Source organism: Akebia trifoliata, chromosome 15 (genome assembly GCF_017979445.1).
Source record: "Akebia trifoliata isolate Shusen 1 chromosome 15, ASM1797944v1, whole genome shotgun sequence".
Taxonomy (NCBI): Eukaryota; Viridiplantae; Streptophyta; class Magnoliopsida; order Ranunculales; family Lardizabalaceae; genus Akebia; species Akebia trifoliata.
In genome coordinates, this window is record NC_141389.1 from 7609670 (window position 1) to 7675798 (window position 66129).

General features: G+C 31.2%; 2 protein-coding genes across 3 annotated transcripts; both read right to left on the reverse strand.

Annotated features, from left to right (window-relative positions):
* Positions 1–18522: 18522 nt before the first annotated feature.
* Positions 18523–22217, reverse strand: LOC147384171 (annexin-like protein RJ4). Its single transcript, XM_086426780.1, has 6 exons — positions 22060–22217; positions 21281–21426; positions 20489–20707; positions 19971–20183; positions 19519–19608; positions 18523–19260 (listed from the first exon to the last, which is right to left on the reverse strand). The coding sequence occupies exons 1-6, from the start codon at positions 22136–22138 to the stop codon at positions 19051–19053; spliced, it is 957 nt and encodes a 318-aa protein (XP_086282906.1). The 5' UTR covers positions 22139–22217; the 3' UTR covers positions 18523–19050.
* A 4122-nt stretch (positions 22218–26339) lies between these two features.
* On the reverse strand, positions 26340–37111 carry LOC147384172 (E3 ubiquitin-protein ligase DIS1-like). Of its 2 annotated transcripts, none has more exons than XM_086426046.1 (4): positions 36952–37111; positions 30554–30774; positions 27827–28213; positions 26340–26950 (listed from the first exon to the last, which is right to left on the reverse strand). In XM_086426046.1, the coding sequence occupies exons 2-4, from the start codon at positions 30761–30763 to the stop codon at positions 26630–26632; spliced, it is 918 nt and encodes a 305-aa protein (XP_086282172.1). In that variant the 5' UTR covers positions 30764–30774; positions 36952–37111; the 3' UTR covers positions 26340–26629. The 2 variants fall into 2 exon arrangements, with proteins under 2 accessions (XP_086282172.1, XP_086282171.1); XM_086426045.1 differs by having other exon boundaries at positions 30554–30781; positions 36952–37110.
* Positions 37112–66129: the final 29018 nt, after the last annotated feature.

The window sequence follows — 66129 nt, forward strand, 5'->3', positions numbered from 1 at the left end:
TTAACATTTCTTTTTACATATTTTTGTCAATATTTTTCATTCATCACCATTTTTCCTTTTCAAAAAGCAGGTAGTCATTTTTAAGGCACCTAGTCTAATCCTATGGTTGTTATTCAAGTCATACTACTTCTAGTTCTGTTTTTCTTCTAAACAGTTAATCAAGGGACAAGAAAGTCAAAGTTCACTAAACTAGGTATTCCCTAACACTCTAAATAGAAAAGAGGGTCAACTCTTGTTCATTAAAGTCTAAATTTCTAGTGATTCAATCAAAAGCAACGTGAATTTTTCAAAAGTGATCGTTTTCTGTGATTTTCTAATGATGAATACTAAAAAAGATTCATAATCAAAAAGTGTAGGACAAGAGACTAAATTATGAAATTTATATGTAAAAAATACATACTAAGATTTTGAAGAAAATATTTTCAAAAGTATTTTCGTCTTTTTAAAATATTAATTTTTATTTTTATTTTTATTTTTTCACATTATTTTCAAAGAAACTACATAAGCTAAACATACTATGATGAACTAACCTCATACCCCCAAACTTAAACTAGATATTGTCCTCAATATGCAATGCAAGAAAAGAAAGCGAAAAGAGTCAGATCAGACTTGAAATTGGATTTGGCATTAAGTTTTCAAAATTTGTTGCAACTTTATCTGAGAAGATCAAGAGTTGTAATCAGCATAATATCCGATAAGCTTCCTAAAACTAAGTACAAGAAAATAAAGAATTCCTAGCTATACTAAAAATCTTGAATTAAAAAGCTATTAAACAAAAACAAAAAGAATAGGTTGCCTCTCATAAGCGCTAAGTTGAACATCTTTAGTCAAACCTATAAAAAATCCTTAAGAATTTTTCTAATGTCAAATTTTACGGAGACTTCAATTGATTTTCTACCCCAAATGTTAATCAAATGGATTTCGATCGTCCTAATGGCATGAAAATTATTTTGCAAATGATCAACATCCTACATATGTTCTCATTTGTTAGCTTCATCACCTTTTTAAGATAGTTGTCAACCATCGTGTTCCCTAAGGTTATGAAGATTGCAAGATAGCCAAGGCCTTAACAATTTTGTAACATTATCGATTAGATGGGATACGAAGTTAGGTTTGCCTTACTGACATCCAAAGAGGTTTTACACTTAGTACTGGTCAAATTTTTAGGAATTGATTTGACTAACAAATCAAAGTTGATCCTTGATTCTTTTTTGATAACATTCTCCTTTGATGTTGGAGTAATTTCCTCAGTCATACATACACAATTATCTTACTCATTAAGAGTTTAAAACACGGGTTGACACTCGGAAGCTATCTCATTTGAAAACTAATCATTTTCTCTTTCTTTTAGGGGAAAGTTAACTTACCAAGTTGAACTTCCATCATTGTTATGGTTTGAGTTGAACCTTATTGATTTGTGTTTGAGCTTCAATTGATAGACAATCATAGAATTCCTCACAAAAGTGGAATCAGTCGTTAAAGGTATTTTGAATGAATGGTAGATCTTTTGGAATTGAGATATCTTTATTTTCGAATTGATCAAATTTCTCTTCTTCTAAAGATAATGTTAGGTGACTCAATTGAGTATCCATTTTGTCTAAGACTTGACCAATGTCTTGTTGTTGTTGTTGGAAGAACTATTATTGTTAGATGAGTTGTTGTTGATTTAACAACTCAATTATCAAAGACTCTAATAATGAAGATGGAGGAAATGAAAAATATGAGTGATTGGACGTTGACTCTAACTCTACAGTTCTATATTCGAAGAATTGTTGAGAATCATAGGGTTGTTAAGGAATTATAGTTTGATTCATCATCGAGGTGTCGTAAATAGATAAATTCTTAATAGCTACCAAAGTGACTACCTTGAGTGAACTCATTCTATCTAGATATGATATCTGAGGTAAACATATTATATATATGGTTTGTTTGATCGAACGGACTAGGTGTCAATATCCAATAAGAATTTTGAGAATGACGCATATTGGTCTGCGTAGCACAAAGCAGGGGCAAACTCAAACAACACTCGAGAGAATGATCATAATTTTCACACAAAATGCATAATCCATGATTCTCTCATAAACTCCATGGCGATATAACTTCTATTTGATCTCCCAAAATTGAAGGTTTTATCTCTATTTTTGCCTATCAAACATGCACACACACAGACAATCCAAAAATCACACAAAGAAAAAATTGGACCTAAGTAATGTGCTTAACTCTAGACAGCTCCTAACTGTTTCAAAGAGTAATCTAAACCACCAACCCAACTCTCTAAACCAGAACCAGCTAGTCAGATCCTCAAAGAAGAGGTGGTGCACAATGCTGAGCAAGGGCACTCTTAAATCACCTTCTTGTCTAAAATAAACGTAATCCATCCCCCTGGTTGGAGGGGCAGAATCGCCTTAGGCACTGAAACTAATCAATAAGTACAATTAGGACAACTTAGACTAGTTTTGCCTATTAAGCTTTAGTGATCTTAAAACCCAAGTCTATCAAATTTTAGATTATTTGAGTTACTATGTGGATTAAATTAACCTAATAGGGCAAGAAATCGGTGATGAAATCCAATTTTTATCTTATGATACCATCCTCATAAGGGTGCTATCTTTACTGAATGCAAATCCAAGTACGCAAGAATAATCAAACAAAAGTTGTACAAAAACTCACAAGTAATAGTTTCATGGGGGAACAAGTATTACCTCTCATTTTAAATAAGGGATGTACTAATTGAGTCAACTCAGGCCACCAACACCAAACTCGGTATATGAACTCAAGGAACCAAGACAATTGCATACCATTGTCGTCTTCCCCAAAACTTATAACACTTCGAGCCTTCTCGGATGGATTTCAAAATTAAAAAATTGTTTTCAAAAAAGGTCCTACTACAAGTTTTCTTCTAAAATAAAATAAAATAAAAATAAATTGTTGCTTCTTGTTGGGAATATGACTTAGATGACAAAATAAAGTTCTAGTCATTGTCTCCATGTTGAATCCACCTCCTATCAGCAACATACAAATTTGAAGTTATGTTTTAAAATTCAAAATATTTTATTTAAATACCAGAAAGTGTAAAGAATATGCAAAAACATATTCAAATCTCGGTCTATGCAGATCACTGCATCACAACTTGGGTCCACCACGCAACGGTGAAATGTTGGGGAGAAATGAATTTTTTCAACTGCAAATTTCTTTATACTCCTTGAGAATAAAAATTAAAAATTTTAAGAAAAATTTTCGCAAAATAAAACTCGGATTTGATGAAACCCTAATTGGATCTCATCAAAATTGGAATCAATCCGCTGTCCTCGGCAACGATGCCAATTTGTTTATTGCATATTATCATGCAAAATAAACATAGAAAAATAATAAAATATTGACAAGCAAGGGTGATCCACATAGACAACGTTGATTCTAAATTTTAACTCAAAACGATCAAAGATAAGGTAATCAATTTAAAAACTGATTTGCAAAGGTTAAATAAATCAATAACTGTAAAAATAGGAAAAATAGAAATCACAATGTAAAAAGATTTAGATTGATTGAATCCACCAAAAATAATCAATCTCATCCAATTGTCCATGTTTGACTTTTATCTCAATCAAACCAACAAATCTAATGTTGTTGGATCGAAAGATTAATCTCTTTTAAAGCACAAATATAGATCTAAAGTTGCGATTAATCTTAGAAAGACAAAATCACAAAAACTATCTAAATCATTTTTCATAAAGCATGATTTAACTTGACCTTATCTACATTTAAGTCATCAAAACAAAAATAGCCTAGGCTAGATCTAATTATTTACTTACTAAAATATCATCACATATAATCAATGAAGCATAAACACAAAACAGACAAACTGGGTAAGATTATCTTACTCATTACTTCATTGACCTCCACAGATCATCACGAGAATAGTAAAAACAAAGATTAAAAGAGAAAATAAGATACGAGAGAAGAAAAAAAAGTCTTCTTTTATTGATCATGATCTGAGAGTAGTTGCTGCTCCTCCTTATTACAAAGCTTAAACTGAAAGTAAAAACTAAAAACCTAAAATAGAAAAATAGAAGAGAGGTAGAGAGAGAGAGAGAGATGATCCTAGAGGAGATGAAATGTCTTCTGACTTTGGTTTGGTAACTATTTATAGAGCCAGATTAGGGTTTATCTTAATCAGAAATCTCTATGTTATCAAAAAGAGTCCAACCCTAATCCATCACGAGTGTAATTATGAAATAACGCATTGCACAAATCTCGAGGTGTGATTCACCGACTTCACCGTGATGTCGTACCCTTTCATCACATCATGGCTCTAATGGATCATATAGGCCTGGGTCTTTGTACTGGGCTATGTATTGCAATGGGCTCTTTATTTATTCTAGATTTGTTCTTTTATTTGTTGTGCTTTGGACCTTTCATAAATAAATAAAATAATTAAATCATAAATCATAAATTATTTGAAAAAAATTATAAACATGGATTATAAATCTATTATGTCTATTTAGGAGATTTAACATAAAATTTATCCTTAAAATCTCTGTAAATCGAGCCTTATAAACAACTTTTTAGGTCCTGGTCGAGTTCTTTTCTCCAACAAAGACACAAAATGAGTGAATGGTGAGTGATAGAGAGGTTCAAAATATTTTAATAATTTCTATTCCTAAGAGAAAAGTTATACTCAAGTTTTCAAGACAATTTGGTTAAAACAAGTTTTGTACCAAGTCAACCTAGAATTATATCTTGGCTGATCAATTTTACAATGTAAATCTAATTTATTAAGGACATAAATTTGTCTTATCTTTAAAAGTGGTTTTAGCCTAATATGCCCAATAATCAATGCACTTATTTGGGTGTTACAACATGAATCGATGATTTGAGCTACAAGTTTACAACATTAAACATCAATTTGCTAACATACAGAGTTCTACAAAAATCATGTGAAATGAAGAAAGCGATGTTGGCCCAAGGGATGATGACATACAGAGTTCCACAAAGACCATGTGGAGAGACTAATATCACAATTTTCAAACAAATACATACACACTGATGAAAAAAAAAACTAAAGATAATTATATTGTTCCAAAGGGTATTGAAACAAGTGCACTCAATTTCACCAAGGAAAGATTGTGAAATAGGTCTAGATGCAAGTTAGCAAAATAACATAACTTGCAACACCAAAAGAGATAGTGATCCAGGGAGTACTAATATGAGTGTGCGTGATTTCCCCAATGTAGACCCTCCTATTTTTTTTCTTTTTCAATGCAATCGAATATTCTTCACAACTTTTGAATAGGTAAGAGGACCATGCACCAATTCTATTCCCAATTGATTGATGACATTAGCAACTTCCTCATCTCTGCCAAGGCAATTGTATATTATGGGCTACCGCAGCACATTCATGTCGTCTCCACGATAAATGAGTGTATTAAGGAAACAAATGTAGGAGATGATTGTATAATTACCTAGGAAAATAGAATTCAACTCATAGACAATTAAATTGAGAAACTTGTCCTTAGTTGAGTGGTCAATTAATTCTATTGGAGGAAGTGACAATTCTCCATAGATCATGTGGGATTGGAAATCAACGTTTTAAACACCTTGTACTTCCCTTCTTGAATTTAATCCCCTTAGATTTAAACTTATTGATTGGATGGTACAATCACCAATCAACATAACTCAAATTAATTTATCATGAATGGATCTTCCATTGATTAATTTGGTTCGATAAAGGTCTAGGATATGAAAGGGATAATCTTCACCATTAACTAAAATGCCATCAAAATAGTTGTTTTGGGATCAATTAATAGATTTATAAATTCATGAACTATTACTTCCCCACCAACTAGGACACAAATGTCATGTGAGGTGACACTTTGAACATTTTTTTTTTGTGGAGAATATTTGAAAATAGAGGGAAATGGAAATATATTATTGTTGTGGCTATATCTCAGTCTAGAAGCTATAGAGATTTAATGAATATAAATTGGAAACCTATTATCTCGTCTTAGTCATCTTAAATAAACACGTTGTCACACCTCCGATTTAGGATCTAGATTTTCCCAAAACTCGAGGTTGGAGCGAAAAAATTTTAAAAAATCAAAATCAAGATTTACAAAACTTAAATATGATATGGATTTCTTTCAAATAATTTTGACAGAATTTCTCCTAAAAATTGGACTTACGAAAAAATTTCACCGATAAAAATATATTTGTATAATCAAAATCCATATATCCACTACATTCACAATGTGAAAACTGAAAATTTTGACAAGAAAATTCGACGGGCCAAAGCCCACAAATTTTAGAAAGCGAATTTTCACGGCCTATAGCCGTTATAATTTTTTATGATCCCCAATTCGATGGCTTAGAGCCATCAAATTTCTCTCATCCTCCATTTATTTAATAGTTTCGATCCATCGAAAAAGAAAATTGACTATAAAAATTTTGACGCATTGGTCCATCAAATTTTATGAAATTCGACGGTCTTGAACCGTCAAATATAGGTTTTTTTCACATTGTAATTCCAAATACCATATCATAACAAATATACATCACTTCAAAAAAAATACAATTATAATTACAATCCAAAAGTGTACATGGATCAACTACACATTTAATATCGATTATCAGTTGTCTATGTTATAAGCATTAACTCTTACACTCTAGACACATACATACAATAATAAATAACACACATGATGCTAATAAAAATAAAGAAGTCTAAAAGTATACAAAATTAATTCCACTAAACTCCAATCTCAGCTCATATATGATAGAAATAGCGTTCATCATTCTGATCCTACGATCCGTCTATATAATGTTCCCTATCAGAAATAGGCATCTCGATAGTTGGGACATCTGTAATGTTTTATTGGTAAAATTAGTAACAGGGAAGTTACTCAATATTAAACTCACATTTCAAATTAATAATCCTAATATGAATAGATAAACAAGTTAATCTATTACAAATAATGCAGGTTTTTAAATAAATAAACAAAACAAATAACACCTGAAAGAGATTAATCTTTAATAAAATATTAAGAAAATATTTCCATTTAATATATATATATATATATATAAACATGACATAAGAATATCAATTCTGATGGTGTATTTGATAAAAATGACGAGGTATACGATCGATACAAAAATATCAATTTGTATATCGATGCTCCAGTATTTAATCAGCGTGAAACTTATCGTTAGTTCCTGATTTTATGGTCGATCTAACAATTTATCATGATTGGTTGACCATGTTCTCTTATTCAGATTGATCATTAATTCCTGACAGAGATCAATCGTTTGACTACTATAAATTGTAAATGATCATTTAACAAGTTAGTTTCATCATAGCCCTATGGTATGTATATGTCTTCAATCAATTTAGTTATCTACAAACCATCTTTATAGTACAATTTGTTGTTTTCTGATAAAGATAATATAGGAATTTTCCTAATAGTAGGTACAATGATATTCTCAAGTGATATCTTATACTACCGGAGAAAATATCAAACCGTTATTATTCTAAATTAATTGGTTACTTCCGAAATTAGCTATCAATTAATCGTATAGGCATTCATTATCCCTTTAATGGATAACAAAAATAATATATATATATATATATATTAAAATTTATTTGAAATAAATTAAAAAAATTGCAAGTGTGATGAATTTTCCAAATAGTATTATCCAATGAAAATATAATTTCAAAACAAGACATCTAAATAATTTTTACTATGAACACTCTACAAAAATTACTATAAAAATTAATTTGTTAAACAAATTGATTTTCTAATTACACTTACCTAAATTCATTTATTTTAGTTTCACAATATTAAAATATCAGAGAAAATATATAAAATATTCTATAATTCGATGCATAAATTTTGAATTTAAATCATAATAAATTTGAAACTAATTATCAAATTGAAATAAAACATATTTTATTAAAAATTATACCACAAATTTGAAATTATAAGTTTTCTACCTTCACAACTAGGTATTACGCGTCCTTATGTCATTAAAATGATTTTTCTAGTTAATTTCTTTAGCAATTCAACAAAATAATTTGATGACTAAGTAAATCTCAACGTCGTAGATATTTTATTCTGCAGTGTCGAATATTAATTCACGTCCGAAACATATTTAAATATTAATCAAAGGTAATGTACATGAACCCACTATCAAAAATCACTCATCTCTTTTTCTATTTCTCTCGCAGGAAATTAATAAACATTAGCTTATATTATCATATATTATATTATATTATATTATATAAAAGGATTACACCTAGTTGTCTAATCTTTTAACACATTTATAACTTATAATATATTATAATATTATATTATATAATATAATATAATAATATAATAATATTTATATTTATATTAATTACAGCTCACCCCTTTAACATTTCAATAATTTTAAATTAATCTTATTCATATAAATATTTATATTTAAATCTAATTTTATAAAAAAAAAATTATTTTAATAATATAAAAAATAATTAAATAATATTATTTTTTTCATATATTTTTCTTTTCTCTGTTATGTTCGTTACATTAGACCAATTCGAACTGTGTACGTCGAATTTTTGAAATTTATCACAAATTTTTCTCTATTGACCAAAATACCCCTTACACCCTAAATTTTTTTGATAAAATTAATATTTTCATAACTTATCATATTAAACTCGAATTTAAGCATGATAACCGTCTAAATTATATTTTTTGATATTTTTAAACTCAATCACAACATCTGTTAGACTAAAAGAACTTCCTATAAAATTTTGAGTTTTATCTACTTCGAATAAATATTTTAATTCTTCAATAATAATTAGAATAAGGTTTTCTGAATTATACATTTCATTTGTCAACTCCTTATAGAAAATTTTTATTTTTTATTGACAATATTATAATTTATTTTTAATATTTTTTTTAAATTAAATAGGAAAACATATCAATATAATTGACTTAATTTCTCGATATACGTAATAAAATTTCATGACAGTACAACCTCCCCTCTTTACAGAATTTTTTTCCTAAAAATTTAAATATATACCTCAATCCTGAAATAAAGTTGAAAGTTATATATATGGTATTGTAAAATTCATAGTTTTATTTTCATATAATATTTCATTCATTTATTGTTGAGAATAAGTTTTGAACTCAAGACCTTTGAGTGTTTTATTGTAAAAAGTAGTTCTTTCCATTTTTGGTGAAACATAAAAGAACTCTTTACTTTTTCCTTTTTTGTTTTACTTTACTTTATTGGTTTTGAAAGTTGTAAAAACATCACTACTTTCTTTAGTCCCACATCGGGTAAATACAAGATAAATTCTCAACTTATTTATGATCTCTCTCTCTTTAATGCTTGAGTGTGAGAGAGATAGAGACTGGGCCTCGCGCGCACATGGGAGCCCAAGGCACTGTGGGACTGCAGCCCATTGAGTTTCGGGCCAACCCGTCGAAAACCCTTAGTGCGCGTGTGCGCACGCAGGGGGGGTGCAAATTTCGGGATTTAAGCCTCACGTGGGTGCGCGTGAAAGGTCCGTTTTTGCTAAACTTTTATTTAATCTCAACCGTTGATTTATTTTACACCGTTATGAACTACAATCGTGAACAGTTGGGTCTGTTGTGAACCGATGGCATGCTGTTTATAAAATTAGTTTTTTCCCTTTTATTTAAATATAGAAAAACGATTTCTGATCTCTCTTACGAAATATTTTTCTGATCACTCCTCTTCTCTGATTTCAACTCTTGCTGCTTGTGTAAGATCTAATCGAGTTCGCTGTAGATCTGCTATTTCCGAGTGCACGGTTGGCAGACAGTGACTGTTGAATCTTGGAAACCAAACGCCAGAACCGACTGCACTAAGGATTCAATCCTAAGGAGGCGAAATTGGTTTTAAGGACAGCGGCTTCTCCGTGCCTCAGTCACCGATAAGTTCTTCCAATTTCATCGAATTATTTACATTATAATATTGCTTATTATTCAGTGTTTCAATCAATCAGATTCATAATTAATTACCAACAATCTTAAAACCAATATTATATATATATCCTGTTTCTGTTTTTGAACTTTAAAACATGGATTTTAGACCCGAACATGTGAAACCTGACTTGTTGAAACCCGAACCTTTTAATGGGAAATTTTATCGAAGATGGAGCCAAAAGATGCTCTTCTTCCTTGAAGCCCTTAATGTTTTGTTCGTACTCAAAATAGAAAAACCTACAGATACAGACCCTAATCTGCAAAATTGGATCAAAGCAGATGGAATTTGTAGGAATTATATTTTATCTTGTCTTGTAAACACTTTGTATGATATTTATTGTGTGTATGGTACTTCTATAGAATTATGGGGGGCATTAGAGAAGAAATACGTAACAGAAAATGCAGGTGTCAAAAAATATGTAGTTAAAACTTTCTTAGAATTTTTAATTGTTGATGGAAAGTCAATTATAGATCAAGTAAATGAATTTCAAAACATTATTCACGAGTTGACGTATGAAGGCATTAAATTGCCAGAACAGTTTGTGGTGTCATCTCTAATTGAGAAACTTCCCGAAAGTTGGAATGAATACAAGACTAATTTGAGGCAGAAAAAGAAAGATAAATCTCTTGAAGACCTCATTGTCCACATTAACATAGAAGAAACTAGTAGACTAAGAGAGAAAAATGGTAAGGTTAAACAATTTGTTACCAAAGCCAATCTCATAGAAGGAGATTCTCAGCCATATAGGTTTAAACCTAAGAAAGTATTTAAAAAAGAGGGACCAAGGACTAAGAATAGTGTTGGCTTCAAGAAGTCAAAAGGTAGTTGTTTTGTGTGTGGTAAACCTGGTCATCATGCAATTGAGTGCAGATTCAGGAAAACTAAAGAAAAATCAAAAGGGAATCATGTGAATCTAACTGAAATTAATAATGACACTATTATTGCAGTTCTCTCCGAAGTCAGTCTTGTGGAAAATCCTAAAGAGTGGGCAGTTGACACTGGTGCTACGAGGCATGTATGTGGAAACAAAGAGATGTTTACTTCCTACAATTCTGTGGGAGATGAAGTGGTCTATTTAGGAGACTCAAGAACATCTCAAGTTGCTGGAAAAGGCAAAGTGACCCTTAAACTGACTTCTGGGAAGATGCTAGTACTCACAGATGTTCTTCATGTTCCTGCCATTAGAAGAAATCTTGTATCTGGGTCTCTTTTGAATAAAGCTGGGATTAAACTTGTATTTGAGTCGAATAAATTAGTATTGACTAAAAATGGGGTATTTCTAGGAAAAGGATATTGTAATGGGGGTTTGTTTGTACTTAATATTATGAATGAAATTGCATCGTCTTCTGCTTATCTTGTTGAGTCAATTTCTTTATGGCATGCTAGATTAGGTCACACTAGTTTAGGAAAATTAAAGAAATTGAAGAATCTAGGTATATTACCTAATCTAGAAATTAAAGAGTTAGATAAATGCGAGATTTGTGTAGAATCTAAATTTACACATAAGCCACACTATAACATTTCAAGAACATCTTCAGAACTTCTTAGTCTAATTCATACTGATCTTGGAGATTTTAGAAATCTTGAGTCTAGAGGAGGTAAAAGATATTACATTACTTTTATAGATGATTTTTCTAGATTCACTAGAGTATATCTTCTTAGAAATAAAAATGAAGCAGAAGATATGTTTCTAAAATATAAAAATGAAGTAGAAAATCAATTAAATAGGAAAATTAAAAGATTAAGATCTGATAGAGGAGGAGAATATGATTCTAATCTCCTTAGTCAATTTTGTGAACAAAATGGCATTATTCATGAAGTCACACCTCCATACTCACCTGAGTCAAATGGAATAGCAGAAAGGAAGAACAGATCTTTAAAAGAAATGTTAAATGCGTTACTTATAAACTCTGGAATGCCTAATAATATGTGGGGAGAGGCTATATTGACTGCATGTCACATTACTAATAGGATTCCCCATAGAAAATTAGGAAAAACTCCTTATGAGCTTTGGAAAGGTTATGCACCTAACTTAAATTACCTTAAAGTGTGGGGGTGTTTATGTAAGGTAGGACTCCCAGAAACCAAAAAGAGAAAGATAGGACCTAAAACAATTGATTGTGCATTTTTAGGATATTCTGAATATAGTACTTCATATAGATTCTTAACATTAAAATCTAATGAAGATGGTGTTGATAGCAATGTCATCATTGAAGCTAGAGATGCTGAATTTTTTGAGGAAATTTTTCCTATGAAGGTTAAAGATTCATTAAGTTCTAATGACAAAGGAAAAATGATACTAGAAAGAGAAACGCCAATTCTTGAATCCTTTTCTAAAGAATTAGAACCTAGAAGGAGTAAAAGAATTAGAAAAGAAACCAATCTAGGAGATGATTTCTATACTTATTTAGTAGATGATGATCCGTTATCTTATCAAGAAGCCGTAACATCTCCTGATGCTATTTTTTGGAGAGAAGCCATTAATAGTGAATTAGAGTCAATCATGTTAAATCATACTTGGGAATTAGTGGAGTTACCTAAAGGCACCAAACCTATTGGATGCAAATGGGTATTTAAAAAGAAATTAAGATCAGATGGATCAATAGATAAATTTAAAGCAAGATTGGTCGCTAAAGGATTTAGACAAAAAGAAGGGATGGATTACTTTGATACATACTCTCCAGTTACTAGGATTGCAACTGTTAGAGTTTTAATAGCCTTAGCTTCTATTTACAAGTTAGTAGTTCACCAAATGGATGTCAAAACAGCATTTTTAAATGGCGATTTAGAAGAAGAAATCTATATGGAACAACCTGAAGGGTGTATAGTTCATGGCCAAGAGAATAAAGTGTGTAGGTTAGTAAAGTCCTTATATGGACTAAAACAAGCACCTAAACAATGGCATGAGAAATTTGATTCTGTGCTTAAGTCTAGTGGATATATTTTTAATGATTGTGATAGGTGTGTGTATAGCAAATTTAGTGGCAAAATTGGTGTAATCATTTGTTTGTACGTAGATGATATGTTGATTTTGGGAACAAATCTAAAAATAGTAGAGGAAACTAAATCTTTCCTAAAATCCAAATTTGAGATGAAGGATTTAGGAGAAGTTGATATCATGTTAGGGATTAAAATAACTAAAAAAGATGAAGGATTTGTATTGTCTCAAAGCCATTATGTAGAGAAAGTATTAAAAAAGTTTGGACACTTTGAGAGTGTACCTGTCTTGACTCCCTTAGATCCGAACATAAAGTTAAGAAAGAATAGAGGTGATAGTGTGTCACAAAAAGAATATGCTAGGATCATAGGAAGTTTGATGTATTTAATGAACTGTACTCGTCCAGATATAGCTTTTGCTGTGGGGGTGCTTAGTAGGTTCACTAGTAATCCTAGTAGAGACCATTGGACAGCATTAGTGAGGGTTCTTAGATATTTGAGAGGAACCTTAGACATGGGCTTACATTTTAGTGGAAGTCCAAATGTGTTAGAAGGGTATAGTGATGCGAACTGGATATCAGAATCTGATGAATCCAAGTCCACTAGTGGTTATATTTTTATGCTAGGTGGAGGGGTTGTCTCTTGGAAATCATCTAAGCAGACATGTATGGCTAAATCTACAATGGAATCAGAGTTCATTGCATTAGAGTTAGCAGGAACTGAGGCTGAATGGCTAAGAAACCTATTAATAGGTATTCCTTTATGGGAAAAACCAATGCCATCAGTATTTATACACTGTGATAGTCAAGCTGCTATAGCCAAGGCTAAAAACCATATATATAATGGTAAAAGTAGACACATTCGTCTTAGGCATAATGTGGTCAGACAATTATTAATGAATGGAGTGATTGCTATTGACTTTGTAAGGTCAGAAAGTAATTTAGCAGATCCATTAACAAAACCATTAACTAGAGGGTTAGTGAGTAGATCATCGAGGGGAATGGGATTAATGCCTATATAAATAATTAGTCTGTGATGGAAACCCAATCTATATGACTGGAGATCCCAAGAAGTAGATTCAATGGGTAACAACAAGTCACTGAACTAATTGATGAAGTACTAGTGAAAAAGAGTTGACAAACTTTTGATCCCTTTCCTATGATGTTAAGTAGTGCTTATCTATGACGAGTTAAGGATGAACAAAAGTTCTTAATATAATCCATAGCCTTATTGGGTGGTGTGTAATAGTCATAGAACACACTTGATGGATTTACCTATGTGAATGTAGAAGTGGGGCCGCTTCTTATGAATAATATGGGCAATTATTCTAAAGCATTCATGAATTACCAAGATTCGACACATGGCCGAAAAGTGTCAAACCATAAGAACTCGATCGATCCTAGAAAGAAAGATACGTATGATATGATAGTTAAACTTACATTAAAAGGGAAAGGGTTAAGTAACTTAGTTACACCAGGTCCCTGTGAGTTCTGTCTATCTATACTAAGTATTGATTAAGTCCAAAAGACATCGATATTAGGTATCTGGTATTTCAATTTATACGAGCAGCAATTCCTTCTCTTCATACTATGAATTTGTGGGGGATTATTGTAAAATTCATAGTTTTATTTTCATATAGTTTTATTTTCATTTAATATTTCATTCATTTATTGTTGAGAATAAGTTTTGAACTCAAGACCTTTGAGTGTTTTATTATAAAAAGTAGTTCTTTCCATTTTTGGTGAAACATAAAAGAACTCTTTACTTTTTCCTTTTTTGTTTTACTTTACTTTATTGGTTTTGAAAGTTGTAAAAACATCACTACTTTCTTTAGTCCCACATCGGGTAAATACAAGAAAAATTCTCAACTTATTTATGATCTCTCTCTCTTTAATGCTTGAGTGTGAGAGAGATAGAGACTGGGCCTCGCGCGCACATGGGGCCCAAGGCACTGTGGGACTGCAGCCCATTGAGTTTGGGGCCAACCCGTCGGAAACCCTTAGTGCGCGTGTGCGCATACGATGCGCGCGCAGGGGGGGGTGCAAATTTCGGGATTTAAGCCTCACGTGGGTGCGCGTGAAAGGTCCGTTTTTGCTAAACTTTTATTTAATCTCAACCGTTGATTTATTTTTACACCGTTATGAACTACAATCGTGAACAGTTGGGTCTGTTGTGAACCGATGGCATGCTGTTTATAAAATTAGTTTTTTCCCTTTTATTTACATATAGAAAAACGATTTCTGATCTCTCTTACAGAATATTTTCTGATCTCTCCTCTTCTCTGATTTCAACTCTTGCTGCTCGTGTAAGATCTAATCGAGTTTGCTGTAGATCTGCTATTTCCGAGTGCACGGTTGGCAGACAGTGACTGTTGAATCTTGGAAACCAAACGCCAGAACCGACTGCACTAAGGATTCAATCCTAAGGAGGCGAAATTGGTTTTAAGGACAGCGGCTTCTCCGTGCCTCAGTCACCGATAAGTTCTTCCAATTTCATCGAATTATTTACATTATAATATTGCTTATTATTCAGTGTTTCAATCAATCAGATTCATAATTAATTACCAACATATGGGAGTACTCTTTCCTACATGGGAAGGGGAGGACACTGACGAGGATAGATGAAGTACCCCAAGTTTTACTTATTACACCCCAATTTCTTAAATTATTTATCACATCCCAATTAATGATTAAAACACACTTTTCAAACATTATAAAGGTTTGGGTCAAATTATAAACATTATAATACTCATTAAAACAATTACATTCGTCATTTACAATTATGATTAGGCTCATATAAAATACTAAACACAAAAAATAAAAATCTAGTAGAAAAAAAATGAGAGGGCTTCTATTGGCATCCCAATTTATACTAATTCTCAATCATTCAATTATTTTCTTATTTTTAAATTGGAATGTAACAAGTAAAAGTTGGGGTGCGTGTAATAATTCTAAAAAAAAAATTTTGTTTTTTACAATTTTGTTTTTATTTTTATTTTTATTCATGATAATATGACCCCCCCCCCCCCTTTAACGCATGGCCCCCTACGCCCCCATCATAGAATCGTACGTCATTTGCCTCAGGATACACAAGAAAAAAATTTATGATTATGCGTATCCCAAAACAAATGATCTATGATTTTGTGATGGGGGCGTGTGTCAAAATATCATTACACTTTTAATTTTTTTATGAAGGGATTTTGGACCTGTAGGCTTGACTAGTAGGGGCGAGGCAATTGGCCTCTTAAAACACCATATGTCCTCTTAGAACTCCATATCTCTTCCAAATCCCCTAGGTACATGCAATATCCCACAAACCACACATATCAGGTAAGCATGGTTAAATCTCTATAAGTGACAAATGAGTGTGCTTGAACTCAAGATATCTTCCTTTTTAGAGGGAAGGCTTGGCCACTATACCCAATACTCATTGATTTATTTATTATTATTTTTTTAATTAGTATTTTATTATTAGTAGTAGTAGTAGAAATTGTAGTGACCTAGAAATCAATGAGATGCAAATGCTAGTCAGCTTAGTTGTTAAAGTCTTTGGTAATGGTACCATTGACCTGGCTTAGATTCCCACCAAGACCAAGTTACTGATTTCATTAAAAACACTCAATCTTTTTTTTTTTTTTTTTTTTTTAAGTTCAATGAGATACTAAAATGTGGGAAAAGTTGTCAACTTGCTACAATGGAAAAGTCTATGAATTTCAGTGGGAGTGGATTATTGTTGCTCGATTTTCCCGTTACATCTAGTAGTATTTTTCGAGTGAGTAGAGTTGTCAATGGACTGAGCTTTGGGCCTGTAGGGGTGTCAGTGGGCACAAATTTAATTGGACTGGTTTGGAATCGAAATCTTGATTTCGGATCTCTTCTTTCTAAAAGGAATGGATCACAAATGTAAACCATAAATGATTTGATTCTATCAAACGGATACCATCGGCCAAACGTAACAGATAATGAAAGGCTTTTGCTTCTTTTAATAAATTTTAGGGAAAATTAGTTAAAGGACCCTAATGGATGGACTTTTTTCGAAATAGTCCCTAAATTTTGGGCAGTCTCTTAATAGTCCATTTAGTAAATTTTTCTTTTCTTAACAGCCCCTGGATCTCTTCTCCCACATTTCTGACGATTGAATGTCCTAACTATTTGAACTCGTCATTTTCATCCAAGAATTAGATTTTTGACATCTCAATCGAATTTCGGAGATTCTATTCCGTCGAAAAGGATTTAAGATTTAATGAAGAAGTCATTTTCAAATATTTTGAAGATGTATGTAAAAAATTATTAAGTTTTTGGATGATTATTTTTGGTTGAAATCGTCTAAACAAGTCGTTATCTCAAGTTTTTAATTGATCTTTCCATGTATTTTAGTTGAAAATTGAAAATTGGTGGATTTTACCAATGTCAAGTTCAACATTAAATAAAAAGTGGTGAACTCAACAGTAAACAGTGGTGAGTTCGACAATAAAAATTGTGAACTCAACATTAAATAAAAAAGCATCAAGTTCAACAATAAATAAAAAGTGGTGAATTCAACAGTAAATAAAAAAGCGGTTAGTTCGCCAATAATAAGGGACCATTAAGAAATAAAAAGTTTACTAAATGTCCTATCAAACTAGCAAGTAAAACTTAGGGACTATTTAGAAATAAGTAATTCTCCCTAAATTTTATATAAAATTCTCCAATTTTTCATATAAACTATGTATCAAGCTTAAAATGGGCTATCTTTCCAAAAAAATTATTACTTGTAAAAAAGATGAATTTTAATTTTTGAAAAAAAATTTATTAACTCTTACCTTCAGTTAAATAAATTGCAATGATGCTGATGTTTACGTAGAGGGTGTGTTGTATTCTTCAGAGATGTCAAAAAGCCTGAGGCCCATGTCTGACCTTAAACACTGAGCCCAAGACTTTCCCAAACCCGAACATAGCCATGTCCATGCCCAAATTTGAATGGGGTGAGTATGAGCCTAGGTTTGAAGCCAAAGCCCAGCCCTGCCTGAAGCTCGCCCAATTAAGTCTTTGAACTAAAAGTTTAACACTTACAAGTTATCTTTATTTATTTTAATTAAAAATTTATTTTTAATCTAATACCCATTCCACAGCTTGATAGGCCCATCTCAAAAACCAAATCCAAGTGGGGTTCGAGCCCAATGAACAACATTTCTTGCTAAGCCCAGTCCAATAGTATTGAGACCCAACAAGAATGGCTCGGGCCGGTTAAAGCTCAAGCCCAATGAACAACGTCCAACCCATTTACATGGCTAGTATATTATTCTTCAAAGGAAAAAAACTACTTTAAAATGATAGATACGAAGTATTTTCACCACATGAAAACTGAAAATTTTGACAAGAAAATTCGGCAAGCCAAAACTCACAAATTTTAGAAAACGAATTTCGACAGCTTTATGTCCCTCAATTCATCGGCTTAGAGCCATCAAATTTCTCTCATCCCCCCATTAATTTGCTGGTTTTGATCTGTCAAAAAAATTTTGACAATAAAAAATTCGACTCCTTGATCCATCGAATATTATGAAATTCGATGGCCTTGGGCTGTCAAATATAGGCTTTTTTCACATTGTGTTTCTCCTATCATGTGTTGGAAAAAAACTTGCATATAAAGAACATAAAATTCTATCATAAGCTTTACACATAGAAAATTTATTATTATTGTTGTTAGTTGATGAAATTTACAATAAAAAAAGACTTCCATGATGGCCCTACACTGAACAATTCCCTAATATTAATTAGGGTACACTTGAATTTTTGAGGATTACTTACTGTGATTAAAAAGGTATGCAAGATTTATTTTTGTTTGATAATAATCTCTTTTGGTTTTTTTTATTGATTATAGAACTTCAAATCCTATATTTTTGAAGTATTTGTGATTCTAAAGTACCCAAACATAAAGCACCCAAATTACTAATTGAACACTATTGGAAACAGTAATTATTTCAAGCATAGAAAGAAATGCACTCAAAAGTAGTCTAATTGAAATTAGAGTCTCTGCTCCCTAAACACCACACAACACACAACACACAAACTGAAACACAACAAGACTACTGAAAATCAGATTGAACTTCTCTTATAAATAAAACTCATATGGAAGAAAAGAGAGCTAATAACCCCCTTCACTTCCAAGTAAAGTAAGGAGGAAATTCTTGTAGTCCCCTGAAGTCTCCTTCTTTATTGCTTGATCAAGAGTTACACTGTTTCTCTCATAATAAAACTCCTTGATCTCCTCCAAATCCTTCTCTGCATGTGTGACGATCACACGTGTGAGGGTGTCCTCATCGGTTCCAGCCTTATCAATTGCAGTGCGCAGCACCTAATACCAAACAAGAAAAATCCCATAATATTTGAAATATATTAAGTTGGATTCATGGTTTCAAAACTTGCCCGAGACGAATAGCCCGTCTCGGTATTAGGCATGGAAGAGACCGACGGGCAAGTCAATGTATCAGACAAGATTTAAAACCCCACATCCATTTTTCTACTCATGAACGAGATGAGACGTCAAAACGAGTTTTACAACCATGGTTGGATTGGCAATTTGATTTTCTATTATAATTATTTTGTTTCTCACCTTTTCGAAGTACTTTGTAGGATTAGTGATGCATCGAATTGCCTTACGCAATGCAGCTAAGAACTCATCAGCTGGATCGCCCAATAAACTCTGAGAAAAATTGCATCATCAGATCAAATTGTTAAGAACCTTTCTCAAGAATTTTTTATGGTAATTTAGTTATGTTATCCCTCCAAATTTTTGTGAATATTTGAGATACCCCAGTTTTCAAAATCTTGACATACCCTCATGATAGTGTTCTTCTATAGTAGACTAACAAAAAATAAGGGGTTTTATAAGTCTGAAGATGAGGGCATTTTGGTCATTTTATCTTAGTTTCGTTTTTGAAGATGACATTGTGGGTATTAGTATGAACATACATAGGCATTTAAAAATTAAAAATAAGCCCCAAATGTCTAAATTACCCTCCCTTTTCCACATTAACTACTTATCCATAGTTGTTCTACACATACCTTAGTGATAGAAGTGCCATGGTCATCTCTATAATGGTTGAAAGTTGCTTTGAGCTGTGTTTTGCTTCTTGTACTCAGGATTCTAAAAACCTCTTCATGGTTGAAGGTGTTCCCTTCGATCGCATCGTGAAGAATATTCGCTTCTGAATTTGCTAGCCTCGGGTTTATCTCATCCCCATCATATCTATACGTGCTCACTAGACCAACCAAAATCTACAACACAAACCTTGACAATCGTAAGAACTTTCGATCGAGATGAAATTATTAGTTGGTAATAACTCGGCTTCCAAATTCCCCCAGAAGCCAAAATACCTAGTTGGGACAAAAACTAAAGTTGTCCCAGACCCGCATTTATATTTTTGGCCTATGAGAAAAAATCAGAAAATATATATATATATGCTTGATTGAAAATATTCATAGTATCTAAATTAATGATTTTAGTACCCCCCACGAGAAATGATTCCATAGAAGCATTTTTTGTCAACAAAATCTAAGTGACTTTTAAAGGATCGAGTTACCTTACGCAAGTCGCCTGATGTATGTGAGGCAACATCTTCTTCCAAGGAATGCTTATAGCGATGTTGATAAGCTCTCTTGACCGTCAAAAGCTCTTCCGGAGATAGAACACACGCGATTTCGATGATCACTCCATAGTCAGGATTCTCCTTCTTCAATTCCACGTGAACTAAGACTGCATCTCGATCCGCAGGATCCAACATCCAACGATACACCGCTCTCTATTTATAGGTGAAGTATAATTTAATTATTATTTCATAAAAAATTATTTAAATTTGAACTATGATATATTAAGAGTTAGAAATAAGAGAAATTTATCAAAATAGTACAGTTTTCATAATTAATAACAAAAACAGTAAAGTGTAGCAATTAATTTCGAAAACGGTAATTTTACCATTTTCAGAATTAATATTTTTTACCAAAATGGTAAAAACAGTCAAACGTAAAAAAAATTTACGGAAAATACCCTTTTTTATTTTACATATGTATTTACCATTTTAACCTTAGAAAAAAATTAAAATCCAATTAAATCTTTCTCTTCTTTTTAATCTTCCCAACAATAAATAGAAATAATAAAGAGGAGAGGATTTTTTCGTAATTTTAGTCAAAAAATAAAAAAGGGTATTTTCGGTAAAAATGATTTATATTTTACTGTTTTTACCATTTTGATAAAAAAAAATATTAATTCTGAAAACAGTAAAAGTATCGTTTTCGGAATTAATTGCTACAGTTTACCGTTTTGGTAAATAGTCGAAATGTGGTGCATGTTTTGGTAAATTTGCCTAGAAATAAACCTCAAAATCCCCCGAAAGCTCGGATTCAAGCCGTTTGATGAGATCTTCTTCGTAAAGCCCTTCATAAGCTAACCTGATTTCCTTCCTTTGAGCTGCATTTCTATGTCCTAGTATTGAAATTAGTGTCTTCTCGTCGGTACCCCATCCTAGCAAAATTTAATAAAATTAATGTCATATTTTTTTCACTTTAATATATAAATGATTCAACCAAACAACTTGCAACTATTTTATTGGTCAAATTTCATCTTTCTTTCACTAAAATCGACAAAATTATTGATCCAAAATCAAGAAATTTTCATAATTAAAATAGAAACACATGGATCTTGATCTTGACCCAAAACTAATAACACAATTTTACCATAATACTTCAATTTTTTTTTTTTTTAGCCAAGATAGAAAAAATAAACAAAAAACACAAAGAAAGAAAAAATTGATGCTCCTCGAGATTCACATCAATGCAATAAAGACATACACTATCAGTATCAGCATCATCCTGAGTTTCAACCATTTACTGGTCCTTGAGATTTGTAAAGATCACCAACCCAGGGATGAATCATCCCTAGTCATACATCAAAACTGATTATCTACCTCGGGATTCACATCAAATGGTCTAAAAACTAACATCATCATCATCATCGATGTCTCATCTTAAATATTGGGTCTATGAATCCTATTTTACAAGACAGATTTATATTAATAGTCTTGTAATTCTTTTATAATAAAAAAAAATTATATTTTCTAAGATGATATTAAAATAAATAAATAAATAAATAAATAACCTTGAACAGCATTTCTGATGTTCTCAGCGTCTTCAAAAGCAGAGGGAGCAGACTCGGGAACTATCAGAGTAGCAGCCATTGTTGATCAGAGAGAGAGAGAGAGAGAGGTGAACAAGGCTAGAGTGTTAGCTCCCTTTTTATAAGGAAAATGCTGAATTGACTTCTTTTTACACTGCGTTTAACACTGTCCTGATGTGGCAGTGGTGTACGAAATCATAAATGATTTTCCTCGCGATACGAGTGAAAAAATCAGTGGTGCTGTACACGATGCCCCTACCTAAGGTTGTATCTCTCACATTAAAAGTACTTCAATAATATTTGTTTTTTGAAAATTGAATTCTTTTTTTTTTGGGGAAACGTGGGCGGCAGGATACTTCAATAATATATATATATATATATATTTTTTGAATACTTCAATAATATTCCTTTTCTGCAGAGTATCTCATTAAATAAAGAAGGTCCGATTTTGATGTGAAGGCTTCACACAATCGAAATTGTACGAAGTCACACATAACTGCCACGTCATCATCTGATTTTAAGTACTCCTCTTATCGATAAAGGACATCTAGCCCCTCATCTTTCACTGTGATCCAAATAACCCTCATTTATATTCTTGTAGTGGGGCAAATTATGGTTAGTTGTATGGTTGAAGAATTTGAAGATGAGTGATTTTAAAAAGAAATTCTAATGTTTCTAGGTAGAAATTGAAAAAAATGATATTTAAGTCATTTCCAATTAATATATGAGAAGGACTAGTCGATCAAGAGGCAATGTCATCAACAAAAAATTGAAGGGGGGTTCAAAAATTAGAGGGAGGTGAGGGTGTGGGGGCAAATGGGGAGAGAGGTGAGGGGGTGGAGACGAATGGGGCATGTAATTTATTTAAAATATAGGGGTGTCTTAAAGTTCTATGAGGGCAATTGCCCCCACCAGCTCCTTACTAGTTCTACTCATGTCAAAGCCAATCATTTGCACCTTAATATTTATTCTATATTATGAAAAGATGAAATTTTAGATAGAAAAATAAAAGCTTTTTACAAATAATTAAGATGAGGTTCAAAATGATGGATCAGAAATAAGATTGAATAGATTAAAAGAAATTTAAAATAAAAGTTAAAAGAGTTTGAAGACAACAAAAAAAAAATTTCATTAATTCTTCTCAAAATATCCTAGATTTTCTATCAAAATTCCATCATATTCTCTTCACAAAGATCTTTTTCTATCCTTTAGATTTAAAGGTTTAAGTAGATCACAAGATTGAAGATCAAACAACAACGATTGAAGATGATTGGTTTAAAGGGAAAAAATCAAAACTTTTTTACAAGTTAAAAATAAGAGTATACAAGTCTTGTTTTGTTAGTAGGGATAGAGTTGGGAAGTAGGGGCAGTGTCAAGATTTTGCCTATGTGGGGAAATCAAGAATAGAAATTTTTTTGTAGGGACAACTAAAAGTGAAAAAAAAATAATTGTGGGGGCAACTACGAATGGAAAAAAAACTTCATGGGGGCAACAGTGGCGAATTTTTGTATCCGCCACTAAAATCCATTGCAATAATTAATAATTCATAGACTTCGAAAATTCTTATGGGGGCAAGTGCCCCCCACTCTAAATCCGCCCCTGATTGGAGGTATGTTACGCGCTTAATTACTTGGAATTTGGATTTGATGTGCTAGGCATGCCTGCCTTCTTCTTACAATGCCGAATATAAAAACCATCGCATCAAACTCAAACTCAAACAAAGACCATGGCTCTATTATCCTCAAATTTTCTTGTTGCGAATCACGAAGTATACCAATGGTATAGTGCTAGGGATGTTGTACTACAATCCTACCAAGGAGAATGCTAACACAAAAAATAAACCATTTTTTTCTTTTTTTCTCTTGATTAGTATAGTATTTTTTTAAAATAATTATATTGACAAAGGAATAAATGAGATACTCATGTGGAAAGAAAAAACATTTAGATTACCTAAGCAATCAACTTGCCTTCTTTCATTTTTTAAAGAGAGATCAAATACCCCTAATTAGTCAAGTCGTGCTAGAGTGACCTCAAGATTGGACCTCACATTGCACACGCTGACATAAAAATGGATAAGAACCATAGATCCCTTTCACTCGTCACTCCAGCATTATTCTAATTAATTTCATGTCCTTTCTTGTTACATGTCATTATCTTATTCATTGAATTGATTCTATGTAAACCCTAATTTTACTTCACAAAATTGATTTATCTCTCTCTCACTAGGTAGATCTAAATCACAATTAACAATTTTATTTTTTTTATGACAGGAATTGTGGACTTGTAAGCCTAACTAACAAGGCAAGGCAACTGACCTCTTAGAACACCATATCTCGCTCAAATCCCCTAGGTATATGCAATACCATACATACCATGTAAGTAGAGATAATTCTATGTAGGTGGCCAATAAGGAGACTTGAACTCAAGACTTCTCCCTTTTTTAAGGGATGCCTTGGCCACTGTGTCCAATTCTCGTTGGTTGAATCATTCATAACTTATACATGAGTTTATCGAACACCATAAGAATCGATCAAAATTTCTTTGTAATTCATTGTTTTGGAAAAAATTTATGATATCGTGACCTTTTTTGAATTATTCATTTCCCAAATTTAATAAATGAAAAAAAAAAAACCAAAAACCAAAAACCAAAAACAAAACAGACGTGTGTTTGTGTGTGTGTGCGTGTGCGCCTTATCATCTCTACAAATCCATTCCAACCCAACCCTTTTTTTTTTTTTTTTTTTTTTTTTAAACCTTGTGGTATGGCCCAACCTCTTTAGTGACTAATCGATTACTCCTCATCTCATTGTAATAGCAAAAGAAAGGCAATGTTGCCACAAACCCATAATCACAAAAAATCTTAGAAATTTTCAAATATTGGTAAAATTCTCCAAAGGCGAGACTAAGATATATGAATTTGATGATTTATCAATAAATGATGTAAAATAATAATATTTTTTACCCTTCACCTAAAAATTTTATTTTCTTAAACATTTAAATCTAAAGAAGATAGGATTTTTAAAGAGGTTGAACATGATAAGTTCAGTTAAAAATACAAAAACATTATTTGTGTAGTTTTCAAAACTTTCTCTATTTATTTTTATTTTTTAAAGAAACTTTCCCAAATTTGGTCGCATAACTACCAAATCCAAACTTTATTACCATGGGCCAGGGCCCAGGAGACTCTCATCCAAGGATCCAAACCATTGGATAGTCCTCTAGATTAAAGATAAGAGAATTACTTGGATGGTCCAAATTGGCTGTACGAAAGAATAAAAGATATGGCCCACAGTGCAGAGTAGATAGACAACTGGAAACCAAACACGTGATTCGCGTTCCATTTGTTGTATGTGGGTCTCAACTCTCAACACAAGAAAAAGCGTGCAGAGTAGATAGACAACTGGAAACCAAACACCTGATTCGCTTTCCGTTGTTGTATGTGGGTCTCAACTTTCAACACAAGAAAAAGAGTTATCTTTTATTTTGAAGTGCTGGACGCACGTGTTAGATTAGGTTAAACCTGACTTTAAGTGGGCACACCATGGTTTTTAAACTCAGTATCGGGTCTCGTCTCGTTCAGCTCTGATATCGAGTCGTCTCGAACAAGTTTTCCGATATGTTTGAAACGTCTCGTGAGATAACTAGAAAATTTGTAAGTGAGATATAAAACTCGATCAAAAAATGACTTTGTGAGTTGGTCTTGTTCAGTTTTGATACCGAGTAAACTCGGACGATACGTCTTGATCTCGGACGAGTTTAAAAACCATAGGGCACACTGTCTCCACGAAACATGGTTTTAAAACTCATTTGAAACCGAGATGTTTTGCTCGAGTTAACTTGATATCTGAACTGAACGAGATCAACTCACAAGTCACTTTTTTTATCGAGATTTAATATTTTACGTTCAATATTTTAATTTTTTGAATAAGACGTCTTAAATATATAGGAATACTCATCCGAGACAACTCGATATCAGACCTAGACTAGACGAAACGCGAAACCAATTCAAATATCCTTATCTTATCGACTCAATCTAATTATGGCCTTTTTCGCTTTTTAGTAAAACTAATTCTTTCTTGTAAAAAACCCATTTTTGTGGTAAAGGTAGATTTGTTTTGAGAATCGCCGATCCCATCAGATCCAGGTTTGGATCCTCATCTCAATAGTAGTAGCTTCATATAATCCCAACACATCAAAAATTAAAATTTCTATAATCCCTTTAAAATTTTAATTTTTCATGATCAAAAATGTAATAAAAAATATTTAATATAATTATTAAGATGCCCCTCACTTAACCTTTTAATAAATTTCTATACCTTTCATATCCAAAGAACTTCTATTCTTCATAATAATACATAAGTAATGCCATAACTTGAACATTATAGCACTTGTCCTTCCTCAAGCACATACAATATCTTTCCACTCATGTATAAAGATGATCAAAACAAGCAAAGAGAGTTTGCCTTCTTCAGTCAAATACACATGAACAGATAACACACTTATAACTATTAAAAAGATAATTATTCTAGGGGTGCCCCTGGAAAACGAGATCTCACTGTTCTTTCCAAATCTTCCCCGTAACTCTAAGCTTCAACTCCTTCCGATCTCCACCCGAGAAGAAGAGAGCCATGCTTCGCTGGATGACAAGGCCATCGAAACTGTCACGAACTTTTCTGTGGCTGTCCCTTACACTTCTGGGCACCCCTTGCCACACCATCTTCCTTCCATTCGCCCCCACCTCGAGACTATAAGTGTAGTTCTTAGCCTCATTGTCATCACCCATAAACCGCAAGAACGCTATATAAACAGGAGCCATCCCGAGCTGGAATGCCTCAAAATGAAGACAGAAGTACTGTCCAAAACAACTGAAAACCTAGAGACAGCAACAGTATCCATACAATCTGTTTGTTATACATACAAACAACAAAAAGACATGAAGAAACAAGTGAAGCACTACTACAAGCTTATACCCTATAAAAGTAATGATAAATTAAAGAGTTCGACTAGCCTTACTAACCTAGTAAGATTTCAACCCTTTCTAAGGGTCGTTGGCCTCTCCTTGTGGCATCCAAAAACATGATTTGATGCCACAGGGTATAAAAGGATAAGATTCAATCAACTTTGAAAAGAAAAAAATTAAAATTAAAAAAATGTTATTCTTTCACAGTTGAATTTTAATTTTAAATTCGGAAGCTCCTTGAAAGTTTGGTAGCCATCCATTTTCAAATCCTTGGATGAAGCCCAAAAAAAATTGATTTTTTTTAATCTGAGTTTTTCCATGAAATTTAGAGGTCTGTCGTGTTCGATGGCCAATGTGGTAATCCATCAAATCCAACTAGCCTTAACTATGTCAGTAAGGATTCCACCCTTATTAAGGGTCGTTGACCTCACCTTGTGTTATCCAAAAACATGATCCAGTCCCACAAGGTTGTAGAGGATAAAATTCTATGAACTTCGGAAAAAAATTATTTTTCACTGTTGAATTTTAATTTTAAATTTGGTAGTCCTGTGGAAGTTCAGTAGCCCTGTCCAATTTCAAAACTTCGGATCAAGCCTAAAGCAAAAAAATTTGGGGGATCTGAGGTTTTTCATGAAATCTAGAGGGGCTTAAAATCTTGCTAAGTTAGTAAGGAAAACATTTCACTAATCCATTTGAGAAAAACGACCCTTAGTAAGGCTTAAAATCTTACTAAGTTATTAAGGGAAGTGTTTTTCTAACTTAAATATTGAAAAGTAATAAGAAATATACCGTTAGCATCCATGTGGCATTCTCGACTTCATGCGGATTTGATTTGACGTAGCGATGGTTAAAAGTGCTACCATTGTGCATGTCAACTTTATGGTCGTCTTTCAGATGGGTAACTAGGAAAGGAATGTCACCTACGACTGTGCACTCGGAACCAGCATAGGGACAGTTGTAGGGTCTGAATGTACACAGCGACTCATGTTTTAGTTTGCTGTAGTAAGGGTATATGCCCACACATCCAAAACTCTGATATTTGCATGGAAGCTCAAGAGAGGCCGCTACTTTCTCCAATGCAAGACATCTTATATTGCCAAGTTCGTGCCTGCAAGTAGGGCATCGGTTGTGCACCCTTGGCTTGCATCCAGAACACAATGTATGGCCATTTGAACACTGCAACCACAAAAAAAAAAAATGATTAAAATATATATATAAACACCAGTCTGATGAATTTCCAGACGTATCCTGAGAAAATTAAAGAACTTTTTTTTTATTCAAGACCGATACAATCAAAAACACATTGGATTATCTCATTCTCTTTTTAGTCGTAACGATAGCAAAATCATTTTGATTTTTTATTAACTTACATTTTGGATTGACTTGTGATTCAATACTTCGATGCATCATACTAAATAAGGCTTGAAGCATAAACCTTTAAATTATTTTTCTCTACTTCTAAACGATTCTCCCTTTTTTTCCAGTTTATAGGCTCTCCTTTTAATTTATCTATTTCATTAATAATGATCTACGATTGCCCGTTATGAACTAATCAAAATATATTCTAGCGATTTCTATGTTCTGTTTTCTTCAAATGAGTACACATGGGTGATCTACTACCCACTAAATAGATATTATGGTGGATTAGCTAAGTTGGAGCTTAAATATATAATTATATTTTCTCCCTTTTTTTCCAGTTTATAGGTTCTCCTTTTAATTTATCTATTTCATTAATAATGATCTATGATTGCCCATTATGAACTAATCTAAATATATTCTAGCGATTTCTATGTTCTGTTTTCTTCAAATGAGTACACATGGATGATCTACCACCCACTAAATAGATATTATGGTGGATTAGCTAAGTTGGAACTTAAATATATAATTATATTTTCTATAACAGGAAAAATATCTAACTTCAGTGAATCACTGATCTGATATCTAGAGAAAAATATCTAAATTCAGTAAAATCCAGTGTTGTTAAATGCAATCACATATGCGCATATGTTATTTTCTATGAGTAAATCGCATATGCCATCATGGCATACAAAAGTATGTGATGTTATATTACTCTAATAAGATTTGACTAGTGAAGCATTAAATTCAAGTTTTTTTAATATATCTTCTCCTGAAACTAACCTATTTCCACCCTCTATTCATGCATTATTCAAAGCTATTTCTTTAATTCTTTCACTCGCTTATATTCTCTTTAAATCTTATTTTACTTCATTTTTTCAAAATATTGAGTTTATGCATTCTAACATAAGATCATGGTATCCAATGATTAAAACTATTAAAACAGAATCCACTTTAATTATCTAGAACTAGAACTTGATAATTAAAGTAGGCCACCTTCGTATCATGAATAGTTTATATATTATTGACTATTTAGTTTCTTGAGTTCTTTTATTCTTGTTACTAAATGTAATCAATTTTATTCAATTTGAAAAATGAGTGCTATCCAAAATCCAAATCTATTGTTATAGGTTTGTTTTTATTTTCTAATATTTTTCTGGCTTTTTAAACATTCCCCCCTTTTTTTTCCTTATTTTTTACTGTTTTTATATATTTTTTTAAATAAAAAAACATTTTTGTGCAATATGCGACTGCAAATGCCATATGCGCTCAGCATATGCTATTTGATAACATTGGTAAAATCCCAACACTTAGGTTTGACAAAAAATTTAGTGAACATTTCTTGAAGTTGTAAGCAACTCACGGATTCTCTATCTTTATTTTCCCAACAGGTAGGATCTCAACATGTTCTGAGGGTTACTCACCAAATAAAACAAGTTTTTCTGATTTTCAACCTCATACTAGTCTTCATATATAAATAAGGATAAAGCGTAAAAAAAAGGAATTGTTTGATCTCAACATGTTCTGTTCTGAGGGTTTTCACCAAAATAAGAAGGGATACAGATATGTAAAAAAAAATTGTATGACAGAGAAATGCTAAGGGTTTGTTTATCTTCTTTAAGCAACAAATAAAGAATAGCTGGTCTCAGCATGAAATTGTAAATCAGAAAGGCTCCTCAAAACAGAAAGAGAAGTGAAGTAAAATATATATATACTACTAAAAATAGAGAGCTGTTATTGGCATCCCAACTTTTACTTATTACACTCCAATTAAAATTTAAAAAAATAAATGTTTAAGAATAAGTAAAAGTTGTGGTGCCAATAGAAGCTCTCTTTTTTTTTTCTAGAATTTCTAATTTTTGGATTTAGGATTTTATATGAGCCTAATCATAATTGTAAACAACTACTGAAATTAGTTGAATGAGTGTTATAATGTTGAGATAATTTAAGCCAAACCTGCTTACTGCTTGAATAGTGTGTTTTAATCTTTAAGAAATTGGGGTGTAACAAGTAAAAGTTGGGGTACCCCAATAGCAGCTCTCTTAAAAAATTGTAGGATTAAACAAGAGTTTATGAATGTATGAAAATACACAAATAAGCATGTTGAGTCACACCACAAGCAAAGTCAATTTAATCATTCAATACGACATGATAGCAAACCTGATGGATGGGAGGGTACATAGCATTTAGGCATACTGGGCACTCCAATAGTTCACGAACGCTGCTAGCAACAGCCACATTAGGTTTTGGTGCAGTTTGAGAAGGATCATTCACATGCTCACAGACTTCCATCATGTCTTCATTTTGAGGAGTATCAATAATACCAGGCTTTGTCCGCATGTCATCAAAATAATTAATCCCCGATGCCATTACCTCTCCTCCTATTTACTAAAATAGAAACCAATGTCACTCTAACCCAAAATCCATGTAATTAAAGAAACTAATTGATTTCATGCATTTCCATTGGCACTCAAAATTTTCAAAAAATTTGAGGTTCTATTATCGTAAATGTAATGATCAGTTTTGGTACCAAGTACAAAGAGAAAACCTATTTTATTTTGTATTCTATGGGCACACTTTTTTATGATGCAGGGGCATGTCCACGTAGAGCGGGATGGCCCACAAGGCGGGACCCATTGATGGGGATGACCCATGAGGTGGGTGATGTAGGGTAGAACACACAAACCTAAAGTTTATGTTAAAAATCAAATTCTAGGGTGAAATCCCAAAAACTCTATGAGTGATGAAGAATATCTATGTCAAGCAAAACATACTAGAAACTTCAATCTAGGTCTAAGATTGATGGAAATCAATCATAAACACTAAAATTAAGAACCAATATCGAGTTCTTATGCACAAAAACAAAGAAAGGGATGAAAAAAAACTCTTTTTTTTCTTTTATTAATCAATATCCAAAAAAACTAACTACTTAATTTGTTTATTGGAGCTCTTTATATAGATAACACCCTCACAACAACTTAGAAACCTTCAAAAACACTAAAAAGTACATTTCTAATCTATCTATAACATATTCTTAACCTTCTAATCCTATTAGAGCTCAATTTGGACACCTACAAGCACTTCTAATTATAAAACAAAGAATAAAAACGAATTTCAAAAAGAAGAGCAATATAAAAAAAAAAACAAAAATAAAAATAGAAACTAGACAAAAATAGAAACTTCTTAAAGTTGAAATAGAAACTAAGGAAAATTATCAAAAAAATCCAAAAAAAAAAAAAATTATTTACAAAAAACAATCTAATTTTTAAAATTTTCGAAAAAAGATACAAAACCGGTCTTTGAAAGACCGGTTTTTCTCTCTATTCAATTCTCTCAACTCTTTCTCTCTCCTCTATTATTTTAAAAAAAAATGAATTTTTTTTAAAAACCGGTCTTTGAAAGACCAGTTTTTCTCTCTCTTCAATTCTCTCACCCCTTTGTCTCTCCTCTATTATTAAAAAAAAAAACGAATTTTTTTTAAAAACCGGTCTTTGAAAGACCGATTTTTCTCTCCCTTCATTTCTCTCACCCATTTCTCTCTCCTCTATTATTTAAAAAAAATGAATTTTTTTTAAATAGATTTTTCTCTCTTCAATTCTCTCTCCTCTATTATTTAAAAAAAAAACGAATAACCTATTTTAAAAAAAATTCGTTTTTTTTTAATAATAGAGAAGAGAGAAAGGGGTGAGAAAATTGAAGAGAGAAAAACCGGTCTTTCAAAGACCGGTTTTTAAAAAAATTTCGTTTTTTTTTTAAATAATAGAGGAAAGAGAAAGGGGTGAGAGAATTGAAGATAGAGAAAAACCGGTCTTTCAAAGATCGGTTTTTAAAAAAAATTCATTTTTTTTTAAATAATAAAGGAGAGAGAAAAAGTTGAGAGAATTGAAAAGAGAGAAAAACCAGTCTTTCAAAGACCGATTTTGTATCTTTTTTCGAAATTTTTAAAAATTAGATTGTTTTTTGTAAATATTTTTTTTTTTTTTGAATTTTTTTGATAATTTTCCCTAGAAACTAACTAGAACTACTTAAGCAACTTAAAAATAGAAAATCTATAAAAGAAAGAATCCTAAGAAAAGTTGGACCAAGTTTTGTGAACCAATCAAAGATTGGACTGAGTTGACTTAGTTGGTCAAATTGAATTGACTAGATTTTGACTAATTTGACTCAGTCAATGTTGTTGATTTCTTTGACGCATCTTAACTCGATCATAGACATTGAGATAAGTGTCAACAAGCCTATCTACGCATGGGGACTCGTTGGTGGGGTGACCCATGAGGTGGGACCCACTACGGGAGGCCTTAATCGAAAACTCTAAATTATAAGATGAAGGAATTAATCTCACAGTCCCTATCAATCACAGATTTTGTGGAGTATTGATTAACTAGAGTTAGCTAATGCTTATTGGCACAGGTATCTTCTTTGTTAAGGGGTAGAAGTAGAAAGACAATAAAATTGGGAGGGTATTATTGGAGATGGGGGGAAGAGAAAAGACAATAAACTTAGAGAGATATTATTGGAAAGGGTGGGAAGAGGAAAGGCAATATAGAAAGTTGAAAGGGTATTCTTGAAAAGTATGGTAAAATAGAAAAGACAATAAATTTGGAGGGTACTCGTGGAAAGGGAAAGAATAAAAAAGGCAATAAAGTTGAAAATTGTCCACGAGATGTATTATAAAATTAAATCACAACCACTCTTTATGGGGGATAAAGATTGAGACAAAAAGAGGGGACAATTATCCTATCCTATCATATAGATTACATCAAAACCTCTGTTAGGAAGGAGGATGAGGTAAACAATACAATGGATCTCGATCTGATTTCATCTTCTGGGAGTTTCCATTGACTTCCTTGAGAAAAAGTAAGATTGCCCCCTTACCGTCACATGAAGAACTCTCTAGAATAAATGATATGAGTTTATACATATACAAGATTTTTATCACGCCTACCAACAGAAGCATCCTCTTTGGGGTTAAGGGGGCAAAAAAGGCAATAAAGTTAGAGGTGTATTATTGAAAAAATGGAAGAAGAAAGGTAATATATAAAATTAAAAAGATATTCTTGGAAAGGGGTAAAAAAGGAAGAGTTATAAAGTAAGAAGAGTACTTTAGAAAAGAGGAAGAAGAGCAAAGATAACAAAGTTGAAAGATGTCCTCAGGACACGTTTTGAGATTAAATCCCAACTCTTTGTGGAGGGTAAATATAAGGGGATAACCGTCTATATCATATACACAATATATATAATAAAACAGGATCGTTGTCCCTTTTGTATCCTCCACCCCATAAAAAAAGGTTGGGATTTAATCTCACTACGAATCACTAAAGAAACCTTCGGCTTTAATCTTTTTTTTATTCCCCCGATCCAAAAATACCCCCTCAAACTTTATTACCTTTCATTTTCTACCCATTTCTAAAAGTACCCTTCAACTTTATATATATTGTCTTCCTCTTCTCCCCATTTTCCAATAATACCCTTCCAACTTTATTGCTTTTCTTCTTAAACCCCTTTTTCGGTAATGCCTCTCTAATTTTATTGTCTTTCACCTTCCATCCCGATAACCCCAAAGAGAATATTATTCCAATAGGCACACGCAAACTCTAGTCGATATAATAAGACAGGACGATTGTCCCTCTTCTCCTTTGTCTCAATCATTATTCCCCACAGAGAGTGGTGGTTGAGATTTAATTTTATAATGTATCTCAAGAACAACTTTTAACATTATTTAATTTTTCTCTTCTCCCCCTTTCCAAGAATACCCTCCAACTTTATTGTCTTTCCTTTTACATCCCGCTTTCCAAGAATATCCCTTCAACTTTATAAATTGTCTTTCCTCTACTCCCTCCTTTTTCCAATAATAATCCTCCAACTTCATTGTTTTTCCTTCCCCCCCCCCTTTTCCAATAATACTCCTCCAACTTTATTGTGTCTTCTTCTTCCCTATTTCCCAATAATACGCATCCAACTTAATTGCCTTTCCTATTCGATACCATTAACCTCAGAGAAGATGTTCGTGTAGATGGACATGGATAAACTATAGGACAACTTTATCTCACCACAAAGAGTGGTTGGAATTTGATCACATAATGCATCTCAAGGACAACTTTCAATTATATTATCTTTTCTCTCCTCTCCCTTTCCAAAAATACTCCTCCAACTTTATTGCATTTCCTCTTCTACCTCATTCCAAGAATACCCTTTCAACTTTCTATATTGCAATTACGCTCTTCCTCATTTTTCAATAATACCCCTCCAATTTTATTGTCTTTCCTCTTCTATCCCCTTAACCCCAAAAAGGATGTTTGTGCCGCTAAGCATGGGCAAAATCTAGCATGCATACATACATACATAGATATAACAAAATGCTATAATGCAAGATCTCATGGAATGTTAGCATTTCCACATCTTCATATTTCCAAAAATGCCCTTAACATTTTGGTTTTTTACTATAAAAGGTAAGGGCATTTTGGTACTCGTAATATGGTACTTGTTTAGATATAGAAAAAACTCAATGGCATTCCTCAAAAAGCGTTTACACAAGTAAAATACCATTGAGAATATCTATATTTAAAAATAAATAAAACCACACCAGATCCTATATATATAATAAAACGCAATTGAGTTGCTATAGTTTTATGTTTTGAGTTAGGGATAAATGTCTTATTAGCTACAATTTTGTAGTTGAACAAATGTCCCATCGACCTACACCACATTTTTTTATCCTTCCTCTTCACTACATCTAACTTTATATATATTATTTTTAACTCACTTTATTGTTTGTCATATTTTTATCTCTTAACCTCAATTTTTTTAATAATATACTTACAACTTTATTTTATTTTTTTTTTGCTTTTACCCCCTTAACCCCAAAGAGGATGCTCTCATGTTGTAGGCACGAGCGAACTCTTGTGTGTGTGTGTGTGTGTGTGTGTAGAGAGAGAGAGAATGAGATTCTAAGCTTGGCTCATGGAAAGGTGAATATTAACTAACAAAATTGGCTCAGCCTAATTCTAGCAATACTTTTCAATGTAAATTACCAACACCTTGTCATGTTCACCAATTCCTATTGTAGTGTGAGCAAGCTATGTAAATCATCATCATCTAAGCTTCATCCCAAATATTGAGGTCGGCAACATGAATCTTATTTATTTTTTCATTCAACTCTATCTTGAGCCCAAACCTATCATCAAGTTCCCAATGTCTTCCTCCTTATTCTTTCTCTCCAATCTTTTTGTTTTGTCATTTTTTTGTTAAGTTTGTGTTACATGCCATTATATGCATTCCACTTCGAAAAATGCATGTACATCCAAAGAAAGATATTTCAAATGAAAATCAAGGTACGCAAATTGGATAACATGGAACAACCACATGGAAGATTTTAATGTTAAGAAGGCTTTCATTCATTACTGGAAAAAAAATTGGTAGATTATTGGATTCTTAAAAAGATGTTGATACTAAATAGGCAAAACCCAGCATCGCTGAAAATCATCGCCCTAGATAAAATGGAAATTCAAGACAAGATGGAGGTAAGTGGGCTTAAATAGTTGGGATAATGATGATTTTCTTCTTCATGGTTGCCATCTGTTAGTTTTTCCTCCAACTTCAGTCTATGATGAATGTCCATAAAATCCAAATTTCAAATGGTCACAATAAAGTTATCTAACTACTTCACCGTATGGTCTGGAAGATATGTGTTATACCTAACTGAGAGATTTATTGGATCTCTTCAGAAAGTCAGATTCATTTTTTCACGATTCCCCCTAATCTCTCAAATGCTACATTCGAGAAACCAAACGTTAAGTGCAAAGCAGCTGATAGAAAAGGTTATTATAGGCACAGCAACAAAGAGTCAAGGTCCTAAAATGAACAGGGCGTGTTTTCAACATTCATGGAAAAGGGGAAAAAACAAAATTGATGAAATTCTGAAGCAAATCTATAAAAACAGGAAATTCCCACAGATCAAACCCTAAAGAACAACACACCCACACACAGAGAAATTCAGATTAAATTCCTAAAAATAACAAACCCAACTACATACTAGAAAGTAAAATACTCACAGTGTGCAAATTCTAAATGAAACCCTATATCAGCATAAACTCATTGATGCAAACTCAAATCAAAATCCTAAAAAATGGCACACCCACATATGAGACCAAACTAAAAATATAAAACCCTAAAAAGACAACCACGCACAGAGAAATTCAGATTTAAAAATCACAAACCCAACTACATACTAGAAAGCAAAATACTCACGGGTGTGAAAATTCTAAATGAAACCCTAAAATAAAATAAATTCATGAACACAAACTCAAATATAAAAAACTAAAAAATGACAAACCCACATATGGGACCAAACTAAAACCCTTAAAAAAAAAAAAAAAAAATACATACACACGTACAAATTCCAAAGAAACAATATACCCACATACAAACCCAAATTAAGACGCTAAGATAACCAAAAAATATCAACGAAAAACCAGCTAAAAATAAGATATTCAGTAACAATCGATGAAACAACAACAAATTAAGGTAAGATATTCAACAAAATCCAGAAAAGGAGATACCTTGCAAAGGCGCGTTAGTAGAAGAAAACCCAGCGAGGTCAAGAAACCAGAACCCCAGAGAGGGTTATAGCAATTCGTATTAGTCTCCTTAAAAATCCTGACAGACCAAGCCGATTAGAATAAATTCGAATTTAAAGCCGTCGAGACTTCACAAAGGAGAAGAAGAAGAAAGCGATTCCTCGGAAAAATACAAAAAAGAAGAGAGATTTGAGATCGGCTTCGTCTCTCTCTCTCTCTCTCTCTCTCTCTCTCTCTTCTCGTTCTCGGAATTATCAAACCCTAGAAATTGAAAAATAAAGAATGAGGCGCCAAAAAGCTATTAGTTTTGTTTTTCTGAAAAAAAAAAAGTCAGAAACAAATGCTGACATCTGACAAGAACCCCACCTACATATATATCTATTACGTATAATAAGGACTTCTGAAGTTTGAATTTTATTAGGACAACGAAAGGGGCAAGTAAGTAAAAAATATGAAACTTGAGGGTCTTCTTGGAATGTCCAATTTGAAATTTGAAAACGAAACGTTGGAAATTGAGAAGGTTCAAACACTCATCAATTTTTTTGTGATCTAGTGGGGACCCAAAACACATGCACTTTTGCCTGAATCTATTATTATTGAACCTTTATAACGAACATTAACGGTGAGGTTACTTTAAAATTTCAAATTTTTGAATGAAAGATGTAACATGGAGGGACCTACTATGCTAAATTGGTACAAAGAGAATCCATTCATAATTTAGATCAATGGAATTCATGGAATTCGGCAAATCACGTAAATTCGACTATAATTTTGAAGAAATGGATAAAGAATCGTGATCCTTCCATGAAAGTGAGGTAAAACCTTATGTTTCATGATTCATAGTTCGTGATTTGCCCCTCAAGAATGAACCTATTTAATAGGGGTAGACAAAGATGAAGATATTTGAAAATTGAAGTGATGAGTATGGTAAAAGAAAAAATTGAAAATGATAGGTTGTTGAGAAGAAAAAGTCAAGCTTTTTTTATTTAGAAGTTTAGATGAGGGTAGTTGGTTCTCTAGGGATTTTGTTAACATGTGTCTTAAGGGCACATGTTAAAGTGCAATAAATACACTTTGAAAATTGGATTTTGTACTACAAATGCCCTTTAAAAAAATAATTCTTAAATACCAATTTCTAAAGTGTATTTATTGCACTTGAACTTGTGCTCTTAGGGCACACGTTCACAAGATCTTTTATTTAGTATGTTAATAAAAATCAAGGTCAAAGGGGCATATTTTCAATTTGAAATTTTAGGAGTATCTCAAATATTATCAAATATGTGGAGGGGGGTGTAAAAAAATAAGGTAAATTGCAATTCCTTTTATTCATTGCATTTCATGAACCAAGAGCGAACTGTACGTGAACAATTCTGATTCAAACTGGTTCACAATTCGGTACAATACCAATGAATTGGGTAACCCTAGGTAAACCTAAGACAATCGTGACAACAAAAAAATGATAAAATCTTATTTGAAAGATTTTGGGTCAGCTAAAAAGATCATGATCTCTATTAGGGAAATTATAAAGGCACCCTAGTTATTCATTAAGGACACCCGTTGTAAATACTCTATTTTCGCATTCGCCTGATTAATCAATTTGTTAACTCAATTGTAACGGTTTCCAATGATGGATGAATATTTCAATGTTTTTATTTGTTACTAGATGTGTTTCCAAAATTTAGATGAGATATTTCAAATAAAACTTTAGAAATCACGCTACGCTAGGAAAATAACCCAAAATATAGAAATTATTATTTTAAGATAAAAAAGAAACTTTACGAGAAAAATCACTAAAAATGACCAAATTACCAAAATACCCATAACTTCAAAACATCCCTAGAGCCTACATTATACTTAGAAAAATTCTTTTAAACACATAAAATAACAAATTAAAATCAACTAAACTATTTCGTCAATTTCCACAAAATTCAATAAAATTACGAAAACATAATTCATAAGGTCCACAATCATTTCACGTTAAAAATCCATAAGTAAAAAAAATCAATATTCTCATTTAAATCCTTACAAAAAACTGATTTCAAAATATTTCAAAACGTCGTAAATCACCTTTCAATACAAAAGTCCTCTTTAAAAGCAAAACGATAATTTTTCAAATCCTAAAAATAAAATATCTGAAACTAATAATTAAAATATTAATTAACGTAAAATAAATTTTTAATAAATCAAATTAAAATTATTGAATAAATAAAATCAATTAATTAAGCTCACAGGTCAAATTTTAAGTGGTGGCCCATTTACTTAAGTGGGGCCCACATGATATTTAATAAATAACCCTCTACCAAGGGTCCCAAAGAATTAAAATATAATTTAATAAAGAACCCTCCATTGGGGGGTTTTTCCAAAAAATATTAAATACTCATTCTACGTAAGTCAAATTCAAAATTCAAATAAAATCCTAATTAAATCTTAATTGAAATAACTTAATCTTATCTCTAAGTAACCTAATCCCAAATTCTAATCTCCCAAAAGCTCTTTAAAAAGGATCCTCCATCACTAAAATTTGTAGGTCAAAAAAAATCCTAGGAAAGAGAGGTCAAAAACTCTCCCAAGACTTTCCAAAATCTTAAATTTGAAATCTCAAATCCATATTAATACCCAAACCCTATTTTTCACCTAAAAATATCTAGAAATTCTTAAAACATCCCAAAAAAATTAGAGAATATTCAAATCTAGGAGAAGAAAATATTATCTTGGAGATTAAAAGTAGATCTAGCGACGGAGACAAAAATGGAAAGATTCACACGAGAAACGTTCTCCGCTAGTTTTTTAGGGAATCGACTGTCGCAATCACCTAGGTAAAGAAGGTAATTTTTTTATTTTTTAGGCCATTTTTTACAATGTAAAGCTTTTGAAAAAAGTAGAGATCAGCGTTTGTCGGACGGGATTGGTGCCTAACACCTTCTAATCTCGTAACGTGATCCTCGGACCAATAGATTCATTTTTTTGTGATTATGTATTGTTTATCTGTTTGGAGTCAATTTTTGATTCTTAGACTATAAAACTAGTCGCAACTCGTAGAAAAATAAAAACGGATCCACACCCATGGATCGAGGGCGATTTTACCCGTGTACAAAGGTCAACCTCGTATTTTTAGTTTCGCAATTAAGACAACCATTAGAGGAAAATAGCTCAACTTCTTCCTCAATTGAATAGTTTGGATTCCCTCCAACGAATATAGTCACCAAAATAGCCACCATCATTGGGGTTCCTCCAAAAATGCGATCATCTTCCTCTTTTTTACGTAATACAACCATCGAAGTCCATTAGTATCAATCATCGAGGTTCTTTTTCGTTGAGTTTAGTCCCACATCGAGCACTCATTGCCTTGTCTCTCTCCTTATAAGTTTATGGACCTCTCCACTCATTGCCAATTGATTTTCAATTGGACCCTCAAATTTATTATGGTATCAGTGCGTCAAGTTCGTATAAGTCACAGGTTCGAGTCTCCTTAAGGGAATTTTCCACCCTTAAGGGTGAGAGGGAATGGTGAGTGTTGTGTTATTCGCATCCGCGCCCGGGTGTCACGTACTTATGTATCGCGCCCCAGTTCAACCCGTGACCCTCTTGTATTCATAGTTCCTCATTAGATTAATCTTTTGGAGTAATTGATTGGTTAACACTATCGAGTAAGTTTTTGTTTTATTCCTAACACCACCACAATGTTGTGCACCACAAACACCACCACCATGTCGAGTTACCATGAACAACACAATCAACTTCTTTTTAAAAAGATTTGAGTTGTAAATTAAGTTAGAAATATTTTTAAAAAGCCTACCATTGTAGCATTCACCACAAGCACTACAACCACATACTCTCAAATACGTGTTTGATGATCTATGTTATGTAAACCAAGTGTTCGATGAAATTCATCATCGAACACTTATGTACTATTATGTTTTGATAAAGTGTCGTGCTGGAGTAACATTGAAATATACATCGATTCTGACATTTTGATATGGTGATGTACACATAACCATAAATTCTTTTTACTAGTATCTCAATGAAAAGCATCTATGGTTATGTGTGCACCACTACATCAAAAGGTACAATCAATGTACATTTTAATGTTACTTCAACATTATCCTTTAATAAATAATTGGTGTAATGTACACTAAGGGGATGTTTGTTTGAGCTTCAAAAGCCAATTCATTTTGCTTTTTTGGCTTAAAAACCAAAAAAGCCATATGAACACTGTTCGTCTATGCTTTTTTGCCTCATACGAATATATAAAAAAAACCAAAACAACTCCTATGAAGAGTCGTCTAAACGGGACTTCGTTAATTTGCTTTTGTGCAAAACCAATCACCGAAAACGGTTTACGTATAATGATTGAAATACCCTTCACCTTTATTTGAATTTCCAACGAATTTTAACCTAAACCCTATTTCATCATCAATTTTCAACGAATGTAACTGTTGTAGCTCCCAGTCGAATATAACCCCTTCCTCGTCTATGTCGTTGCAACTCTGCCTCTCTGTGATCTCTTCTTCTTCCCTAAGTCTTCTTCACATTCAAAGAAAATTATAGAAATCATCCTCCTTTCTCTTGTCCTTTACTCCCTCTCGACATCTACAAATCGCAGAAATCATCCTTCGTGCTCTCTCTCATTGGAGATCTCTCCGACAGCGATTTGTTCAAGGGCAAAGATCTCTATCTCGTAATCTCTCCCCAAATACAAATCTTTCTTTATTTTGCTTCCTCTCTCTAAATCCTAACTGTACCCCTATAGCTCAATCGTCACTTTATTATTTTTTTATGATTCTGGAAGAATTTCATCTTCAACCTTGTATTTTATTCTTCAATTATAAGTAAAATTTCAAATTTTTTTTTTTTTGTGATTTTGGAAGATAATGCATGTCAGTTTCTTCACCAAATTTGTAATTCTAAAAGATATGTTGTTAATTCCTTTTTTTTTTTTTCCCTCAACTAAATAGTTAGGGTTTTGGTTTATAATTTATAAAACTAATTTTGGATGGATTTTAGACTACGATTAACTTAAAAATTAGTACCATTTCAAATTTAGTGTTCTCATTTATCAATAAACATTCGATTCTTGTTAGAAAAACTCGAATTTCTTAATTTCTCTTCGTTATTTTTGTTTTATGAGATCTCTTTAATCTTAGTTGTTATGTTGAATTTCAATGTTTGTTTAATTCATGTTATGGGAAGTGAAGATCTATTAAAGGAAAAGTAAATCTTAAGGAATTGTTGTAGATTCTGTATGCCTTACAGAATATTAGTATCAGGGTTTTCTGTTCTAATTCAGTTTTGGGTAAATGGATATCATTGAAACCCCTAATGAAGCTCAAAAGAAATTGTTTATTGAAATGCAATTTTGAATTTGAATTTTTCGATGACACTAAGAAGACTATGGTATTGGATTGCTACTTAGATTATTCATTTGAGAAAATTGACCCATAGTAAGATTTGAAATTTTTAAAACCTTGTTCCCTTAGTTTATTATGAAACTTATCCAGCCAATAAAATTATGTTTCAATTTTCTAATTAGACATCACCATCATCTCCAATTCCCAGATTCCTAATGGAAGACCTATTCACATTCAATCTAATGAACCTGCCTTGGATCAATTTAATAGGTTTGGACCGCATCAATTCAATAGGGATTGTTGATGAGGAAATGAGACTTTATTTTTCTGTGGTTGATTTGGGTTTGAATAATTGATTAGTTCTATTAGATTTCACATTCCCCTGAACTTAGTGAGTGTATATATGAAGATAAAAACGAACCAGCTCGTTTTCGAGCTTTTCTTTGGCTATATAGGAATGAACAATTGATGCATGACAAACATTTCATGTACATCGTGAACATCGATTAGTATATATCTTTATGTGATTGTGAATCTCTAGGAATAGTAGGGTGTTTGAAGGCAAAAAAGATGTCATCCACAACATTTTTCTCAATATTAAAGCCTTGATGTTTTTTTTTATACAAGAAATTCAAGGAATGTAAGGGTGTTTTTAAGAGTTGATGTTTAAGTGGGGTTGATTGTAAAATTGGAGTAAATGAGAGTTGTTTTTTTATTGCTTTAACTTGATTTTAGTTGGATTTCTTTGGAATGTTTTCTTCGCCTCCAATAATACCATTATATTATACCACGGGGACGTTGCCCCTGCACCCCCAACCTATTAATTATCCCAAAAGGCAGATACCAGAGTTTCGTTCGGAACACATCACTCCCCTCTCTCCACTTCGGCATCCACCTATTTTTTTCATATATGTGTTCCACTCAATACGAGATACATACTATAACCAATATAATTTACCATCACTTGTAATATGTATTTTTCCTTACTTTTATTTTAGAAAAAAATATTTTAATTTAAATAAATCTAGAACATTAGCCTATATGATGATAATGCCCAACAATGTATACTTGGAGAGGTTATATTGCCACACCAACTTACTTATGTAGCAACCCAATCAACAGAAATGTATAGAGTGTTGTGTGCAGATAGCAATTATACATTTATAATCCTCACATAACTATGTGGTTTGTTGATGAGGATGAGCTCCTAAAGTAGTCAACATCAACAAAAGGCATGAGTGATAATTTGGGTATTGGGCAATCAAAGCATATTTTCTTGATGATTCTTGTTGGTAATCTTGAATTATTTTGACCTCTTTTAAAAAAATATGAATTTAGAAAGAATAATAAAAATTGAAGTAAAAATTTTTTTGTTGCCTGATTAAATTCTCATAGATTTGGTTTTTTTCAAAGTAGTGAATGTTGTGATTAAGGATGGTTCAACAAGAACTGAGTTGAAATAGTGAATACGACTCACTTAATGTGATTTAATTTGTTTGTGAAGAGAATTCTTGATGTATTTTTGTAAATATTAGGTAAAAGTTTGACATTTTTTTGGACTATAAAAAAGTATAACAAGATTTTTTTTTTTTACTTTAGATCATCTAAAAGAATATTTAAATCAGATGATCATGATAGTCCAATCAGATTGATTTTTGGTGATATCATATAAGGATGAATTATCTGTTGTTAGCATTTATATGATTTTCGGGTATGTTTGGTAACATTTCTAAAGTCTGGAGTTTGAAGTCTGAAGTTTATTTTCTAAAATCTAGAATCTGAAATCTGAAATCTTATTTTGGAACAATTGTTTGTTTATCATTTTTAAAAGCTTCTGGTTACAAATAGAATTTTAAAACATAATGATCATTTTGATAATAAATCCCATTCTATAATTCTAATAAATTGTGAATTGAAAAACATAACATGTTATGCATAATGAAACCATCCACACATTTTATTTTGATTTCTAATACATCAAACACCTCAAAGTATTGTTTTCATTTTGAATTCATACTTGAGAAATTATATTCCAACAAGGTAATATTCAAACAATAAATAATCATTTATTTTCTAGTTAAAAAATAAAGGGTTTTGGGTTTGCATAAAAATATAAGATTTTTGAACACAAAACTAGAGAAAGGGGGGAGACTTTGACAACACAATTGTAGAGGAATGAGATGTAGAAAAGAAATGAGAGGTAGAAAAATTAAAAATAAGGGTTTTAAGGTTCGTATAAAGAAAGGATAAGTGATAGAAATCACGATTTTGAGGAGAGTATTTTAGAAAAAAAAAATTTCAGAAGTTTCGTCCAGCATCCCTTCATCACTATTTCAAAACTTCTAAATTTTGGTTTTAAAGTCTGCAATCTGAACCAAAACAAACAGTAATAAAGCTTTTAAAGTCTGAATTTTAAAGGTGGACCACCTCTATTCAGACTTCAGAAGTATTACCAAACACACACTTAGTCTTTTAATTTGCTTTGGTTATATGTTTTTTTTTCTTTTCTGATAGTTGTTTCTGTGTATTAATTTATTAATTCTGCTACTCATTTTCTTGGCGAGTCTTTGTGTTATTTGATCATGTATATAGTATTCTCGTGCCTTGATATTATTTTTAGTGATAGTATATAAAGATTGATTATCTGTTTTTAGCATTTATGCAAAAAAAAATTAGGAATTTTTTAATTTTAATCGATCTTGAAAATGTTAGTTGAAATGCATCCTAATTCATTTAATTTATTTTAAGTTGTCAAATGCCGAGTCAAAAAGTAATAGAATAAAAAAAAATAGAGTCAAAATTGATTCTCCAAGATGGATACCCTATCTTCATAAGATTTGGGTTGATATCTGTGTAAAATCCCGAATTTTCAATTCGTATCTCGAGGAAGAATAAATATTAGAATTTTAAGAAAATATTGAAAGTAGGACTTAAAGGTAAAATTTTAGGATGTTTCTGATTATTTTTAATGGAATCTGACCTCACCATTAGATTCAAAATGATCGAAAAACATACTTTAACCTATAAGCATGCTTAAATGCAAGTCTGAATATAAAAGTTGCAAAACCCTCGATTATCGGGTCGGACCAGGCTAAAATAGTGATTTGTTGGTAGAAAAAGAATTATTAAGATTTGATCATACCATTAGGTTCGTAACGAAAAATTGTTGAACATGGACTATATATATATATATATATATATATATATATATATATATGTAATTATTTTATGAGTTGTTAAAGAGTTTGTGAATGCCTGAAAGGATAGTGCGTCATATCATCTAGAGTGGTGTACTATCCTGGAATGTACGGTAGAGACCACCAAGCTCATATGTGGTATGGGACGTGTATGAGAGTAGAGTCACAACTAGAATCCGGGATATTCCTCTCTATTTTTACCAGTGAACTTATAATGTAAAGGTGGTCGTATACGAATGGTATGTATATTTGGGAATCACATGCACGCCTGATAGGAATATACGAAGATGATTAGTCAGTAATCACTAACAATCTATAGTAGTCGAACGTTCTGACACATCGAAAAGAGACCCATTGCTTACGGTCATATCAAATGGCCAGCCTGAGCCGGATAAATGGTCAACCAAGCGTGGTATATAACGACCAGTCACAAAATTAGGAACTAAAAACCAGAGAAGAATTGTAACATCATATCCCGACTAGGAACGATCCAGTCGTGAATCCCAACACTCTAATTCCAATACTCCACCATTGTGTATTATGCATCTGTTGCTTATTTTGATGTATAAAATGAAATCTATGTTTAATACTTTCATTTGATCAATTAGATTTATATAAAAAGATAATGTTATAGTGAGTACTGCTGATCGATGTAATGTGAGTTTTAAAATGTTTAGTTGTTCATCCCTGGCTATATGTATCAGTTAATCGTAGTTTCTTTTGTAAAATTTTGTATATTTTAAAATGATTTAGTATGCTTATTCGTTCATGTTAGAAGAGGTTATTGGTAGAAATTGAGTTATTCCTTACTGGGTAACCATTGTTACTCATCATTTTCTTCTTCATTTTTTTAGTTTCAGATCCGAAGCTTGGCAAGATAGGTATAAAGCATAAGTTAGAATCATCTGGTGGGTCAGATAGACAGTCAGAGTTCATCACTTTGTGAGTATTGGGGTCGTTACCCCTAGTGGTGTCGATTTCTTCAAAAAGTATTATAGATTTTGTTCTGAGCGATAGGACTTATGTTAGAATGAGAAATTTTCGTATAATCCTGTATTATAATTTCTTCTTCCGCACTCTGATCTATCGTATGTATATAGGCTTCCGCTAGTATTATATTTTACTTGTTATATGCAGGATTGTATATCGTTTATCAAGTGCAGGTTGAACGCCTTAGAATACTAATATAAATAGATGAGACTATGCCAAAATTTTGAGGTGCCACCTAATACCTCGAGATCTGACATAGAGATTTACGTTAGCGTTTAGCGGGGTGCCACAATCTGTGTGAAATTAATTAAGAAAGAAAAAAAAACCTGATACTTCATTGAATGTATCAGGGTATTTTCTTTAATGAAGCAATTCTAGATAATGACAGGCTCAGTTACACTAAGAAACAACACAAGAATCTTTAAGATAAAAGTAAAGCTATGTGGACTCAATGAATTAAGTTAAAATCATGTAGTGGTGTAGATTACAATGATGTTAACAATAAGGTATTAACGAGCGATGACTAGTGAAACTCTTGGTTGGAGGTAATTTTCGATTAGATTACCAAATAGGAAAGTCAAATTAACCTATTCAAACATATTGAACAAATTTATTTATTTTGTAGAAAAATAAAATTGATGCACAATAACGTTATGAGGGAGTAGAACATGTTGAAGAGTTGGTGTAGACACCCCATTTTTGCACTCGCCTGATTAATCAACTCGTCAACCCAATCGCAAGGATTCCCAATGATGGATGTGTATTCCATTGCTTTACTTTGTTACCAGAAATGTTTCAGAAATCCGGATGAGGTATCTCGAATTGACAAAACATTAGAAACCACGCTACGCTAGGAAAATACGACCCCAGAAACATAGAAATCATCATCTTGCAAATAAAAAAGAAGCTTCACGATGAAAATCACTAAAAATTACCAAATTACTAAAATACCCCTGACATCAAAACAACCCTAGAGCCTACGTTACGCTTAGGAAAACTCTCTCAAACACATAAAATAACAAATCGAAACCAGATAAATCATTTCGCCAATTTTCACAGAATTTGACAAAATTACGAAAATGCCCCTCATAAAGTTCATGATCGTTTCACATAAAAATTTTCATAAAGGATACAAACTAACATTTCCATTGAATTCCTTATGAAAAACTGATCCTAAAACATCCTAGAACATCAAAAACTGACTTAAAATGTGAAAAGTCCTCTCCGGGGGCAAAACGGTAATTTCACAATTTTCATGATAAAAATTTCGAAATAATGAATAAAATATGAAATAATTAAATTTAAACATTAATGAAATTAATTTAAAAATTTGAACCTAAAAAAATCGATCAATCGGGCTCTCAGGCAAAATCGTTGAGGGTTCGTGGGATATTTCTTTAAAGACCCCTCCATTTGGGGGTCCAAAGAATTAAAGAAATAATGGAGGGGCCTTCTCCAAAAATTTAAAGTAAATCAAGCAAGACTGAAGTCAAGGTATTAAAGTCAATCAAGTAAGACTGAAGTCAAAATTAAAGTCAATTAAGCAAGACTAAAGTCAAGATATTGAAAGTCAATCAATTAAGACTAAAGTCAAAACATTAAAAGTCAATCAAATAAGACCAAAAGTCATAATAGAATTATAATTGATTAATAACTCTATCTAATAGAGTTCTAACTTAAAAACAATTCTACCTAAAATAATTTGAATTAAAACACAATTCTACCTAAAACAATTTTAATTAAAACACAATTCTACCTAAAACAAGTCAAACTAAAACACAACTCTAATTAAAAGATCTCTAATTAAACACTAACTCTATCCAAATCAACCCCTAAAAACATCTATAAATAGAGGTGCTCACACCCTATTTTCGTATAAAATCATAAACCCTAAGAGAAGTAGGTCTAGAAGCTCCCCTAGCCCCCCATAAAACCCTAGTTTTGGAGCCCCAACTCCTTAACTAACATCCCTCCTTCAATTTTAGTCTAGAAAACACCCAAAAGCCTTCTAAAAACACCCCCAAATCCGCAACGAACTTGAAGAGTTCAGATTCAAAAACAAGGAGATACCTTGCCTCGGAGATCCGAAGTCAAATCCGGAAACAGAACGAAGCAAGGGAGCACGGTACAAGGAGCTCTTTTTGTCAGATCTGAGGGAACCAAGTCCTTGCCATCGGAAAGGTAAATTTTTATTTTTATTTATTTTTTTATCTAGGTTTTAGCAATGTAATTTACTTGGAAATTTAGTAGAGACCGGCTTTGGCCGGGCGGGGTTGGTGCCTAACACCTTCCAACCCCGTAACTTGATCCCCGAATTCAGATTTTTTATGGTAGATTAGTTCTTTTTATCCATGTTAGAGTCAGTATGGTTCCTAGACCACAATAACTAGGTGGCGACTCCCAAACCTCAAGGGTCAAAAGCGGATCCGCGCACCCCGCGGATCGAGGGCGCTTTCAGTTGGACATACTATTTGGAAGACCCTATGCTATTGGAGAGTATGTCGCAAGCACTTCTAATCCTAATACATGTCCATCCACTGAGTCATATAAAATTGGAGAGTATGAGCTTCAAGATGATAATGATGATGATGGTGATGATGATTTTGCATTTGTTCCAAAAACACAACCACCAGAATCTCCATCATTAGATCCTCAGCCACCTATTGATATTTCTCTTAGTATTGATGGTGATGGTATCTCTACATTTATTGCACCATCATGTAGGAGATCTAAAGATTTTTAATCTCATTTCAAATGATAAAAAAATGACAAATGCAACTATGTTAGGATAACAAATTGATCATTTGATTGAAGTAGTTTTATCGAAAACGAACGCGAGTAGTATACCACATCCACCACTATCTACACAACCTAATAACATTTGAGAGTATTTTGATTTGTTGGATGCAACAACATAAATCATCCTTAATAGTGATCATTATTAGTTTGCACTAGAATTATTTAGTATAAAGAATGAGTACAGGCAAATTTTGTGTATATTGCAAACCAATGAACTCTATATTAGATGATTAGATGGCAAAATGGAGGATGCTCAAGTTAATCATTATAGATAGTATTTGTGCATTTTTATATGTATGTTTATTACCATATTTCATTGATGGTGATGACTATATCCTACCCCTATGGTGGTATATTATTGACAATATTTGTTGATTTTTTTATGTTTTGTGTGGATTGGGTAATATGCCCGTTATGTGGTAAATGTTAAACACGTCTATTGTATTATCTTTATTATGTGAGTATTATAGTTTGGATTTATATAATTTTTAATTCTGTATTTATATAAATTTATGAATTTCGATGATGATATTTCCACGTATGATGATATGTCTAGTAACAATGAAATTCATTACGTGAATATCATAGGTGATGATCTATCATTGGATATTTTGGTAACAAGTGTCGTTGTTGCAACACAACAATACACTTACACCTTTATTTATAGGAAACCACATAGGAATTCTGTTTATATTGGAACATATTATTTTTGTGACATCATTGATGGGCATGATAACACATGCAATGATTTATTTAGGATGAAATAACATGTTTTTCTAAATTTGTGTGATATATTAAAAATGAATAGTCTGTTAAAAGACAAAAAGAATATCTCGGTCCAAGAATAAGTTACAATATTTGTTTATACTATAAGTCATAATGAAAGGCATAGAATACTACGGATAAGTTTTGGACATTTATTAAATACTATTAGTAAATATTTTCTTGTAGTTATAAGAGGCTTAATTGAAATTTGAAATTTTTTTATCGTTCCTCATAATTTCAACGAAATTTCAATGCATATACGAACTAATAAAAGATATTTGACATATTTCAAGGTATTTTCTCAATGATTTTTCTTTATTTATCATTATTTATAATAATGTCAAATATAGTTATTTATATTTGAAATATATTAAATACAAGAACTGTATTGGGGTGATTGATGGGACACACGTTAGTGCACATATCTCATTCGTATATCAGAATAGACTTCGATGACACAAAGGCGCAACACAAAATATTATGGCTACTTATACTTTTGATATGACATTTACACATGTCATAGTTAGATGGGATGGATCAGTTAACAATTCTCGTGTGTTTCTCGACACTATTACGAAGTCATCATTACAATTTTCACATCTTTCACCAAATTAGTTATTTTAAAGTTAAGATAAAATACAATATCCGCATCTTCGTTCTTAATAGGTTATTTTCTTTTTTCAAGACAAATATTAGTTAGTCGACTCTAGATATTCATTGATGGAAGACTACCTTGTACTTTATTGGGGTGTAACATATCATTTACAAAATTTTAGACGAGAGTCAAGGTTAAGAACATATAAAGAATTATTTAATTATATGTATTCTTCATTTTGGAATGTCATTGAGTGATGTTTTAAAGTTTTAAAGGTAAAATAACTAATTTTGAAGTAAATGTCACGTTACAAATTTGAAACACAACGAGATATTACATTGACTTGTTCGACACTCCATTATTTCATAAGAAAGCATACAATTGTAGATGAAGAATTCTTATATTTCGAGGAAGAAAAAATTATGAAAAATGAAATGGTGCACCTGAACATGATAATAATGGTGAGCTTGTAGATCGTTGATCTCGTGTTACCATGAGGAAGACAAGAATTAGAATAACTAATGCATTATATATTATTTATAATAAAGCTTAAGAGATTTGATTTATTTTGGATTTGTTCTTAATAAAAATTATATTTCTCTTTTTGTATGACATTGTAATACTTTTTATTTGATAAAATGTGATTTGTGTATGGGATGTTATGTAGACGTTAGAATGTATGTAGGATGTTATGTGGATGTTAGATTGTGTATGAAATGCTAATGTGAATGGGATGTCATATGGATATTTGATTATGTGTGGGATGTTATGTGGATATTGGATTTGTATTATGCAGATATTTTCTTTTTCAAGAAAATTTCATATGTTTATTTTTAAGAAGAGATGCTACCAAAATTTCGATAGAATTATAAAATTTATAAATTTTGTTAAAGTAAAATAATTAATTTTTTAAATAAATTATATATATATATTGTAATTATATATTTATTAAGGCATTTTGGTCGTTTTTTATTATAGTGTTAATAGTAACATTTCTTTTTCAACGATAATAACATATAATGATTTAAAACATGTTGATGTATGTATTATGTATTTTTTTTAATGTTAATATGTATGAGATGTTGCGTGAATATTAGATTTTGTATTATGCAGTGTATTATACATATATTTTTTTTATCAAAAAAATTTCATATGTTCATTTTTAATAAGAGATGCTTTCGAAATTTCAATAGAATTTTTATAAATTAATTTAAATTAAAAATAAATTTATTATATATATATATATATATATATAGTGTAATTATATATTTATTAAGGTATTTTGATTATTTTTTATGCATTCTGGGTGTATTATCAACATTAAGGGTATTCTGATCATTTTACCAGAATCCAATAATAAAAAACTATCAAACAAACAAGTTTTTCTAACTTCTGTAACGAAAAAACTTCTGCTGGATATGACTTTTCAGGCTTTGGACTTCTGATTCTGTAAAGAACAAACCCTAAGTTTTCGATAAAATATATTAATGAATACTTATATTTGATAGAGTGTTGGTATTATAGGCTAACATATACGTTTCTTTGTCAATTGTGTTTAGGTTATGAGAAGAGAAAAAAAAATACTTTCTGCTTATTCTAATAAAGAATTTTATCAGGTTCTTTCGACGACTTCTGAAAAAAGATATCGTGTGCATGTAGAAAAAAAAGAACATGAAACACATGAAGAACACGAATATGAACAAGAAAATAAAGATAAATCAAAGGAATGAGAAGAAAATAAAAAAGAGAAAGAGTAAGAGAAAAATTGTAGACATGAGAAATTTATCAGGTGAACACTAATACTATGTTGGTTTTAGAGTCGTCACCATTCGTTTTAAAAAAATGTATGAATGGTCACCCTGATCAACGTTTTAAAACACTAATTTATCTATACTTTTTTCAAACATTTATTTCGGATTTATCTATATTTCTCTATATTAAGTAAATAAATATGTTAAACCTCGAAATATCACGCTGCATGTTTTTCTATACTAATTAGGATTAATTATACATAAATAATTACATTTGTCGAAAAATCCTGATTACATGTGTTCACTGTGCTGATCAAAGATCAAACTATCAAATTGGACCTCAAAATCAAAAATTAGACATTGCATTTCAATCTGGAGGACCAATCAAGTATCTTGGCTAAATTTTGAGACCAAAACTTTCAACCCAACCGCGACGTGGTTGACTTTTGTTGGAGTATCCTAAAATTGCATGAGTATGTTTTGCACGTGATCTTATCTACAATAACTAAGATTGCTAAAAATGGATTATTCCAAAACCTAAGATTTCTATAAATAGAGCATTTCGTAATGTAGAAATGACCATTTTTTGACTTTTTCTTTGACTTTTTTTTCTTTTAACCTAAGGTCCTTGGTATTTTTTTGTATTTTCTATTTTTAACTTTGGTTTTCAATTAATTTTTTATAATTTTTGTAAGTAAGAGAGTGAGAAGAGATTGTAATTATTTTTATTTAATGAAATAAGACTTATTCTTTTCCATCTACCTTTCTCTATTACTTACAATAACCTTAAGTTAATCTCCCCTTTATTGGAAAGTGGAGAAGCCTAGAACAAGATTACTTTGTTGTATTTAGTTTCTTTACCTCTTAATTTCATTTAATGTTCATTAGTTCTCTTCAAGATTTATCTATTCTTATAGATTAATGCAAGAAATGAACTCTTACACCTTTTATGCTTAATCTAGATGCTTCATATTTAGATAAGATCAAGATGTAGTATGTTTAATCTAGATATTTGGTAGTAAGAGATTCACATATTAGATAGTGAAGAAATTTTACTTTAGTATTCTTTAAATATAATTTTATATTGTTAAATCTTTCGATTTAAGGAATTAACAACAAACCCTTATGATTGAGTTATCAAAGTGTTATAAATTAGATTTTGCCTTACTAATTTGCTCTAGGTGAATCCCTTTCTAATGACATTTTTTTTTCCATAATTTTAGTTTATTTTACCTTCTATTGGTTTAATTTCTAATTAAATTTTTTTTTTGTTATTTCAAAAAATACAAAAATAGATTTATTTGTTGGCTTAGATTAATTTCATAATCTTAGCTTGATCTACTCCTTTCTCATAAGTTTGATATCTTATTTGTCCCAAAGTCAAGGAAATTTACATTTATATTAATTTATATGGGAAAGACAATGATAGTCCCATCACACTCGGTTAATTATTTTTAGAAAAAAAAGATTTTGGCATTGTAGTAACTCTTGAAATTGGATAAGAAAACTAATCTATATAAAGATCTAGGTAAGGGGGTTCGATTAGAGGTTGGGGAAGGTGTTAGGCACCCCTTCCTCTCCACTTAGGTGGTAACCTTAAAAACATGGTCATTTGTTTATGAGAAATTTAAAAAAAATAAGAAAAATCATTTTTGTAACCCTTAAATGTGTGAACATTGATTTTGGCCTAGATCATAGGGATTTTCTCATTGAGAGATGGAAAATCATAATGTCTTGCCTTAAGATTACATCTTTTACAAAAACAATGATAGACTTTAAAGAAGAGAGAGATGGAGGAGGAGAAGAGAAATTAACTACATAATTTCTAATATAACCTACCTTGGAACTTGACATCATCTTTTTTGTTCTTGTTCTTCTTGTTTTTCTTTATGTATTTGTATTAGACTTTTTTAGAGAAGAGAGAAGTGAGAGAATGATTTTAAAAATTTAGGAATTTTTATAGAATTTTTTATTAAAAGAGGGATTTGATAGCATGAGTTGGGTTTGAAAAATATGAGGTTCATATAGAATTAAAAGATACATTTTGGAGGTAAAATGACTCAACACTAAAAATAAATGAAAATAACATTAATTTTGTTTGATTTTCTTTTGGGTTTTTTCAATTGTATGAAAGTAGAAATAAAATTTATCTTAGGATTTTGGTAGAGTGGCATGTGGAAGGGGAACATGAGGGATTGGGATAAAGATAGTGTTTAGATTATTTTATTGGATAAAAAAGAAGCATAGAGAACATTGAGTGATAGGGTAAAAAATATTAATGTATTTTAATAAATAAATGAGAAGCATGTGGGACATAAGGTGATGGGTTTAGATATGGGTATATTAGGTTTAGGAGATTAATTATGGTGGTGACATGTGTCCACCTTGGTGCATATGGGTTTTTGAGGGTTTAAGAATTAGATTTAGGCTTGGACTAGGAATATGAATGGAGATAGGCTTTAAAATAGGTTTATGGTTGGATTGGGCTTATGAGTTGAGTTTAGGCTTCCTAACAAGGTTCATGGGTCTTGTGGTATTCTCTTGAACTGAATCATTCTTCCAAATATTTTCTTGACCTCTTAGACTTGATCTAGATAAAAATGGGGTGTCTACAGTTGTCCTTTTTTGTGTGAATTCCCTACAAAGAATTTTAAAAATGTAATCTTGAAACTTTGTTTATCGGATCAAGTTTGCGTTTGTATGCTTCTTTAATCTTATCTTGATAAACTTAGATTAAATTTTTGAACAATAATTGTAAAGACGGTCTTCCCACGCTTTGAGTCTCACATGGATTAGACTTAAATTTCTAGGCTTTTGATTTGATATATGGCTTTTTGAAGCCTTTAAAACAAGTTTCTTGGCACAATGCATAGCTTTGAAATTGAAAATAGATTGTAACTAATAAATGACTTCAATCTATATACACTTTTGATGAAACCGAATGGTCCTTGTTCAAGAATGCTGAAAACTTGCAGAATTAAGATCGACTCGATAGTCAGTGTACTTTCAACATAAACCAATGTGTATTAGTTTTCACATAATCTTTGTTTTTCTGCACTCTTGCCTTTTCATGCACACTTAAATGAATGGTGTAAAATTAATTTGATGCATGAGAAAACTGTTTTTTTTTCATATTATTGGTCTTAGATGCATCTAAATTTTGTTTAAAAACTATTGCTTTTAATCAAAATCCTAGATCTTTCTTCATAGACCAAAATTTTATTTTTTTTTGTATTTTAAAAAATATGATAAGACAAAAAAAATTTAAAACAAAAAAGGAAATCTTTTTTGATATTGTGTAAAGTTTGCAACGAGTGTCTAGGCTAAAAAGTTCAAAGTGTGAATGTGATAACTCTTCTGAATGATCGATAGAGATAAAAATGTGGTGCCTAGGTCAAATAATTTAGATTCATCATTCAGTCTCTCTTTGGGTCCTTTAGACTCATCCTTAGTCAAAATTGGAAGTTTGATTTAGGATGGTAGAGAGTTCTGCCTAGTTTTAAGAAGAATAAGAAGTTTTAATGGTATTGATATGATTAGGAACTTGAGAAACTTTGGTTGCTTTTAAAAAAAAAAAATTTCTACCATTTTTGTTCCTAATGTCATTTTCAATTTTTATCAGGTTCAATTTTCTATCTTTTTTTGCACATCATGTTGGTAATATTTGATTTTACCATAATTTAATATTTTTACTCACAGTGCCCTTTCGGGTTTTCACTATGTCCTTTCATATTATATTTTCATTCTTTTATTTTTTTTATTTTTTTTATTTCTTATAAATAAATGACCATGTTTCTAAGATTACCATCTAAGGTAGAGATGGAAAGGTGCCTAATACTTTCCAAACTTCTAATCGGACCCCTTTACCTAGATCTTTAGGTATATTAATTTTCTTATCAAATTTTGAGAGTCACTACAATGCCAAAATCAATTTTTTAAAAAAAATAATTAATTAGGTAAATATTCACTCTTTTCTAAAAAAGAATGGTAGCGACTCCAAAATCAATGTAGTATTGAGGTTTACCGAATCAATTTCTCATGCTTACAAAAATGAAGACGAGGTAGAGGAAAAAAACGAAGGTGAAAATGAATCATTCCCTTGTGGTTCAAATGATTCGTCATTGTTTAAGAGTTACAAGAATCATGTGACTTTCTTTATTTGGAATAACGAGGTATTACGTATTTTTAATTATGTTTATTATATTTAAAAATGGGTATTCATGTTTATTATTCTATTTATTTAGGAAAGATCGGTTTTACATTACTTCAATCATTCACATAAGCTCAAGAAATGGGGCCTACTTAAAGAGTGTAATGGAGTTGAATCTTAAGTGAAGAATTCAGGTCTTCTCAACTTGGGCTTTTACGGATATAAGTCGATAAATAAGATTCTTGTGTCTGTCATAGTAAGAGGTGGCATCCAAAGACAAATACCTTCAATCTCTCATTTGGTGAGATGCGTATTACTTTGGACGATATGAAACACTTTATTGACTTTTCTATAGAGGGCAAGATTGTTAATAGTGATCAAGACAAAATAATTGGTTGTATCCGTATTGATATACTAGAAAATGTCGTGGCAGAAGAGTTGAATAAAAATAAGGGTTACCAAATTAGGATGGAGTGGTTACGTGGTCATTTAAAAGAATGTCTAAAGATCCGTATTAGATGTACTGCCCAAGATTATTTGTTGTACTTACTTGGATGCACATTTTTTATGATAAGACAAGTACAAAGGTACATGTATTATACCTACGATTTACCGATAAACCTTAAATAAAGGTTATAAACATTCGTATTAGATGTACTGCCCGAGGTTATTTGTTATAATTGCTTTGATGCACGCTTTTTTTTTTCTAATGAGACGAGTACAAAGGTACATGTATTGTACCTTAGATTTGTTGATAAACCTTAAAAAAAGTCAGTCAATATGTTTGAAGCGCATATACTCTTGCATATCTCTATTGACAATTTAGATACATATCAAGATCGAAAATGCATCAAATCAGTGAGCATCTCTCATTCTTAGAGAAATTAATTATAAAATCATTTCATACTTGATTAAAAAATTTTGTTTATATTTTTATAACTAATTATATAATAATTCTTTTTTTATAGGCATGGTTATATGATCACATCCCATCCTTACAACCCAATGTAATTTTTCATTTCAAGTTAGAGAACTACTTATAAAATACTAGAATCCACAATCCCTGCATGGAAAAAAAAATCAAAACCTAATACTTTTACGAGAATCTATTGATGACTTACAATTACATAATGTAAATATCAATTAAATTATTTGCATATTGGTGTTTTATTTTTTATTATAGATAATTATTATTTTTTACATGAAATTTTTAAGTGATATAGGACCCATATCGTGATTTTAGGGTTAAATATCCATTGGAAGAAAAAAAAATTCTAGATGCTTGAGGGTATACAACATCATTGAGCCATATAATCTTGCTCGCTTTCTCTGACAATTTGGTTAAATTCAAACAATTCCTCCATAATCATAAGAGGTCCTATATTTAATACTTACAAGGTGAAATATGATTTTTTATATTAATATTAGGAATAATGGAACGGCCATGTATTATTACAAAGGAAATGAGGATTGAAAGTTATGGATCTTTAGGATTGTAATATGAGATATCTTTTGTGATACCATACTCATTCACATATATATTGCCATCACATGGGGCCGTTTGAAGGAGAGCTCTTAAGAACAACTATTAGTAACTTTCTTAGAGTTAGAACAAATCTAGAATGTTAAAAGACTTCTACACTCGAAATGAACAATGATTTAGTAAGTTTTGAATCATTTATATATTTACTTTATATCAATATTTTTTATTTAAATTGTGATCTAGTTGATATTTGTTTACTTGACACAATTGACAAATAGAGATAGAGCCTTGACACTTTAAAATAATTACTTCAGTTAGGCTTTCACCAAGACTTCCCTAGTATACTTGATAGAAAATAGAAATCTGCAAACTCTTATACTTTGATCATAGGTCGTCAACATCAGTTTAGGATAATGCCGATGAAGACACACTGAAAGAAATTTGGTCTAAGAAAAGTAAAAATAAATTAGGGAAATCAAAGAAAACTAGAAAGAAATGGGCCTCAAAGAAGTAACTCAATGATTTGATTGGTGGTGGATCCATAGGAGAGTTAGGTTAGTGGTAGATTTTGGATATGTGGATCTATAAGGGAATAGGTGGCGCCATAGGGATTTTTTTTTTTATAGGTGGTGGAATAAAAAACAAGTAATTAATATTTTGATGGATAAATATTCATAATACTAAATGATATTTGAATATAATTAACATTTTGATTAATAAATATTCGTACGACATGGCTTATCTAAATGATTTGAAATGAAATGAAGACAGACCAACTTAATTTTTTTTAAAATATTTTATAATAATGTCGACATATAAGAATCGTCAAAATTGCTAAATGTCAACCTAGTATAAAAAAAAATATTTTCTATCTAATATCAACATTTTCCCACCATTTTAAATACTTAAAAATCAATATTATTCTTATAAGATAAAAATAGTCTATATTTAAAAATCGAGTATAATTGCTAAATGTCGACCCAATGCAAAAAAAATAATTATGCAATGTCGACATTTTGTCACCATTTTCGACGCTTAAAAATTGATATTATTCTTGTAGAACAAAAAATGTTGACATTTAAAAATCAAGTATAATTGCTAAATGTCAACCAAGTGTAAAAAAAAATCTGTGTAATGTCAACATTTTTCAAATTTGAAAAACATAAATGTTGATATTTTTATGTCGACATAGAGTAAAAAAAGTTTTGTCTAATGTTGATATTTACAATTGTTGACATTTTTCAGAAAAAATGTCAATATTTTCATTAATTTTTTTATATTCTAAATGTAACACATTACAAAAAAAAAATTGATAAAAAAGGTGTCAGTTCATTTCATTTCGTTACAAAAGTCAACATTTACAAGTCATTTCATTAGTTACAATCATTTCACATTAGTAACAAAAGTGTCGCTTAGAAAAAAAATTACAAGTTAAATTCTTAGTCGAGTACAATATTATTAGGCATACTATTCAATAACGAATAGTTCTCAAAATGTATCCATCCTCGTTAAATATAAAGCTTCCAACTCTCTCAAGAAAGGATTACCATATTTTCGACGTGAGTAATCGATCAAATGAATTAAAACTTTTAATTTTAAAAACAACTGAATGAAATAGTTTCCATTGACAAAACTCATAGTTATTACCCGATGTGGTGCTCCTAAGATTGGCGACACGAACAATAGGATAAAAGTAGTGCATATCTTTATGAAAAGATTATTAACACAATATTACAAAATGATGAAATCATATTGTCTATCTTAAATATCATCATCTAAAACTACTTTTTGTAGGACTTTTAAAATGTACATAAATCGTCTGTTAGCCACCCAATATTGTACTATGTTATTTCTTGTGTATGTTTAATTTTAATATCAAGTTCGATTGGATTTCCTTCCAACCATTGACAACACTCATTCCAAATAACTCAATGATCACTATGAATTCATAGTTACCATCGACACTAGCATTTTTGACCCTTTCTATGTACAATTGAACTCTATCGAAAAATACTTTCTTGTACCTATCTATTGGCATTGACCTTGTTCGCATGATATTGAGTTTCGATTTCGGCTGAATGAAAGATTTTGCCTTACATAGAGATAGTTTGTCTTCAATTGACTGAGCATACTCAAAGGCAAATGGTTCGTGTTTCATATTTGATTTAGCCTTTAAAGACATTCTACATTTTTTTGACCTACCTTTTGTACTTGTCTTTCTAATCTGTTTAGATAATAAGCTTGTAAATGGATTTGTAATTTCATTTATCTTTTTCAATAAGTAAGCATGCTCGTCTTCATTTTCTTCATCAAACCACTTGCATAATATCTGAAATTCAATCTGATCAATTAGACCACTCATTGGGGTACATTAGGAAATATCACATAAATGTTTCCAAAATTATATATAATGTTCAAAGGGATAGAAGTAATTGCTTCACACTCAAATAGGATGATCTCATTGACACATGGTACCCATGAATACCTTGAAGTACACATCCACAAATATTAATGTCTATTCTAATTTATTCGAAATGATTAATACCTTTATATATTAGATCTAGTGCATTTTAAAAATAAATCTAAACAAACCTGACAAATGAAGCTTTATGCTTATGCTTGACATGTGTCAAACTCTTTTTAAATGAAGCTCTTATATATGTAATCTAACCTAATATTGAATTGTGTAACTACTTTTCAGATGCATGTGAAATTAGATTGTGAACTACCAAGGTACTACTTTAACTTCACATAAGAAGATTTTACTTTAGGATATTGTTTTTTGTACTTTAATAATCAACTCTCATTCACATGCATCAATACCTTGGGATATTGATTTAATTATAGCTCAAATCTTAGAAGATAGTCAATATAATCTATCTCACTATTAAAAAATACTAAATCATTTCAAACAGTAAAAAATAATTCTCATTCAACATTTGTTTCGAAATAACCTTTGTAGTCAGCCATCACATTTCTCGAAATGTGAAAATAACATAAGAAATTAACTAAAGATTGAAATATATTCTCAATGGTATTTATCAAAGCCAACTTGTGATCCGTGATAACAATAGAAGGAAGGGAATGTTTGTCCAATGAGAGTTTCAAGCATTTTAATGCCTAGATATAATTTTTCTCATTTTATACTTTCATGTATACAAAAGTAATTGAAAATGTTAACTCGATGAACGTCACTTTTATGATTTGCAACAAAGGTATTTTGAATTTATTGATCTTATATGTACAATTCAAAAAATTGATTGTTAGAAAACATCGTGATAGTTGGATCGAATTTAGATGATCCCAAAATAATATCTTCAATATATTTGTAGCCTAATCTCTTTTACTTCATTCCATATACCCATTATCATATAATTGGTTCATCTGTTGTTAAAATTCAATACGTCCATCCATTTCAATTAGTCAAATTTTTTGTGTACATTATAGATTATCTTTGATACTTTTGTATTATCTTTTTGTTTGATTATGTTGAGCATTTGATTCAACTTAATACCGCAATGCAATATTTCTTTTAATATACTTTATTCTTCAACATTGAGCCTCAAGTGACATTTGAAATGCTCTATCAATTTATGGTTGTAGTATCCACACACAATAATAACCTTCCCATAATCTTCTTTTGAAATGTTTATCGTTTTTAATTAAAATGAGCACTCGCATTGTTTTGTTTTGTATTATTTTGGTTCCGACATATTTAACATTGCATTTATTCACATTAGACTTTTTCTTATATGTTCTAAATTTTATACTCCTCTCACAACAAAAACAATTATAGAAGTCTTACCTACACCATCAAATTTTTTTATAACGACAACAGTCCTTGAAGCTCTTCCAGTTTCACGACACCAATTTATGAGAGAATCACAACTTTCAAAAATTTAAATTAAAATAAATTATTAGTTAAATGAACTTAACTTATTTAAATGAAAGACGATAATTCTTAAAAATAAAATTAAAGACATACCATGTCAAACATAAATAAAATACTAACATCGTGGTTGACATGTTGTGATGAAGGTACAACATTAAAACTATACATAACAAATAATCGATTACAATGATTAAAATCAAATAATCAATTATAATGAATTTCAATTATTATAAAAAGTGACCTATAATGCATCTTTGTGGCATATTTTTGGAGAATTTTTTAAAATAAAAAATTTAAACAAATACCTAGACCATTGAAAAGTTGGATGAGATTCTCTATGTTTTAGGATGAAATGTTTGAAGTTCGAACTCCATCTTCTTCCATTTTTTTATCTTGGATTAAAGTTTTGAACAAACAAATATTAGGGAAAGGAGAGAATGAGCAGTGATAAGGGAGATGAGAGAATCGTCAGAAGATGAATGATTAAGGTTATGGGAATAAGGTGTCGGAGTTGGCCGAAAATTTTTGAATAGGAAAAATCGAACCACCTAATTAAAACCCTGATGAAGAAGAATAAGAAAGATGAAAATAATAATAGTAAAAATCGTTGGAGTGCTCTAATAACACTAAAACTTATATTAAATTCGTCATTTTTTAATTATTCGTGTTACCCTTATAAATTTATGGGGGGCCTTTATAATTTCACTCTCCATTATCTATGTTCAAACTACTCTACTTGGGGTCGCTTGCACCATCCCACCTTGTCAAATGTTACAATAAGTAAGTAGTCACTTTATGTGAAGGGGCATATAAAGACTCGAAGTCAACCCAATCACATTTTACTATCTTAGCTAACCCCTGGTGGATTTCTTTTGGGTCTTCTTCCCATTCTTTCGGGACCTTCAACTTGAATTTTCTTTTAATTGAGGTTGTAATTGGCTTTCATTTGATATATGTCCAAAACATCTTAGCTATCTTTCTCTTAGTTTATTATTTATTAAAGTTACTACATATTTTTTAGAGTTGCTATTGGCATTCCAAATTTTTGTTAAATCTAGCCAATTAGAAGTCTCATGCATATGAAAAAAAATAAATAATGTTAATTCAAAACTTCATTTTATTTTTATATGATATAAATATGCCATTTTTCTTAAGCATGCCTTCAATTGATCTTATATAACTTATTTTCAATCTAGGAGTTATCATCGAAGCGCCATCATTGAATTCTCGTAACAATGAGCACCATATTAAAATTTTGAAAATGACTCAATGTAATGCTTTTAAAATCTTGTGTATTGTTATCTCATTTCAGACCAGATAAATTTTTTTTAAACTCAATTTAATATAATTTATGTTCAAATAATTATAATTTTTCTTATTTTAAGGCGAATTAGAAGATATTCAGTCATAAAAATCATATTTATATGTGAATAATAAAGATTTAAATAATTATTTTATACATTGTATAACTTATTAGTATATGAAAAATATCATTTTCAAAGTGTGTATTTACATTTACTATTAGTTTAAATCACGAGTTCACCAAATTATACAAAAAATGACGTTATTTACTCTTTTTTTATTTATTAATAATTCATTTATTTAGTAGAAACATGTTCGAGCAATATTGTTGTCTTTTGTCTATAAATTAGGAATTAAGAGATCATATCCTTTAATAAAAATTAAAATGTGTTATAACAAATTGTGGTATTTTTTTTTTTTTGAAAATAAAAAAATAATGATAGATAAAACTTTTAGGCTAATAAAATTTTTATAAAAAATAAAAAGGAAAAAAAAAAACTAAGTGGATAACCAATATTATAAAGCCAAAATTTGTCTTTTATAAGTTAAAAGTTTTGGATTAGGTTGATATTTTGTGAGGATGATCTATGTCATGAGGAGATCATCCTCACAAAAAATAAGCCTAATGTAAAACTTCTAAACCCATCAAGAGTGGTTTACAAGTTGAAGAATTGTGGACAATCAGCCCAATTGACGGTCCACAAGTCTTCAACTTGTAAACCACTTTTGATGGGGTTAGAAGTTTCAGAATGGACTTATTTTTTTATGATGATGATCTCCTAATATTTCATAGTATATATTTGAAATCGCTCCGACCCTTCTTCACTCAATAGTGGATAGGAGTCCAATTTGTAAATGAGGGATTTTTGAAAAATGGTAGTCACCACCTAGTTTAGGTCCAAGAACCAAAAACAACTCTAAAATGGATATGAGTGATCCATAGATCAGAGAAATTGGTAAGGGGTCAGATTACGGGTTTTGGAAGGTGTTAGGCACCGAACCCGTCCGATCAACATGATCAGTCTCTACTACGATCCAAAACTAACTTATGGTCAATCGGGAAGACTATGGTCCAATCATCATCATCAATTTATGTTGGGTTTGCCAAACAAATCTTATGGCTAAAATTGTCCCAATTATTACATAGTCATTCTTTGAATTTCCCAAAATATATAAGGGTTTGAAAAAACCCTAATTAGCTCCATGATCTAAAATCAATTAAGAAATTTCATATGCAAATATTTTTCCAAATTGTCCGAAGTAGAGACTGCCAAATTAAAACCCATGAAGCTTCTAAATTAGGAATCTAAAGTTTTCCAAATTAGAATTCAAAAAAATATGTTGAATTCCCAAATTAGAAATTTAAAAGGTACATTCTCCAAAATAGCAAGTCTCAAAAAATGTAAAATTTTGAATTAGGAACTCACAAATTTCTATATGAATGTGAACTTTCTAAATATGAAAATGCAAAATCTTCTAAATCGAAAAATTGCTAAGATATGAAATTTCTAAATTAGAAATCTATGAACATGTGTTCTCCCAAAATAGAAAATTATGCAATCTCATATTAGAATATTTCCACATATGAATTTTCTAATGATTCGCCAATAATTTCTTAAAAAAAAAATTATGTGAATATGTAGTTCCCGATTAAAAAATTATGGATTTGCTAAGAATCATTGGATTGGAAAATTATCAAACAACAAAGCATCCAAGTTATCATATTTACTAATTGGAGATTGACAAATATCATTGCATAAATTTCCAAATTAGAAAGAAAAATCCACAAGAAAAATTTCATATTCATCGAATCATTAAACTAACTAAACGAACATGCATACATGATTTTTTATTTTGTCAAAATAGCTATCATTCGACAACATGTATATTTGTCAAGTCAAGGGGTATACTACTTATATGGAAAAATTCTAAACTCATCACCAATTCATCATAAATCTATTGCAAAAATCATATGGAACCATCATGCTTAAACACAAAGATCATGTCATCACGAACTCATGAAAAAGATGCATAAATAATACTCCTCTAATCCTATCAATATGCAATAAATAAAAATAAAAATAAAAAATGCCTAAAAAAATATTTTATTAATTCTATTGGCATGCAAAAATAACTAATAAAAAATATAAAAAAGATGCATAAAACATAGTCTCCTAACACTACTAACATGTAATGAAATAAATAAAAATGTAGAAAATACATAAAAACATAAATAAATAAAAAAATCTTCTGATCCTATCGACATGCAAAAGAATAATAAATAAATAAAACAAAATAAAATAAAATAAAAACCTAAAAAAATATTGAAAATGAATACTCTACATACCCTATTGACATGCAAAAACGAACAAATATATGGAAAAGGCAAATAAGAGAAATTATTTTAAACCTATAGACATGTAACAATATATGAAAACATAAAAAAATACAAAAAATTCTCCCAATCCTACCAACGCGCAAAAGTAAGTAATAGAAAATAAATACAAAAACTAAATAACGATTTTACCTATAGAGAGATAACAAAAATTGATTCCTTCAGGTACGATCCTCAAAGGCTCATGAGCATTCGCATGTGTGAAGATGGCGATGGCAGAAAGAAATGTCGGTCTGTGATGTAAATGCACTAGAGCTGTTGAATGTGTTACAATGAAAACGATGAAGGTGAGATGAGCTGTTGTACGACAGAATGTGAGAGAGATGAATGGCTGTTGCAGGCAGAGAAATCAAGGAAGGTTGTTGGACATTGGGCAGCAAGTAGAGAATGCAGTAGAGAGAATAGGGAAAGTTGCTGGACGTTGTGGGTCCTATGGGGTGCAGGATTAATGGCTAGGCATTGGTACAACAACCAATAAAAGGAGATGAAGGCT

Bases quoted from the DNA above. Each gene is read 5' to 3' on its own strand.
- LOC147384172 (XM_086426046.1), bottom strand. From the start codon at position 30,763: ATGGCATCGGGGATTAATTATTTTGATGACATGCGGACAAAGCCTGGT. The intron at 28,214-30,553 runs GTTTGCTATCAT...TTGTGGTTGCAG, and splicing joins TGTACCCTCCCATCCATCAG to TGTTCAAATGGCCATACATT. The intron at 26,951-27,826 runs GTATATTTCTTA...TGCTGTCTCTAG, and splicing joins ATGCCACATGGATGCTAACG to GTTTTCAGTTGTTTTGGACA.
- LOC147384171 (XM_086426780.1), bottom strand. From the start codon at position 22,138: ATGGCTGCTACTCTGATAGTTCCCGAGTCTGCTCCCTCTGCTTTTGAA. The intron at 21,427-22,059 runs GTTATTTATTTA...AAATTTTGCTAG, and splicing joins CATCAGAAATGCTGTTCAAG to GATGGGGTACCGACGAGAAG. The intron at 20,708-21,280 runs GTTTATTTCTAG...ACCTATAAATAG, and splicing joins AGCTTTCGGGGGATTTTGAG to AGAGCGGTGTATCGTTGGAT.